This window comes from Nelumbo nucifera, chromosome 1, assembly GCF_055504915.1.
Source record: "Nelumbo nucifera cultivar China Antique chromosome 1, China Antique-T2T, whole genome shotgun sequence".
NCBI lineage: Eukaryota > Viridiplantae > Streptophyta > Magnoliopsida > Proteales > Nelumbonaceae > Nelumbo > Nelumbo nucifera.
Genome location: NC_142649.1, coordinates 85522676 through 85594764, shown reverse-complemented (window position 1 = coordinate 85594764; position 72089 = coordinate 85522676). Strand labels below are relative to the sequence as shown.

General features: G+C 35.5%; 4 protein-coding genes across 8 annotated transcripts in view; 1 reads left to right on the top strand and 3 right to left on the bottom strand.

Annotated features, from left to right (window-relative positions):
- The window catches only part of LOC104599511 (ras-related protein RABA1f), a 4745-nt gene extending 328 nt beyond the window's left edge, over positions 1-4417 (top strand). Inside the window, exons 1-2 of the mRNA XM_010262084.3 lie at positions 1-189; positions 3512-4417. The exon at positions 1-189 is cut by the window's left edge and continues 328 nt beyond it. Coding sequence (XP_010260386.1) covers positions 1-189; positions 3512-3944 — 622 coding nt within the window. The 3' untranslated portion in view covers positions 3945-4417. The remainder of the gene's footprint in view (positions 190-3511) is intronic.
- Positions 4418-13718: 9301 nt separating this feature from the next.
- LOC104599510 (putative E3 ubiquitin-protein ligase ZFP1) lies at positions 13719-20123 on the bottom strand. 4 transcript variants are annotated; one of them, XM_010262079.3, is made up of 7 exons: positions 19744-20123; positions 19249-19421; positions 15527-16442; positions 14915-15348; positions 14467-14556; positions 14163-14330; positions 13719-14059 (listed from the first exon to the last, which is right to left on the bottom strand). In XM_010262079.3, the coding sequence occupies exons 3-7, from the start codon at positions 16407-16409 to the stop codon at positions 13916-13918; spliced, it is 1719 nt and encodes a 572-aa protein (XP_010260381.1). In that variant the 5' UTR covers positions 16410-16442; positions 19249-19421; positions 19744-20123; the 3' UTR covers positions 13719-13915. The 4 variants fall into 4 exon arrangements, with proteins under 4 accessions (XP_010260381.1, XP_010260384.1, XP_010260383.1 ...); XM_010262082.3 differs by having other exon boundaries at positions 19249-19417; positions 19744-19931; XM_010262081.3 differs by lacking the exon at positions 19744-20123 and adding an exon at positions 19571-19695.
- Positions 20124-30247: 10124 nt separating this feature from the next.
- On the bottom strand, positions 30248-33959 carry LOC104599509 (uncharacterized). Of its 2 annotated transcripts, XR_016075982.1 has the most exons (3): positions 33479-33959; positions 31007-33324; positions 30248-30625 (listed from the first exon to the last, which is right to left on the bottom strand). XR_016075982.1 is itself a non-coding variant. In XM_010262076.3 (2 exons), exon 1 carries the CDS (start codon positions 33860-33862, stop codon positions 33491-33493), a length of 372 nt encoding a protein of 123 aa, XP_010260378.1. In that variant the 5' UTR covers positions 33863-33952; the 3' UTR covers positions 30248-30625; positions 33479-33490. The 2 variants fall into 2 exon arrangements, 1 of the variants encoding a protein (XP_010260378.1); XM_010262076.3 differs by lacking the exon at positions 31007-33324 and having other exon boundaries at positions 33479-33952.
- A 7513-nt stretch (positions 33960-41472) lies between these two features.
- On the bottom strand, positions 41473-60222 carry LOC104599508 (uncharacterized). The gene is made up of 8 exons (XM_010262075.3): positions 59987-60222; positions 54706-54743; positions 53069-53128; positions 52855-52938; positions 52728-52762; positions 44460-44545; positions 41820-41885; positions 41473-41730 (listed from the first exon to the last, which is right to left on the bottom strand). The coding sequence occupies exons 1-8, from the start codon at positions 60051-60053 to the stop codon at positions 41696-41698; spliced, it is 471 nt and encodes a 156-aa protein (XP_010260377.1). The 5' UTR covers positions 60054-60222; the 3' UTR covers positions 41473-41695.
- Between the last annotated feature and the right edge of the window lie 11867 nt (positions 60223-72089).

The window sequence follows — 72089 nt, the reverse complement described above, 5'->3', positions numbered from 1 at the left end:
TTACCTGTTCAAGGTCGTTTTGATCGGAGATTCAGGTGTCGGGAAATCCAACCTCCTCTCCAGATTCACCCGCAACGAGTTCAGCCTTGAATCCAAATCCACGATTGGTGTTGAATTTGCTACCCGGAGCATTCACGTTGATGATAAGGTTGTCAAGGCGCAGATTTGGGATACCGCCGGACAAGAAAGGTTTGGTCATTTATCCTTTTCGCATCTCTGTGTTGTCTTCTTGATTTTATTTCTTTTTTATTTAAAATTCTGCTTATGGTTATGTAGATCTTCCGTTGTTTTCGATCTGGACTTCTGTCCTTTTTGTTTAGCCTGTTAAATCCCCAATTTTAGGGTTTCTAGATCACCAGCATTCAGAGATTGTTTTAAGTGTTGTTTTCCAGATCGATGACGGGGAATTCAATTGGCAGTGCAACTACTGGTTTCTTTTATAATGTTTGTGCTGTTTGTTTTTCTCCAAAATTCCATGCATTGGTTACATAAGACAAGTGTCGATTTCGTTGTATATTCTGGAATCATTTCTGAGATCGACGGGAAAATGCTTTGCCAAATTGAATTGGATTTATTTTCGTCATCCGTTGACCTTTCTTTCCTGGTATTCTTGTTAGTACTGTTGAATTTTCCCAAAATTCTCGAATTTTTTTTATAAATGACCTTTTCTTGTCAGATCTAATGAGCTAGATCTTATATTTTTGAGGAATGCAGAACGTAGTGACTACATTGTGTTAGGATCATGGTTTGAAGATGCTACGTTGTAAAATTTGACTTTGCAATTGTTCATTCCGTAATGCGTAAGAAAATGTCTAATCTATTGCTTTCTATAAACGCTAGCATTAGTTTAGAATGTCGTTGACTATCTAACGTTTGTAAATATGGTGAAATTAATTTTTCTTTGTAATACCCAATTAACCTGAACGAAAAAGAAGCAAACTATGCTGTTAAAACTATTCATATTATGGCTTCTTCAAGGTTTAGTGAGGACATTGTCTCTATCATAGGGGATAGGTTGGTGAGGACATTTTGCTTTTGTTTCCAGTACTGATGTCTGATGCTTATATGATGTCCTGATGGATAGTTACACCTTCAAAAGAAATTAAACAATGCAAAGTATTTAGCTATTAATGTCATGAATAGGAAGGTGTTGTTGCATGTCATGGGTTGTAGATATGAGAAATGGAGAATGATGCTGTCTCCCTTGTAAGAGTCTATTCCATTTCCTCACCATTTATCTTGTTTCCTAAAAGCGCTCAAGTAGATCTCTGGAATAGCATTTCTAGGAGACTGTAACCCATAGAATAGCTGTTTTTGGAACATCAACAATTCATAGCTCTTTGGAGAGGATTACTTCGGAAGATCCATTTTATAATTTCACCTATTCTTGGAACATGGTTGGCTTCTAATCATAAGAGCCCTCTATCTGGTGGTGACTACATTATGCTTTCTGGTCTTGCTTCTGGTTGCGGTTCTTGCACTGGGTCAGTCACTTCTAGGTTGCATGATCATCTTTCCTGTTGGTTGGTTCATCAAGAAAGTGGCATAGTATGTTATGTATGTCGCTATCCAACATTTTTGTCATTTGTTCTTTGAGGTTCTAATAAACATCACATTATATGCTGAATATTGATCTTGGAAATTTTTAGCAAAGCATGCATATCAGCTTTAATCATGCTTGATTTAAAATTGAGGTCACCATCAATGCACTGATATGCTATCTGTAGAAATCTCATCTTTCTCTTGGTACTTTTGAGTTTTGGCAATGCAGCATGAACAGGTTTCAATCTGCATTTATCAAATTGCTTCTGCAAGATAATAATCTATTTTAATAATTTTTGCCAGCATGTTTAGATTTAGCTGAAGTGGTTTTTATTTTTTTTACCTTTAACTAGTAGCATACTTAATAATTGATAAGGAAGGATTCTACTAGACTTGAAGATCTACTATGGAAACGAACTTTAGCCATCAAACCTTTCTGTGTCTCTACCTCTAGTTTTTTGTTGATTTTGATCAACCCTGTGCATGATTCTAGAAAATTTTTATATTAAGGTCTATGTAAAATTATAGCTTTTTCCATTTATTTGGCTCCATTTGAATAATCATTTTTGCTGAAGATACTGGCACACAGTACTTGTTCTCAAACAAATTGTTTACCATGCTATGCTTGTAATTATGAGTTCCATTTTCTGCTTGCTTGGATAGGTTGAAGTTCATGGAAACATAATAGGAAAGAAGTTTTACAAGTTGTTTATGTAACTGTTTAAACCCAGTATGTAGATCTATGGCCTACGTTTCTGTTCCTTCTTTCCTGATCAGTAATTTCCATTCCTTGTATCTCACCTGGATATATAAAACATTAAATATGTTTATTCTGATACTGGTGGGATAATTTAATAGTCTTTCATTGTAAATAATAATTGTGACATACTTTATCATGTGAAATTAGAAAAGAAATGGATCTAGCATGCATAAAAATGTTGTTTAAAAGAGACGCTGATTTTATAGCTACATAGGCATATTTATACATGTCTGTTATTTATGCATGGCTGTTTTATTGTATTTGGTACATATTGATTGGTTGTCCAAAGCGAAATGCTATGCACCAACAGATACTTACCTGCAGTTAGCCAAAAAACAGATACTTTATTGCATTTTACATCCGAAAATTTTGAAGTTTATTTGTGGGGACAAGGTTAAGTGGATCTCTTAGTAAAATAGGACAAATAAAATAGGGTGGGGTTGGAACACAATATACAGCACCTTGTACTAATGGGTTAGAAGATAAATTACTTTCTTTCTGCCTTGCTGACAAAGAGGGGAGTTACAGGGTGGGGGTGGAAGATCACAATATACAAAACCTTGTATTGATGGGTTAGAAGATAAACTGCATTCTTTCTGCCTTGCTGGCAAAGAGGGAAGTTATAGGGTGGGGGTGGAAGATCACAGTACACAACACCTTGTATTGATGGGTTAGAAGATAAACTACTGTCTGCCTTGCTGGCACGGGGGGTGGGTGGGTTATAGGGTGGGATTGTATATGGGGCCAACCCTACTGTTGTGCTTTGTTGTAAATTGGATTGGTTAAGCCAGAAATTGCTGAGCCTATTCTCCATGGCATTGTTTCAGAGATACGCATTTGTCTATATCTTTGTGCAGTGTTTTATGCTTTCATTAGATATGATTATAATTTCAAATACTCCTTGCAGGATTTAAGGTGGGTAAGTTTATTTCCCCTGAGTAACCCTTTTTCTTTTATGGTTGATAATTTTTTGCATGACAAGGAGAGAAATGAAGTAGTTCTTGTTGGGTCTAGTGACAATTCAGTTCCCCTCTTTTTGGCATAGCATGCAGTCAAATATTCTTCAGTTCTAGTCATCCTCATGGTTCTTCAAGCTTTTAAGATCCTTTAACAGTCTTTAAAAGTTGTAGTGCTCTGTGAAATGTCTCATGGACTGAGTTGTACAGTGTCCAGAATAATTGACACCTTATTTGAATTTCTTGTCTGAAGATACCGTGCAATCACAAGTGCATACTATCGAGGAGCTGTTGGTGCATTGCTTGTCTATGATGTCACCCGTCATGTTACTTTTGAGAATGTGGAGAGATGGTTGAAAGAGCTGAGGGATCACACAGATTCTAATATTGTGATTATGCTTGTGGGGAACAAGGCTGATCTACGTCACCTGCGAGCTGTTTCAACTGAAGATGCAAAGGCCTTTGCTGAGAGAGAGAACAACTTCTTCATGGAGACATCTGCTTTGGAATCTATGAATGTGGAGAAAGCCTTTACAGAAGTCCTCACTCAGATATACCGTGTTGTTAGCAGGAAGGCTCTTGACATCGGGGATGACCCTGCTGCCTTGCCCAAAGGGCAAACCATCAATGTGGGCTCAAAGGATGATGTCTCCGCTGTGAAGAAAGTAGGATGTTGCTCTGCCTAACCTGAAGAAAAGAGGAGATTTGTGCCAGACTGCCTTTGATCTTATGATATGTTGTCCCTTCTTTTTGTACGGGTGTCCAAATTCTGTGTGGTGTTGTGCCTGCTGGAAATTTGTCAGTAAGTTGGGCTGACACCTCATTGAAAAGCTCTTACAGTACCAACTTAAAACTGTTTTGTATTCATTGATAGGGATATTTAAAAATTGTCTGAGGTTAGCAAAAACGATTAGTCTGAAGAAATGTAGGAGTGGGTGGTTGTCAATTCTGTTTGCATCCAATGTGGACTCCGTGCTATTCACCTAGTCACCAATTTTTCTTTCGTCGTTGTATTACTTTAATTTTTAACTTCCAAAAGGTTCTTTTATATTCGGTTGCTTTGAATTATAGATGTATTCAGATAACTCTTTTTTCTCTTGTATCGGATTAAATTTTTAGTTCTCAACCTAACTATGATGGTTACTTTTCTGTAGTTCCACTTGAAGCTTTTTCCTCTGCAGTCTGCATGCGATGAGTGGGTTTTGATTGTCGAGTTGTTTTTGTTTGATCCGAGCTTACTCCAAAGGTTTGCTTGGGGGTATTGAGCCCTGCCAGAGTGCCAGGAAATTGTATTTAGCTTCTCACATGGTGGGGCGCAACCACTAGGGGAGAAAAAACCATTAGCAAGGCTTGCTTTCGCATCACTGCTAACTAGGGGAGGAGGTTGCCACCTCAAACCTACATTTTTAGAATTTAATTGAGTCTTGGTTGTGTCGATTGGATTTTATTTCAAGCATTTCGTTGTTTTCTGCAGCCCTACCTACAGGATTTGGATTTTATTCGCTTCGTGATATTTTGATGATGACGAATTCACATTTTGATTAAGCTAAAAGAATAAGAAACATTCTGAAGGACTATCGAGTGTGATAACCAAAGGACATATATATATATATATAACAACTTATTCATTTACTAAATGCACATTTCACGTTCTACTAACCATAGATTAGTTAATCATCAACTGTGTGAGTACTTTCTTTTTATATGCATTTAAGAGGAAGAGGCAATGGTGGCTTGTGGAACCTCTAATTCCTCAAACCTTATGCTTCCAACTTCAGGAAACCTGAAGGCACCGGGAAACAATAACATACTCCTCTTTGGAGCTATCAAGTCCATGATTTCTGAGTCCGGCAATCGGCATTCGTCATCCACAGCACGCAAAACCCAGTGTGGTTCATTAAATATATTACATAATTTACTTTTCCCAAGACCCAATCAGTTTTCTTCACCACAGAAAGGTATATCAAGAATTCAAGATCCATCCATGACAAAGACCAACCATCAATCTGAAAGCAAAAATCATGTGAACACGCTGAGAGCACTTTCAGGAAATCCCATCTCCACTTAATTATCCTCCACTTCCTGTTTCTCAAAAGCAGCCCCCTATGGCCCCATGTGATGTATAAATTGCAGTACAGATTTCCAATTACGTTAAAGCTCAAAATGCAATATGGAGGTTGGGGAAAAAAAGTAAGGTTTAAAATTTTGATACAATATGTTCTATATCGTAATGGGTGTATTGTATCATATCCGTGGTTAATTGATACATAAAATAAAGGTCTTTTGGGGTCAAATCCCATTTTAAGGATAGGCACATTTTAAGCAATCCCATTTCAAGTGTAGGGTTCAAAATATCAATACATCTCTTTCGTTGTATCCAAGTGTACCAATACTTTGTAAAACAGTTGTAATAGCTGCTTAGCAAAAAAAAAAGGAAAAAGAAAGAAATAGAACAGTGATTTGGATTCTGTAATATAGTTCTGGTTTGTTAGGATTCTGTAATATACCTTTTTTTGTTACTTTTTTTTTATTTTTTTCAAAACCAGTTCAGGAGAACAGGTTTAGAGCTCCTTCGCCCCCTGAACCGGTCAGACCCCTGATACACCCACTGTAAGAACATATCGGAGAGGTCCCAGAACGATACATATCAGCTAATATTTTGATACGTATCGATACATGTCGATATTTTGAACATTGGCTAGAATTATTTTTGTTATTTAGATATTATTGTCAGGTAAGACACACTACTTCCATCATGAATTTGAACGATTGACTTACCGCCGGAATGGTGTTTGGTATGGCCTGCAGGTTTCAGGCACTCATGCAATGTTTTTGGCAATAACCTGTTTGATAAGGACCTTTGCTATAGAAAAGTTGAATCCGGACGGGGTTTGGTAGTTCAACCAGGCAGCTAGCCGGTTAAACCAATCAATTGAATCAAAAATGTCCGAAGACCCAATTAGCTGTTGGATCATCGGCTCAACAACTAGTGTATATGAGCCGAGCCTATTGAGCTATTTGAATTTGGCTTACCATATATTTGAATTTGACTTGAAGATAATTGAGTTCAAAGCTTCAAGCTAAGCTCGAGTACGTTAGAACAGTTAGTTGAGTCAAGTTCAAGCTTTATAAAATTCAGTTTTGGAGTTTGGCTTTGGTCAGTACAAGCCCATATTTATACTGTTTGGACAGTTTTTTGTAATCTTGCATCGGAAATATCTCTCCATAAAATAAAATACGTAAGTATGGAACTATTCAGACAGACTTTGCATTGACAGAAGCCAATCTCCTCAGCTTGAGTGCCCATTAGCCTAATTGAGTATATAATAAAATATTAATTTTTTGATATATTTTTGTTTATAATATAAATAAATAAGTTTATAATTTAGTTTTTTAATATTTTTAATATTAATTTATTTATAATTTTCAAGCATCTCATAAGCAAGTCAAGTCAAGTCTAGTTGAGTCAGTACTTGAGAGTATGTTGATCAATATTGATTCGAGCTAGTTTCGAGCTCCAAACTTTTGAGTCAAGTTGAGCTCAAACAGCCTAATACTCGACTCGACTCTGCCTAATTACACCCCTAATAGAGCTTACAAGCCACAGTGATCCTTCTAAACCTACACAAATAGCTAGGTCTTATCTTCAAACATTGCCGGCCTCTTTAGAACTATCAGCCATGGCAATTGTGTATAATAGCATTACCAAAATCTTAATTCATAGGCTAGATATATAGTTTTGTTTGGCATCGTCCAACTACTCAAAAGTAAAAAGAACATTTCTGTAATTGGGAAACCAAATTTTTGATAATTTTCCCAAGGTATCTAAATATTAACATTATTAGGTTGTATTTGGTTCATAAAAAGATTCTCATATATGGAAAAAGGATGGAATGAGATGGGATGGGATGAAAAAAAAAAAAAAACTATGCCTAAAGATTTCACATTTCATTGTTTGGTTATGCAAGGAAACTAGTGGCAATCGTAGTTCCAAGTTCCAACAAGAAGGAAAGTGCTTTTCTTTTATAAAAGTACTTTGTATCCAGGGCTGCAACTTGAGAGGGCTCAGGTTGGGGTTTTGCTAAAATTTGAATTTTTTTTATACTAAAATGGTGGAACCCCACCTCCCAAAATTTGAGAGCTATAATCCCAATTACTTTTTATCCTATCTCATGACATTTTACAGATCAAATGTGAAAAGAAAAGAATTGCCTTCCTACAGATTAATCAAACGCAAACTAAGGAGATAAAGATGGAGATGGTTATGGATGAATGTTAAAGTCAACATGAAAATGAAAATGGACTATTGCAGGCCAGTGAGACCATCACCTAGAAGGTGATAAAGAAAAAGGTTTGATAGTGGATTAAAAAAGGTTTGATAGTGGATTAGATGAATAGTGAAATCAATTTCTACATCTTATCATGTCCTTGTTAATGGGTGATCCCCATCCTAAGAATATTGAACGCCTTAAGGTTGTGTTTGGTTTGAAGGAAAAGGTAGTGAAATGAAGAGAAACTCGTACATATACAGGTTTTCCTTCTTTTCCCCACCTTTTCCTTCAAACCGAACACAGCCGTTAGAGCACGAGATAATGGTCTTTCTCCTAACAAATTAGTCAATTCATGTGTTTCTCCAATCTCCACTCATCTCCTCAACTTTGAAGAATTTTGCCCACGCTTTCTTTACACGTACCATCTCTTAGAGTTAGAAGTAAATATAATTTGATAGAGGAAAGGGTAAAAATGGAAAACATCCCCAAATATAGGGAACAATAATACAAGGGTTATGGTTTATTTGGTGGTAGGCCTTCAATTAAATGGATTAATGGAGATCAACTCCAGAAAAAACAAGTTCCAATTTCATGACTTTTTTAATTTATCCTATGCTTCAGCTTTGCACCAGCACATGAAAAACGGAGCATCAAAAGAAGATAAATATATTTACTTTTCACTATTAACTAGTAAATGTGCATACGTTGCACAAGGTAATATGAAATGATAATGATAACAATGATGACAACAACAAGAACAATAATAAATTTCAAGTTTTATCATAACCCATGTAACAAAAATAATCAAAGTATAATGTACTGGTGAGATTTTTTCCTTTCAACCCAAACAACTTTATTTTAAGAAAAAATAAATAAAAAACCTTGACTTGTTCATAGTCAAATGACCTTGCTAGTTGAATCGTTGACCTATTTGATCAAGTTAGGATATATTAAATTTCTTTTTCTTTGTATTTTCATCAATTTCCATTTTTAATAATAATTATCCTCATTGTTAAACATATTTTTGTTTAATATGAAGAATATATTACATCAAAAACCTGTTCAATTTTTTCATAAAATTTATAAGTTATAATTTTATTTTTTTTACTAGCGGAGACCCATGCAATGCATGGGATTTATTAAGAGAAAGCTAAATAATAGAAAGGGTTATATACTAAAATACCCCTTATAGTTTCATGGATTTACTAAAATCTACCATTTAGTTAGCATTTTACTAAAACACTAATTTATAATTTGTAATAGATTTAATCAATCTTCCATTAAATGATAGTGGAAAATGACAATATTGACCCTAATGTTCATTTTAATAAATTTAATCAAAAGAAAATAAAAATATCATTTTCCCTTAATAAGACACGGGCAACCACTCTATTGGCTATATTTGATCAATTTTGTTTTTTATACAAAAAAAAAGTATTAGGGGTATTTTTGGAATAAAAATTCATGGGCCTAATGGCAAAACAAACAATCCTTAATGAAATGTTGGTTAAGTAAATAAGTTGTAAAATATATGGGATGTTTTAGTAAAATGAAAACTATAAGGTAGGTTTAAGTAAATATGTAAACTATAAGGTGTGTAAGGATGACAATAGGGTGGGGATCATATTCCTTGTCCCCGACCCCGATTCTGAAATAACACCCATCCCTTATCCCCGACGGGGATGGGTTCCCCATAGGGACCCAAAACCTCAAAATGTTTTTAAACAACAGTATTTTTTTTAAAATAAATAAAAATTTTAAATTATAAATAATGTTTTGAAATATATATAATATAAATAATATAATAGTATATTTAATATATATATATATATATATATATATATATAATCGGGGTCGAGGTCAAGGTGGGGTGGGGACCTCAATCCCCATCCCCGACCTCAATAGGGGATTCCTATTAATCCCCATCCCTGCCTCCGCCCCGCCAAAACAATCCCCATCGGGTCGGGGAAGTCGACTCCCCGTGAGGGATGGGGAAAATTGCCATCCCTAAAAGTGTGTTCTAATAAATGACCCTAATAAAACACATAAGAGTATACAATTGTTTTATATTTTCAACTTTTTAAATAATTAATAATTACTCATATTTTATATACTACTTTTAATAACATTTTATAACTCAAAAAATAACAATAATTAATTTTAATTAGGTTTATTAATCAAACTGATGAAACTGACCAACCCGATTAACTCGACCCGAGTTGGTCAATTTTCTAGTATTTTAGGTTGGCTTTGGTTCAAAATTTTCCCAATTCAACCAAGTTGGATTAGTTTCACTTTGGCCATTTGTAAACCGACCAAAATCAAATGACCTAACCATGGATATATATTAATATTTTATATTTTAAATCTACTTTTTAATATGAAAAAGTGGAAATTTTCCCATATTTCTTAGTCTAAAATGTTTCATATCATAAATCTAATTTTTAAATTTATTATTTAATAATTGAACTGTAATTTTTAAAATTAAATTAAATTTTTAAGTTTAAATCTTTTGAACAGACTAACCAAATCAAAAAATTGACCCAAACCGGTACAACTTGAGTGGGTTGACAAAAGGTTAATTGGTTTTAGCTAACCAACTCTCTAACCTGACAAAGTTTGGTTGGCCAAACAGCCTATGACCAAACCAAACCAACTCATGAACACTCATAATTTCAAATAAATTAATAGCCTTATCTCTGATAAATAACAATAGTTTAATCTCCAATAATTATTGAAAATTTATAGCAAAAATACACAATTATTGAAAATATATTGATAATGAAATATACAATAATTATAGAAATTACAAAAATACAATAAGTACTAAAAATATATTAACTTAGTCAATAAATGGTATAATCTCAAATAATAGTTTAATCTCTATTTAATATTAATCAATAACTTATAACAAAAATACAATAAATACAATAAGTACAACAAATTAAATTTAAAATTTTAAATAATAGTAATTTAATCTCCAAAATTATTGAAAGTTTTCTATTAAATAACAAAACAAAATAAATTTAAACATAATAATTGAAAATACATTTATCACAATAGACAGTAATAATTAATTTCAGTACATATAATTATATAATAAATACAGAATAAGAGTTTAAAATTATTATTAATAAGTATTAATTTTTTGAAAGTTATTTTCTCGAATTATTACTTGATATAAGTAAAGTTAATTATTTACAATATTATGCAAAAATATTAAATTATTATTAATTTCAATATTATGTTATAATTAGTTTTCTATATTTTAGATTTTTTAAATTTTACATAATTTCTTTATTTTAACTATTTAAAATATATTTATGTTAAATATTTAGTTACTTAAATACTTAAATAGTATGTAAAATATTTAAATTTTAAAATACTAGATATTTATTGAATTTAATTATCCACAAAGTCATAATTTATACTATTATTACATTATTTAATTATTAATTTTGTAATATATTAAATTATTATTAATTTAAATATTGTTTTATAATTATTTGTATACTTTGAAGAATTTTTTTTTAATTTATTACATGATTTCGTTATTTTAACTATTTAAAATATAGTTATGATAAACATTTAGTTATTTAAATATTTAAATAATCTATAAAATATTTAATTTTTTTGGTTATTTGAATTCTATTTATTTAAATCTATTACATATTATTAAATATTTTTAAAAAAATTAAATTGAAAATATGGTCAAACATAATTTAAATTGTTAGTACATAATTTTGTGATATATTTTGTAAAAATATAAAAAATATTTTTTGTGTTTTTAATAAATATTTTAAAGTTATTTTAAAATTTTGTTAGAATATTTAAATAATTTTTAAATTTTTTAATCCAAACTTTCTTTAGATAGATATAGATAAAAAGTAGGGGAGGATAAATAGGAATTATAGATAATTTAGGAGAGAAACTCTCTACTAAATTAGAGATGATTTTGGAGAAAGTGGGGGAGATAGTTTAGGAGTAATTTTAGGAGAATAGATTATTTAGGTTATTGGGAATGTGCATCTTATTGGTTGTTTAAAAAATGACTTGGAATTAAAAAAAATTAAAAATTAAAAAAAAAGAGAAAATTTCTAGACTTCCTTGTTTATATATATATATATTACATAAATTCATTATTAATTTTATAATATATTAAATTATTAATAATTTGAATATTATGTTATAAGCATTTTTCTACTTTGATGAAGTTTTTTAAATTTATTATATAATTTCGTTATTTTAACTATTTAAATCTAGTTATGATAAATATTTAGTTATTTAAATATTTAAATAATCTATACAATATTTACATAATTTTATTTTTATTTATTTAAAGCTATTACATATTATTAAATATTTGAAAAACATTTAAATTGATAATTAGTAAAAAAACATTATTTAAATTGTTAGTACATAATTTCGTGATATATTTTGTAAAAATATATTTTTTTGGTGTTTTTAATAAATATTTTTAAAGTTATTATATAATTTTGTTAGAATATTTAAATAATTCTTAATTTTTTAATCCAAACTTTCTTTAGATAGATATGGATAAAAAGTAGGGGAGATGATAAATAGGAATTAGAGATAATCATTTGACTAGGGGTGTCAATTGGATTGGATTTGGTCCAATCTGATCCAGTCCAATGAGAGTGCATTATAAATATATAATGGACCAGGTCCAATCCAGTCCAATGAATGTTTTGGACCAGTCCAATTCAATGTTTGGACCGTCCAATCTGTTCAAATTTATTTTGATTTAGAATGTTCAACCCAAACCCGATTTATTGACACATATTCTTATCTTATATCAATCGACCAGATAATGACTTAATCCAACCCAATCCAATATAAATTTATTACAGACGGACCAGGTTCAATCCAATCTAATAAATATTTTGGACCGGATTGATCCAATCCAATATGTCTTGTTGGTCCGTCCAATCTGTCCAAAATGATTTTGGACTGGACGGGGCCCAATCCAAAACCAGTCCATTGACACCCTTACATTTGACATCATTAGTTGACCCATTTGACACAAAAAAATTAGACTGTTGTCATGCCACCTAGATATGCAAATAGTCTTGTTTTCCAATTGATTTTAAAATTTGCATTTCATTTTATCATTAATAAAATAATTCTTATTTATCATGCTAAATTTTTTTTTATAATTTTTTGTATTTTTTTCATATATTGGGTTTTTCTATTTTAAAATATTTTATTTTTGACTATAGCATACCCATTTGACCCCAATGGTTGAATTGCTAACCCGCCACCTAGATAGAAAAATGATTCATTTTTGACCGGTTAAAATACTTGTTTATTGTACTCGCTTTTGTTTAATATGACAAATTTTGTTTTGCATACAACACGAAATAGGTCAGTATTTAAATAGATAGTAGCTGGTTCAACCGTTCAAGAGACTAAAAGGTAAAAACAATTGAACTTTCAGAGACCGAACACCTATTGCTCTCTCTCTCTCTCTCTCTCTCTCTCTTCGTTATTCCTCAACCAAACAGTCACCACCGGAAGGCCCCAAACCACTTCAACCATCTGCAGCTGTTTTTCCATATTTTTTATGCTCTCTCTGGACAATCCCTACTATTTCTCTCTCCAGCAGGTTTATTATAATTGGGTTGGACCCGGTGGACCCAAGAATCGATCGGTTCAGTTCAGGGTCTAGAAATAGACCCTGGTTCAATTCCGGGACCTACATATTTTTTATTATCGGTTCAAGACCGATTCTACCTGGAACTGACCCAGACACAACCCGTGACAGCCCTAATTATATGACTCCAATGTTTATTATGGCATGTTCTTTAGTTAATGCAAGCCCCATGAGCATCACCTGAGTGGCAGAATTTTGCACCCAAAAAAAATTTTCAGACCAACACTGTTCTTTATGTTGGAAAAAGTGAATACTTTAGATTAATCTAACGAGAGAGAGAGAGAGAGAGAGAGAGAGCGTGGCTGCCAGCTTCCAAAATTATAAGATAACCATTACATGACCATGTATCCCAAGATTGCATCATCAACCAAAAATCACAATCACAACCCATACGAGAGATGGTCCCTCCCTATAAATTGGCACCGCGTCAAAATAACTACACAAATCCTCTATAGATTTCCTATATTTTGTTAAAGATAAAGAGAGTTTCCACAGTCGTAACAGAAACAAGGAAATATATCCAAGCAAATCCTTCCAATATTATTAGTTCACTGTAGATTCATTCTGCAGTGTATGAATGAATATTGAATGAGTTTTTGTACAGTTCGAGAGAGAGAGTTTCCCCCACATTCTGAGGGCTGATAATGAATGGTCTAACCAGTAACAGTATCAATATGTACAAAACAGAACAAGACTGGGAATTCCCCTCTTATCAATCCTTGCCTTCTACAGCCAAAGCTGTAGTCTTGCAGACGGGACATGCATTCTTCACCAACAGCCATTTCCTTATGCAAACTGCATGGTATTCGTGTCCACAACTGAGCGTGCCAATTTTCTCCTGGTTCTCGTACTCATCCTGCAAACACAAACAATCACTCACACTATTGCTCCTTGATACATAAATACATACATATATTGGAAATAAGCAACTTTACATGAGCAAATGATAATATCACTACCTGGCATATAATACAGGTTGCAGTATCCTGATCCATGTTTGCTGGCTCATCCAAATTGAAACAGACTGTTGAAGAAACGTGAGTTCTTGTTTTCAGTTGCCTTGTGATGGTTTCCTCTGTCAATCCAGTATTAACATCACCAATCCGTTCCTCCAAGGCAAGTAGCTCCTGTAGTTGAGATGTTCAATTAAAATTTGTTACTATGGTGTTGAAGATTTGACAATTCAAAATGATTCAAGTGCTTAAAATGCTCCTGGTTTTTTTTTCTTATTGGGTGATTGTGTTTGTTCATTCTTTAACTTACCTCGTAAGACATATGATCTATATCCAACCGCATATCACTATGATGATCAATAAAATCTCCAAAGCCTTGAAACTCGAGTATAGCAACATCCTGTATGCATTACAAAATAAAAGTCGATTGCCAGTTAATATGAAGGGAAAATCTATGATACGGAAAAGATATGATATGGGAAGAGTTTTGACCAATCAAAGCCCACCCATGAATTTTGATAAATAACACCTAATTAGCTACCACGTTTATGATTCCAGTTGATTGGTCAGAAAATTTTCAGATATCATATCTTTTCCATATCATAGTCACACCCTAATATGAATATATCCTTGAAAAAAGTAGTGGCATATTTCTATTTTACTCTACATAGGATAAAACAGCAGAACTATTTAAAATAGCAAAGATGGTCTAGCCCAAAAAAAAGGCATTCATGTAACAGAAAGGAGAAAAAGATTACATTATCTGAAACAATTCTCACGCGGGGTCTGTTTCCCTCTTCTGTAGCAGCCTGAGGTACTCTTCGGTTAGGCCGATATATCCTAAATCCAGTGGGTAGAAAGGGCCTCTGATACGTAGGCCCTGTCACAATATCATCATGAGAAGGATTCAGACTGCTATGGAGCAAGGTGCTGTTTGATGGATGCACATATGAAGGTGGTGGTAATTGATGGTGGTAACCATAATTATGTCCTCGCAGACCTTGCATAGTTGGAGGCAATTGGTGGTGGTGGTAGTGATGATGCTGATGATTATCATGATACTGCTGGCTGTGGTGAGGGTTCATAGGAGAAGGATAAAAAAGAAGTGCAGAACTTCTATTGCTTAATGCCTCCTGGTATCCCTGTCTAATGGCATTCCCTATCTCCACAGAGCCTCCATTTATATTCCTTCCTGCAAGTAAACCAAGAGAGTTTTTTACTTACACTTAAATTTACAGCTTTAAATATTTAAAAGAGAAAAACATCAAAACATGATTAGGATACCAACAAAACTCATAGGGCTACATGACAATAAATTGTTTGTGATGCAAACTGTCTTTACTGAAGAAATGAAGGGTTGAAGAGTCTACCATGCAAATAAGGAAAAGTAGGTGCACAGTTCCAGGTGGAAACGCCTCTATCTCCAGTATTGCTCCCAAACTGTTCTTCCATCCAAGGATTGTTGGCTGGATGAAATGATCGAGTGATGTGATTCCCCTGAAGAAAATGGCCATGATTATGTGCCAGAGTAGGATCCAGCTGAAGACCAATAGGACCTGATCTGCTCCTCACACTTCTCCTAACTCCTTCCACAATAGGCACAACCTCATTCCCTCTATACTCCGGTACATTGAGAGAGCGAGCATCTAACATGCCAGATACAGGTCTGAACTGTTCTTCCCATTGCTGCAGCCCTGTATTCAAGGTAGCACCCAAAGAAGCAGAACTTGAGCTTGTCGCACCATTAACATGTTGGTAGTTTCCTGGAATCCCTTCTGCAGTCTTTCTCTTGAATGAACCTCTAGCATCATCCATGGAGTTATCAATTCTATCATATTCATCAACACCAATTCCACTTATTCCATGATTGCTGGAAGAAGGCAACTGATCAGTAGAACCATGATTTAGTGAAGTGTGGCAGATTCTACCATCAGATGAAGCGATCATGTATGGATTGTAAAAATTTGATTCAGCAGAGAGACCAAAATCAAGGTTTGCAAGAGGGTGGTGAATAGGATGAATGTTATACTGAGTCCCATAAATTACACTGTTATCGTGATGATCTGGCAGATGATGGAGATTAGGATTAAACATGTTCCAAGAAGCTGACAACAGTGGATTGACATTATGGTGTGTAAAATCAATAGTATTCCCCATAAGAATACAGGGCTCAAGCTGGAGCTGGCCCTGGCCACGTTGATCCATTTCCAAATCAAGAATCTGACTACTACAAATCATATTTCTTTGTCCCATGTTTGTTGGATAAATTATGGTAGCCAACGATGCCTGCATTAAGTCACAGACATATGCAAGAAATGCGCTCAACATATAAGAAACAAGCAAAACATATACACAGATGACATTAAAATTTAACGTTATTAAAATGTAACTCCTTCTCTAGTAGAGGCTTAGTCCCTCGTGGTTTTTTAATATCCAACAAAATCAGAACAAGTAAGTCAAAAGCTACATCGACTCAATCATATGATAAAAACAGATGAAACATGAAAACACAAAATAATCAACTGAATACTATGGGTGACTGCGCAACTTAGAATAAAAAATGAGAGACCATAGAAGTTAATCAAAGCACCACTTCTCTTCCCTCATTTAGATGACGTCCCATATCTTTGGCTTCTGTGTTACATGGAATCAGATGTGGGTATGGGCACATTATATGATCATACATTGGATGATAGATATTAATTTCTAACCATGAAAATAAGATGTCTTCATTCTCGGTATCCAAAAATAGGAAGTATCAACAACAAAAGAAGGAAACAATGGATCAAATTGTAACATGACAATTAAAAATCATAATAGTGCATAAAAAATCCACATTTTGTGAGGTTTAAGGGACATTCTTGGTTTAGCATTACATACATTTAAAGTTTCAAATTCTAATTTTAGTATTTATGTTAAGCATACCAGTTGATAATTTATTCCAAGTGTTTTCCCAATTAAGTTGATATATACCCAATCCATTAAAACTTAATATTAAACATAGACATGGATTTGGCAGATCCAAAGCATGTATCCCACTTTGTCTCATGTCTTGCACAGGTACTTGGTGTAAAATGAAGAGTCCAGGATGGTCCCAATTTTTTTTCTTTTTGATGAAAACCAAAAAAGGAGCTTTATTAAAGTAAAAAGCTCAAGATGCATAGAAGAAACAAGAAGGTGATGAGGCAACACCCTGACTGGTCTGACACATAAAAACAAAACATGGACACAAAAACTCAAAGATACAAATCAAAAGGACTGTCCCGGCATCTCCAAAAGGGGTCCAAAAATCATTTCCAAACAAATCACTTCGCACATTAGAAAAATCTGGTAAGATCAATATGAAATCCAGCACTATGTTTCCTATTTTCAGCAAAAGTCACTCGTTTTTTGTTTGAAATTGAAAATTCTTCTATTTATTTCCTTCCAAATGCTCCAACAACTCCAAAATATCTTTTCCTTCTTGCTGCCATGAAGAACAGGGCACCTTGAAAAGAAAAATCTTCAGGATTTCTTAGATGCCACATGCTCTTCTTGAAAAGGAAGAAGAAATATCCCCACATACTTGGAAAATTTGCATAGAATAAAAGATGCATTGTCTTGAGTCCAATAATCCACTAAATGCACAAGAATAAAATAGACCTCTAATTTATGCTGATTAACTATTGATCTGAACCAAGACAAAAAAAAAAATGCTTGCTAACAGGAGAATACACCCATTGAAACTACAATATACGTAAAGATATATTTGAGAGGTTCAGTATAGAAAAAAGATTAAAGGCAGAGATCAATATGAAATGGGTAACATTGCATTGTTGCCATTGGAAGTGGACTCATAGAAGCAGGAAGCGACCAAATAAATAGCCAAAAGTAAAACAGAGATCCAGGGAAGAGGGGAAAGAGAGAGAGAGAGAGAGAGAGCCCTACTTATTATATCTATGTTGCCTGACATGGTATGGAATCTGCCCAAGTGGAATTTTGCTAATAAAATGAAATGTCAGGTAGAGCCCTAATTTTCCCTACCATAAAAAAGCAGCCACCATCAGAGGTAATAAAAACATGAAGGAAAACATATTGATCTCCTAAAAGGTCTAAAAGAAGGAATCAACCGGAAGAAATATAAATTTTTTGTCTGGCTAAATTTGACAAATTATTATGCAAACCATGCCCAAGGAATGGGCATGATATACACAAGTGTTAGTCTGATACAAACATCCAACTTCTCCATCATAATACTTGGACTTCACAAGTCTCAAATAGAAGGAAGAGTTGCAATGAAGGTTTTGGACTTACGATCTATAGACCATAAAAGTCACAAACCAATTTGAATGCAACAAAGAGGGACTCTAAAGCCCTAACAACACATAAGTTCGACTTCAATGCAATTAAAGTTTTTTTATTGGATTCAGTACAATTAAAGTTCAATAAAAGTACTTGACAAAGAGGGACTCTAGACACACACACACACACGTAAACGGTCCTTTGTATTTCCAACTTCTAATTACTTTTCATATACTGAATATGTAAAAACAATTTCCACGATGACCAGTTTCTAAAACTACAAAGAAATAAGGTGAAATTTACATGCCAGACAAGGCTTCTAAAAGTAGAACATGAATAAGAATTACCAACTATGTTCCTGGGTGATATTTTAGTTCCAGACAAATTGAAGTTCATCCCCAATCAAAAAAAAAAAAAAAAACCAATAAAAATAACCAACTCATACTAGAACGGGAAAAGAAAAACAATAGTCTGCTATAACGCACACATGAAGAGAAATAAATTGGGTCAAATGGCAACCATGCATAAAAAAAAATGGAAGTAAAACGCCAAAATTTCTCAGAAGACTAACGTTGAGCGCACAATTGCAAGAGAAACATACTTCTAGTAAAAAGGGGGCAACGTAGACGGGAAGGTGATATCCTTCTTTTACTTTATTTATTTATTTTTCTTTTCTCTGTTCCCCTGTTCCTTTTTTACGGTAATCATGATGTTGCTAGAGGAATGGTAGTTGATCCGATCCAACCAAAGGAACCCATAATAACAAACTGTAGAAACAGAAGACAAGACCTAAAAGGGAGGAAAAAAATACCTTTTATCATGAATTTGTCCTTGATCAAACCCTTCTCCGTTGTTCCAACAAATGCAACCCAGATCCTCAAAATAACAAGAGATAACAGAATAAAATAGATACCTACGCACTCCTGATCGAGGATTCAGTTCTCCAAATAGATATTATTTAACGAAGAAATTCGACCAGCCTGTCTGCAACAGAAAATAAATGTTGGATTCTTGTTTAAATGATCAGTAACGAACAGAGAGGACATCAACGCAAAACACAACAACAGAAACCGAGGGAAAAGAAAAAAAAAAAACAGAAAATTCAAGAATTTAGCGACGTTACATCTCCCTACCTTGATCAAGAAAACCAAGAAACGGGGAAAATAACGAGCAATTTAGAAGTGAGAAGAAAGAAGAAAAGATGGGGAGAAAGAAAGGGACCTCTAAAATTCAGAAAATTTAAGAAAAACAGGAGTAGATAAAGAAGGAGAAATACAAGTGAAGAAAAAGAAAGGGAAAAACTAACCAAATCGACGGTTGATCATGCATACGTGCGCTTTTTCGTGTTCCGTAAATTTACAGAGAAATCTTCTTGCAATGTCTCTTTTTGCAGGTCCGAATCGAATGCAGAGAGAGAGAAAGAGAGAGAATAATGGACCGTGAAGAAACCTTTTAATAAAGCAACAACGCTCTTAATCTAAACTTTCCATTTCTAATTTCTAAATATCATAATCTCACTGTTAACTGTTGGCCCACTATGCAATTAATCTGCATTTCATATTAATTAATCTCTCCTTAAATCCTAATTAGAAGAAAATTAATTAATTGGAGAGAGAGAGAGAGAAGCAGTTTCCAATATTGAAATGCCAGGGATTCTGGGCCACATGGGGGCCTGACATTGCCAATCCAGAGCAGTTGCTAATGTCATTAGGATTTCCTCCTTCATGTCGGCTAATGCCTACTGTGCAATCTCTTGAAGACACAAGTCCGGTCCGGATGGGCCGGGCCCATGGTTTATAAGCCCAATTTGTCGAAAATAACAGGTTTCCATTCCTATTCCTAACTAATTAGTTGGGGGGGTTTGGACTTTGGATTCATTCCATTCCGGAGATTGGTTAGCAAAGTTTTAGGCTGTCAATTTACTAAACTTACAAGCATGTTAGATTCATTCATTTCAGTGATGGTGGATTAACGATGTCATTTGATTGCAGTTAATCAAGAATCCCTTCAGAGTGAATCAATCCCTAGCTCACAACTCTTTATCAATCCACTCTTCCAAATCCGCTTCTCTAAACGCAGGATCAAGCTGGATGATCTTAATTGAACTGGGTGGTTATGGGTTAGGTTCAAGCATTAAACCAAATTACCCTAAAATTAGGTGGAGTTATTACAACCCTACAGTCAATTTGAAATCGTTTGTTTGCCTCAACTAATGTCAGATTTAGAACAGTTTTTCCCCTTTGATTGTTTTTCCTACATTTTCAGTTAAATTAACAGCTTGATTTGGATTTGGAGGGCCAATTATGAATCAGATTGGACTGAACTTCTCAATTTGCTATGTCAGAACAAATAAGAATTGTTGGAATTTGGGTATACCCTTTTTTTGATAAAAAGGAAGTTTATGAAGATGAAAAGACAAAAAAATAATTTATTGAAAATAATAAAAGTCATTGGATAAAGGTGGAGTGGGTTTGAGCCGAGCTAAGCTGAATATTTGGTTATTCGAGCTTGGCTTAACAGAAAAACATGAGACTCGAGTTCAAGTTCAAATTCAACTCAAGCTAGAGATCATAGCTCAAATTTGGCTCGACTCAGAAAGCAAATATGTTGGCTCGACTTGAGCTCGATAATGGGCCAAGTTTCATATAAAAAATAAAAAATTATATAATTTACATAAAAATTATTTCTTATTATACATATAGAAATTAAAATTATTATATATAATATAAGCTTGATTAGGTTCCAAATGAGACAAGTTACGGCTTGATAATGGGCCAAGTTTCATATAAAAAATAAAAATGTTTACATACAAAAAATTATATACATATATAATTATAAATATGAAATTTGTTTATTATTATACATATAAAAATTAAAAATATTAATATATAATATAAACTCAGTTAGGCTCGCAAACTTTACGAACCAAACTTCATTGGCTTGACTTTAGCTCAATTAGCAAATGTACCTATATATTAGGCTTGAACTCAGCTCGAAACTCAATTTAGATGTAGCCAAATTGTGTTTACCAAGCTCAAATAATTTGTGGAAATATTGGTTTGTATCCACCCCTAGATAAAGGCTACTTTTGTCATTTTAAACCATACGTGTGACTAATTATGTGCGCTCTTTTTGTTAAACAAGGTGGCAACAAAATCACTAGCCTTATTGGACTTTTATTAATTATTTGAAATATAAACTAGTGAAGCCCTTCACTTGCACATGAAGGGCACTATAACTTATTTAATTTATTTCTTTGTTTTCTCATTATTTTTACCCTTTTTTCTAACAAAAAGGGAAATAATTGGGGCAAATCCAATTCTATAAAGGAGGCACACTCATTTTCATTATTTCAAACATGTCTTAAAAGAAAAAATAAACTGTTGTATTAATTTTTTAAGCATTACAACTTTACAAGTAGTAGGTAAGTTTTCTGATTAGGATTTGTTGAATTTATAAAAAAACGAGATATTCCAAAAACAGCTATTTTAAAAATATATATCGTCTAAATTAAAAAAAAAAAAACTAATAAAAGTTGAATTGTAAGAGAGGAGTAAAGAGTACTACGGCAGTACTAGGGAATTGGTCAGGGGTAGACTCAGTCCTAACCCAATCAGAATGAAAAACCCAAAACCCGGTCCTTGATAAATCCAGAACCATACCCATTAATATTATTAATTGGGTTTACAAGGTCTGACCCGATACTCTATTCTGAATCCATGTGTACAGGGTCGGATCGGTTCAGCCTTATCAGGTAGACCCAGATCATTCACAGCAGTAGAGAGTACCAGAGTCTAAAGATGCTATAGATAAAAGAAATTAATGTTTTATTTATTTTGAGGACAAAATTGAAGTACTATATTTGAAAGAGGACTCAAATACTTCCAACTATCAATAGCTATTTAACATTAAGATTTCAACCAATTACATTAACCACATCATATCATTGATTTACTTGTTTTTTCATCGATTTAAGTTTCAGTATACTTACCACCAAAACTTCAATAATATCAAAGATGTCAACTGTGGTGTATTGTTTTCTCACTGGTTCACATTTTTTATTCTTGATGTACTCTTGCACCCTAGTTTTTAAATATATGATCTGGAGTCAGCTAATATATATAAGATCATAATTACAGTAGCAGAACTCATTCAAAATGGGTCAACTTGTGTTCATCTAAGCCCAATTTGGGAGACAAGTGGGTGTTTGGCATTAGAGCATTTCTTAAGTATTTCTGATTTACAAGTGTTTTTTTTCATCTGTTTTTCTTTAAATACATAAAAAGCGATTCAAGAAATGTCAATCTGGCTATTCAAGAAACCCTTCCTGAATCCCGAAACTAATCATTGCAAAAACGCTTTTCTTTGAAAAGCAGGATTGCCGAATGAGATTTTTTGCTGATTCCATTCAATTGCTGATGTAGCATATATAACGCATCAACAAAAATGGAACGCTTGTGAAACGCTCCGATGCCAAAACACCCACTAAGGTTATGTTCGGCACCAATTGCTATTTCTACTGAAATGTTTTGGGTTGGTGAATGCAAATTGGTGAGAAATATTTTGTCACATCGCACGAGTTCCATTTAAGTTAGAAAAAGACGTGTAGAACTGACATTAATGTTTAAACTAAAGACGTTTCAAGTAAAAATAGCAATTTGCATTTATCAATCCCAAACATTTCAAGCAGAAAAAAAAAAAAAAAAATCTCTGTAACTGGTTTGTATTGATTGGTACAATACACAACCTAAAAAGTTTTTCTCTTTCTTTCCATGTGGAACAGCTAATTTGTACTCAGCTTATATATATATTGCCACTTCAGCTTTCACGTTTAAGAAGCCTATAGAAAAGAGAATTACAAGCATAAAAAGGATCCTTAAAAAAAAGATCATGTTTGTTGCTTGATCAAACCAGTTTGGAATCTGTTTCATCTATGTTCTTAACATGTGATAGATGAAATGTTGCTTGACCAAACAACATGGCTTCACATGCTTTTTACATATACATTGTTACATTTGGATCTGTGAACAGAGATAAAGAAATAACTTCTATCTAGTTTTTATTTTTGGTACAGAGATAAAGAAATGTGCTACAGAAGTTCCCCAGTAATGTTCAGAAGTTCTGATGATGGTTTAAGAAGTGTCTGTTTCCTCCTGTTGGGTACTTGAATTTTTCAAATTTCAAATGTTTGATGCTACAAACTCCACAACAAAATAAATAGTGGACCATAGAATTGATGTTAATGGAAGAATTGAACAAGTGGTTAATCCAAAAGGATCTCTATCTTTTGAGGATCCCAGATTGACCCACACGTTCCTCCACATGGCTAAACAACAATATGTCACCCTGCAAAGAGATAGCAGAAGCCCACATAGATGATAGAACAGCTTCTGTTTCCATTGTAAAAAGAGGCAGAAAACACATCTCAGTGTCATAGCTAGGAGCAAAAGGCAGAGTTTTCACCCTTCCAAGAGTAAAGAATAGCTGAGACTTCAGAGTGAAATTCACTCCTGTCCTGTACCATCTGGTTGTGTTTATTTCCCTATAAATTGCAGAAAGAAAATATTTCAGCCAGACAGAAAGTACTTGAAGTTGTACGAAAAGAGACTACCTCATCTCTTTGATTATTTTGAGAAAGGAGAAGCTATCGACTTTTAATCAACCCATCTAGGGTTCTGAATTTTTTTATTACCCCATCCTCTCTCCTGTCCCACCATCATCCCTTGTCTTTCATTCTGGTTGGTTTGGCAGATTCTTAGCATCCCAACAAGTTTCTCTATTTATCTCTTTCTTTTTATCATCTTTACTTAAGAAGCCACAGATATCAAACACTTGTATCTATCTTGAATCAAAGAAAAGACTTTTACGATAACCGAGGGATCATAAAGTAAAAGGCTTGAGAATGGAAAAAAAAAAAAACTCAAAATGAAAAAGAAAAGGAATAAACCAAAAATTGAAGAGAAATAAAACACCAATTGACAATCAAAAACAACTAATCACAAAAACTATTGAGCTTTATAAACCGTGATCGCTCAAGAAAGAAGAAGAAGATAAAGAAAAAAACGAAGGAAATAATTGAGAATTCGCATTTATTAATATTGGCTGAATGTTAAAACCTGATCTTAACCAATGGCGTTAAAATTTGCTTATTTTTAATTTCTAAAAGTAAATTTTGACAATTATACCTCTTACGACGATGCCCAAATAAATGAGATCAAATCAGCCCACAAGATTGCTTCTCACAACGTACCACAACATATCCAGGCAGTGTATTGGAAACATCTCCCAATGATGACATCATCATTTCTGTTATTATCATCGGGGAAATATTCTCAATACATAGCAGGGATGTGCTGTAGGACGTTGTGGGGGACGATCTTGTGAGAGGTTGATTTGAATTCCAAATAAATTTTGGCAGTGCTGTTTCTTTGCATCTGTTTGGCATTGTTGTTGTTGCCCTAGAAAATGGGGATACATCAGTGTCACATCGAAAAAAATGGTGCTCTAAGCCATGTCTTAAAAATCAAAAAGGCATGGTTTAGAGCAATGCCGAGCTGCAGCTCATTGCAACCAATAAGGACATGAGGTGACAATGATGGGGACATGACATGGCATTGGATAATAGGTACTAATATTGAAAACATTTCTTGGAGCATTGGTATTAAACAGAAAACATTATTGTTGCTCCAGAACATATACTTTATTTACCGATGAAGAGTAAAATGACCCTCTAATTATAAACTGCCATGTGGCAGTCAAGAACTGCCTTATGACACCTCAACATCATAAGGACATGGCATTGGATAATAGGTATTAATATTGAAAACATTTATTGGAGCATTGATATCAAACAGAAAACATTATTGTTGCTCCAGAACATACACTTTATTTACTGATGAAGAGTAAAATGACCCTTTAATTATAAACTGCCATGTGGCAGTCAAGAACTGCCTTATGACACCTCAACATCATACCTGGCACGTCGACCCTACTCGAATACTCCTCAACAGATCAGCTCATGAGCGTTGAACTACTCCTTCGATCTGGGCAACCTGCGACCTAGGGGATCACATTGACCTCAGGACCACTCCGGCCTACATGGCGTGGCACGTTCTCTTTTATCCATCTGGCACAGTGGATGGCACCGACGAGCCTAGTTCCCTCCACTTCGCGAGGAACCAGATGAGGGCAACTGCGACGTCATACGAACGTTATACCAAGCCTCGAGATCTATCCATATAAGAATTGACCCTTCACCCTCGAAAAATACGCCCACTTACTGTGCTCTAGTCCTTTGTCTACAAGCGTTCCTTCACTTCGTCAACTCGGTACTAATTTGACCGCCCGAGTCCCCTTGCCCGAATCATCCCTTGGGCTCTTCGATGTATTGATTTCATTCAACTTTGTCCTAAACTCCTAATTGTCACCGCCAACAGGGAACTCAGCGCGGATTCACTTCCATCTTACCATTCCTTAAAATATAATAAGCCCTTGGATAAATAAATGAATTCAATAAATTAATCACCAAATAGTTAAAAAAACATTGCTTAATGTGCAAAAATTCCTGGCACTTCTCTCAATACTATAATCAGAAAAAAGTGTTGCAAGTGGGAACTAATTGGAAAAGGGACACCTTCAGATTTAATCCAGTTCATATTAACAATATACACACTTCTTCATATCCAAAAACCTTTTTTTCTTTTTTTGCTCAACATACCCAAAACTATGAAGAGCTAGTTTCTTTAATTAAAAGAAGTAAGATGCATTGTATTTTGCCCATGATCATATGCATCTGGTACATTGCATCATTTCAATGGATCCCACAAAAATTATAAGAAAAGTTAAAATTAAAATAATAATTACAATGCAACGCATTATACACCTGATAATGCATCCTGAACTATGCATAGATAGTACAAAGCATCAATTCAGATGGGTCCTCCTCCCACCCTGGTTCAAACTATCCAAAAATTATGTATCGCCCGATTTCAAACTTCGGTTTCTCTCTCAAAATGAAAATATTTCAAGGTTTAAGACCTTCATTTCTCCCTCAAAGATCAAGCTTTGAATATCTTCATTCTTCCAAAAATGTTTTACGTATCACCTAAGCTATTAATGGATTCTTAAAGTTCAATACCTGATCTAACATCTGATTTGATTATCTCGGTGTCTGATGATTTATTTATATAATTGAATTAGATTTGGATTTTACAATTTGCATCTAATTAATAATCAGATCCAATCTATGCAATTTGATATTAATCTAATTATTTTATAATATATATTGATTTAATACAATATATATAAATAAATAAGTTAAGAAGTAGTTAATTTTTATTTTAAAATTTTATTCTTGATTTTAAAAATTACAAAGTGGAGTCAAGTTAAATCTGTATCCAATTCGAGATTCCCAAATCCAATCAGATTTTGGATTGGATTTAGATTTAAGATTCAATAGTTAGATCAGATTTAGATGTTGCTAATCCGATGTGAATCCAACCCGATTATAGTTGTAGTATCGCCCACCCTGAAAACCGATAATATTGTACAGTGCATTGCGAAAATTTGAAGTTTTAAATCATTGGTCCTACCATTACTTGGTGTATTGGTAAAATCTCGGGCTCTCAAGCATGGAAACATGGATTCAAATATGCCAAAAAATAAGACCAAATCGAATTCACCTTCCCAAAAGTGTAGGGATGTCAATGGGTCCGGTTCAGTACGGATTTGCACCAATTCTCCAGTGGTGCAACCCAAACCAAATCCAACTTAAAAATGCATAGGGTCTAACCCGATACCTATCCGATCCGACCCATAGTATTTCAACTGTATTTTTTTAACACATTTTGAAGACCTAAAATTCATTAATTTAAGTTAGGAAACTGTTTTATAGATTCTAAGGTGTCATGTAAATAAATCTTGAACTTTAAGATTATAGAATTTAGAAATCAAAAATTAGAAGAATATATATACAAGGTATCATGACCCAGCGGAGCAGATCAGCCAAAACCCGAATCCAATTCGGGTCAAATAATCAAATCCCTAAACCGACCTTATAGGATCGGGTCAAATCAAATTTACCATTTAACCCGGCCCGTTAACATCCCTAACTGAGCGGATTTAATACTTACAAATTTGTGCTTACACTGTTTTACAGCCGTATTCAGTTGTATATTGAAAACATTTCCATACTTGTATGTTTTTATTTATAGGGAGATGTTCTCACTTCTCAACCCAACCCATGGCTGAAAACGGGTATGAGAACGGTATAATCACAAATTTGTAAGCACCAAATCCAATTTCGGGACGAACATTTTGTAATGGCCTTTTAGGGCGGTAGGGCCCCCCAATCCAATATTAATGTCATTGAGAGAGAGAGGAAGTGAGAAATATCAAAAGGACTTCTTCAAAAATCATAAAAATTGGGGAAAACGGGAAAAAAGAATCTCACCGGTTGGTTTGGTTTAATATATAGATAACAGATGTGAATGAAGGTGTAGTGTCATGTATGTAATATATTATTAATGAGAATAGTGGTTGCAGCTAATAAGTCAAGATGAAAGACTTTTCCTCTGCATAAGAAGCTGCAGGCTATAACATGTTTTTCTTTTTATCAATTCATGCCAGTAAATAAAACAGTAAAATATGAGAATGATTTCGGATTATCAGATTTGAAAACACAAAATCGTGCAATAAAATGATTTCAATTTGATTTTCAATGAACATTTGACCCCACACTCTTGTCGTTTCTATACTTAGATATTCTGCCAACCCAAACCGGGTGCTTTCTTGTGGCAAAACCACGACACTTTTGCTATTAAAACTAATAATTTTTGTCCCAATTCCCTCATATTCTTTTTCTTTCTTCTCAATTATGGTGGATTCTCATCTGTTCACCTAAAGACCATACAATGCACATGCTGCCTGCCAGTAAATTCACCAAACAGACCCCCCCTCCTCATATATGAAGCAGATAACTCAACATTCTATGCTCAAATGACAAAAATTCTTATTGGTTACTGGGAGTGGTTCCCTTTTAGGTGGAGATTTTGAGCTAAAACTGCAGACAAAAACCAGCAAAGAGAAAAGAAAAAAAAAAAAAAAGAATAAATTAAGAAAACCATCGCCAATAAAACCGAGGGGTTGACAAACAACTTTATATGCTATCAGCCTACAGAAACAGCTTTTGGAAGGTTTAAAACTACCAGGATAGCACCCAGTTCTAATTCAACTGCGTCATTGGGGATTGGGAGAGGATGAGATCATGGGGGGACAAAATGTGACAAAGTCAAGGATGAAATCATGGGCAGTATTAAGTTGAACCATTCATCACCCATCGAATGAATTATGAATCCAACTGATTCATTATTGTCTGGCTGCTGCCCCATAAATTATCATAATTGTAATGCTTTTAATGTCACTGATGTAAATTGTAATGAATTATTATATTACATAGTTTGCTTTCTGATCAACCAAAAACAAAAGAGGAATACGTAGTTTTGTGGGCCTAGTCAACCAAATTAGATGAAAACCATATAAAACGTTGGTATTAACACAAGTCCGCTTGATTAGCAATTTTTGCACCCAGACCCAGTTGAGCTTTATATACATTTGTTTTGTAATTATGATTTATAATATCATGTGATACAAAATTTGCACTTTTTGTATCATTTACGCCTATTGACAATGCAAATTTTGCATTTGAAAAGCATATGCAGAATTTGCATCATCTTCCTCCAAACTTAAATCCCTCTCCTTCATGTGTGGCTGCAGTGTCCTTTTTATTGAGTGCAGTGCACACAGTATAAGAGTTTCCTAGTTCCCCATTCACTCTTCCCCAACAACTAACCTTCCAACTACCTCCATTTTACTTCGCACAAGCAAACAAGATAGACTGTCCATCTCTGAGATTGAGAGCAGCTAATTTGTGCTAAAAATGTCAAAGGTTAAGATTGCCTCCAGCGCACCCCTCCTACTGGGAGTCTGGCAGTTTGTCACTCCACTCCCGTGTATTTTATACCAGTGTAAGTGAAATTCACACAATTGAGCCTCTTTAGGAACGCATCAAAAGACTCTAAAATGTGATTTGTGATGTGACTACATCTACTGAGATGGCTGAAACTCTGAAGCTCACCTCAAAGGTTTTTAACTCTTTATTAGTGAACTCACCTCAATGTTCAACATCCAAATAATCCCCTCGCTCGCCGACATCTCTCTCTCTCTCTCTCTCGTTGGATAGAAACCTTGAGTCTAACTCTTCTTGTAATAACGTTAAGTTTCCACTATCTGTATTGGCGCAAAGCTCCCAGCCTAATGAAGACTGCTTATATAAAATCTTGCCGTTTCTCAGCTGTACGCATCAAGAAAGAAAAATCAACCACAGGCTGCACTGCACACAAGACAGGAGAAGGCTACACTGTCGGGAACCTGTAAAAGGCAGGAATAGGCAAGTAAGCGCAGGGAACCAGGGGGCCTTTTTGCAACTTTGTTTTACTCTACTCAACAAGGTATCTTTACAAAGAAACCTTGGAAAATATCAATAGGTTTGTAGCCTCACAAATCACAATACAGACACTACCATCTCTCCTTTGTCTTTCCCACCTTCCTTACACGTTACACCCCACCTGTTGGGGTGGATGTGGGGAGAAAGTGTGCAGGAGCGGTCGAACAATAACATCAGATGTTCACAGATCGGTAAATGCATCAACTGATCCATGCTGGCACTCTTCCTTTCAAACCATAGCATCTCGTCTCCAAAACAAGAAACCGAACCTCGTAAATTTAGAATTCTATTTTCTATGCCTCCATGTAAGAAAATTAGATTTCCATTTGCAACTAAAAATGAACACCATTGACTGGTTTAACATGAGGATAAATGCTTGCCAGTTGCCACAATCACACATCTTGGATCATAATTATTGATGAGCAAACTAGTTAACCAGGCATCCATAAAGAGCATATTTTCTGGTGTCGGACAGTAAATATCTTACAGAGCTTTTGCTGGAATTGATGAGATCATACATGATCTTCAACCTTCTGTTTTTTGGCTGTCAATGATGCACCAAATCAGTTTCAAAAATGGGAAACAGAGCAACAATCATTAGGTGCAATAATATGGAGACCCACTAGCCATATCTTCTTGCTTCCTAGCAGCATCCACCTTTCCATCAGTTAAGCAGGAAATCGTTCTGCAAAGACAATATAATATAAGAATGATGTCATATTGAAATAGTAACCAATAGAGAGAAAGTGGGGACAATTAAGAGAATTGACTCAAGAATGAATAGCCAATAGGCAGAAACTAAAAATAGCAAATTCGACTACGATGCCAGAAGACATGATACCAGAAAAACTAATAACTAATCAACCGGCATCATAAAAGAGGTAATCATCAGGTGGTTTTCATCAAATCCACAGGGGGGTTTGATTGGTCAAAGCCTTCCTGGAAAACAACTAAGGCAATGCATGTAAGGGGAAATGGAATCAAGTATTAAGACATTTAATGTTGAAACTGCTGAGGAAGCAGGAAAAAAAAAAAGGAATTGTTATGAAAACAACGAGCAAATCACCTAATCTCAACCTCAATTTTAATCTAGTGAGAACAACTTCAAGCCTCCCAAAACGCAGGCATCTGCATCAAAGAGCACCCATCATGTAAAGCCCAAGTCCTTACTGCTACCTTCTACTCTGCTTAGTCCAGGGTTTTGCCTAAAGCGCATTCTCCAAGCATACATTCAAATCATGGGTGGCCTTTGGTCTCACAAGTAATTGAGATCCTTATTTCATTGTCACCCAATAACGTCTTCAAAGACACTCTGAGTTGATCCTTTCTTTCTTTGAGGGTTTGTATTTCTATTAAACCAACTCTTCTTTTTCTTTCTTTCCGAAATCTCAATGAAAGGAAACATTTCCCAATGTTGGTCCCAGCTATCTGGAGTCTTGGGAGGGATAGACACATTCTCACCCTTTTCATCCTTAGATTCACCATTAAACCAAGCAACGGTGCCTGTAAAAGGGACACATGATTTACTGAAAATAACAAACATCTAAGATTGAGTAATAATCATATAGGTCTTTGTCTTCCTCTATAAAAGAATCATGTGAATTGTCTATTCAAACCACACCGGATTTTTTATCACCCACTGCAAGGACCAGATGGTTTTATTGTTCTGAAACTTCTAAACTAAATCTAGGCATACCCCTCCTGGTGCATTCATATGAAAACGTTCTTGTCATGCCAGCGTATAAGCATAGAGTACATTCATTTAACAAATTTTTACAAGTGAAACAGCATATAGAAAAGATAAATTGAAATTTACAAACCTAAACAAGAACCAGTAAGAAGCTACTTCAATACAGCAGATAATTTCCAGATGTCCTACACTCTGTGCCTTTAGACGCAGAATCAGTTCAATCTCGGTATGTTAAGCATTAGAATGCCCACACTGCAGTGTTGTTAAAATCTTACAATTCATGATTTGAATCATGAATTCCAAGGGTTTCAATTCGAAATCTTATGTCCAAATCCTTTTCTACAAAAATCGTAAAATTTTTGTTTGAATCCTACAATTTGATTCATAAATCTTATGATTTATGCAATCTTGTGATTCAAATCAACTCAATTAAGAATTAGTTCTGTTTTTTATAGCTAATTAAGAATTAGTTCTCTACTTTGTCATTTTGTACCTTACTAGAAATTGATTTATTTATGTTATTTAAGACCCTATATTGAGTTTATTTCCTATCATATGTTGGATAAAGAGCCATTGTATGACTTACTATACAATTCAAAATTCGATTCGATTCAACTTTCTCTATGACTTACAATACGATTACGATTTTTAGAACATTGCTACACTGCCATGTGAATGAGAGAAATCAACAAAGGATTCCCCAACCTGTGAACATACAAAAAATCCACCACCATCTCTTAAATGGTCACTGATGAAAAAATTATCTTATGTAATCCATGACAACAAGAGCTGCCTTAGGCCCAGGACATCAACGGGCAAAAATGTCTTTTCAACCTTCAGAGAAATTAAGATCTAGGAATTATGTTTGGCTATTATAACCAAGGAAATCCCCAACGTGGACAAGGCTTACACTCTATCAAACCAAATGTCTCAAAAGGTACTAGGCCAAAGAATCCTCTATATTGTTTACTACTAGAAATATAGAGAACTCTTTAAAAGTGCTGGAACATGACAATTGACAAGGTACCCTTAACTACAATAACTTAAAGCATGGGAAGAAGATCCCAGAAATCAGCCAACAACAACAGCTAGTACAGAATGATGCAACAATTCCAACTTGAGACCTAACAACAACATCAAAAACAATGATGCAATACATGATGCTCAGCCTAATTTTATGACTTAGAAGTACATTTTTTGGGAGAGGACGAACAACTATAAACAGGAATAAATCTTCATTCGTGTATCTACAAAGTTTGGATTTTCTGAATTAAGAAAAAAAAGGGTGGGGGGATTTAATGCTTACTTTTGCTATTAACAAGAACCTATTTGGCCATGATGTATCAACACAAAAATTAGAAATCCTTTTCCTTGGCCTTTCCTCTTCAGGTGCAATAATTTTGTTTTATCTGATCGATTACAAGGCAAGGTTTCTAGAAAGTAGCTTATATAGTAAATAGTACCAGCACAGATACCCTACATTGCATAGCAAAACCCCCATGGTTTGACGGCCTCTTCAACATACGTAAGAACAGAACAGGTCTGTTAAATTATTTCCGGATTTCCCATTTCAGTGTCACAAGAGTCAAGAGAGAGTATTATCCCCTAATCTCACAGTAGACAGGCTAATGTTTACGAACCCTAACACCGACTTCATCATTGAATCGCCCCATGACCAGAAATGACAGAAAACTCTGCAATCAAGCCTCCAAAAACAAGAACAACAAATCAAAACGCCGAAAGGCTGTTCCTTTTGAAGTCTTAACCGAACAAAAAGAAGACAAAGATAAATCATTTATAAGAAGCAAGAAACAATTGGAACAGAAGGGGGGAAGGGAGAGAGCTCACGATCAAATGGAATCACCGCTCGTCCGAAGTATGATCATGGTGGTCCTGCCTGGAAGGGAGAGGATTAGACCCCTTAATGATCCATCCGAGGGCGAAGAAAGAAATTCCGGCGAGGATAGCGGTGCCCCATGCGTGGGAATACCATCTGCTATACTGTCGGATCGCAAACCTCCATTGCTCTCTCAAAGTCGCAGCGTCCGGGTTCGTTGCGTCCGGTGGGTTCGGATAATGAATCTTTGGCGCCGCACCACCAGCGCCACCGCCACTACTGCTGGCGCTGTTTATGTTGATTTCTCCAGAAACCCTAGAAGCTGTTGACGAAGAAGAAGAAGGAGAAGAAGTGAGATTTTTGGCGGAGTTTGGGTCCTGCTGCTCCTGTGTCATCTTCCCAAGCTCTGCTGTGCTCAGCTCAGCTCAGCTGTGGGTACTACGAACATGGGTTGATTGTTGAGGAGGCATTTCGCCATCTTTGATCTATCTCTCATATTCTCATCCTCATCCCAACCAACCAAACCGGACATCTAACCGGGAAAAAAGCCTGCCAATCGGTTCAATTACTGGGTCAACCGTGTTAAGGTACTGAATAATCCATTGTATTAATGTGAGTTTTTCAATTTTTTTCTTTTTTTTTTTCAGCTTGATTACGTGTCCATGAGCGGAGTGCTGAGAGGATAGTTGTGTCTTTCACGGAGTGATCTAAATTAAACTCGCAACTAGGCTATGTTTGGTTTGATAGAAAAAATAAAAAGTAAAGAGAAGGTTGATGTCTAGGGCATATTCTAGAAGTTTAATTGAAGGATGGAGATTAGGCAAGTAGAACATATCACTCACACATTTGTAGTTTGCGGTTCTCTTTTATGAGAGAGGGGACATGAATTGGACTAGAAATTTGAAACTTACAATACAATTTTTTTAGCGAATGTCGAATTTGAAAGTAAACTTTAATAAAAGTTGTGTTGTAGGTGTGAATATGGGGGAAAGTGAGATCCTTTCATGTGCAAACATTTTAGAATGTGAAGTGTCCAATTGGCCTCTAATTTACCTTAGTCTTCCCCTAGGAGATAATCCCCAAAAAGGAAGTTTTTGGACTCCAATTGTGGAAATGTTTGAAAAAGACTTACATCTTGGAAAAAAAACTATCTATCTCTCGGAGAAAGAAACACCTTAATTAGGTCTACTCTAGTTAATTTGCCCATTTATTATCATTCGGTCTTTAAGGTGCCTATAGGGGTGGCTAGCAAGTTGGAAGAGCTAATGAGAGATTTCCTGTGGGAATCAGGGGAGAAGAAAAAGGAACATAGGGTTAGGTGGGAGATGGTGTGTAGGAGTAAGCAAGATGGAGGTCTAGGCATTGGAAACATAAGGAAGGGGAACTTGGCTTTACTAGGGAAATATGGTTGTGGAAATTTTCATTGGAAAAGGAAAAGCAGTGGGCTAAAATAATTTATAGTATTCACGGGTTTGTAGAGAATGGCTGGGACTTTGGGATTTTGGCTACGACTACAAGAGCATCACCTTGGAAATCAATCCAAGTTATTTTGCCCATATTTTCTCCTTGGATTAGGTATGATTTGTACTCGGGTAACTTTATTAAGTTTTGGGAACATGTTTGGGTTGGAGAATCTCCTTTGAAAGACCAATTTTCAGCCCTTTTTTGTAATCCCCACCTTCAAAAATGAACCAATTGCCACATTCCTTATTCCCTCAAATTCAAATTTTAGGTTTGGTTGGAACTTGGGTTTGAGAAGAGTTCTTAGGGATACAGAATTGGATTCTACCTCAACTCTCTTATCCATTCTTGATGGGATTTTCTTGGAACCTACAAAAACAAATAGTAGGATTTGGACTTTGTCTCCTTCCAAATCCTTTACTTGTGTATCCTTCTTTTAAAGTGCTAATACAACCAAAAATTTCTATTGCTTGTCATTCCCTGTCAAGGAAGTATAGTGTCAACCTATACCTCCGAGGGTTGGGAGTTTCTACTGGGAAGCTTTCCTGGAAAGAGTTAACACAAGTGATTTACTTCAAAGAAAAATACCCAATAGTTGTTTATCTCCACACTGGTGTGTTTTTTGCAAGGTTGCTGGTGAGTCTACTTATCACTTACTAATATCCTGTGCTTTGGCAAAAAAATATTTGGGAATGGTTTGTTTCTCTGTTTGGGTCAGGTGGATGTCCCCAATGAATGTGCAAAGCTTGTTTACCTCTTCTTCTCTTAACTACCCAACAAAAATGTCAAGAATCATGTGGAGATGTGTGAGAGCTATTATTTGTTGGACAATATGGGAAGAAAAAAATTCAAGGATTTTTTTCAAAAAATGAGAGAGGATTGGAAACTATGCTAGAAGTGATTCATATAAGGATAATACACTGGTTGAAAACAATGGATGAGTTCACAAATTTTTCAACAGATGATATGTTAAGAAAATGGAAAGAAATTGCAAGTTTAATCTCAATTAAGAAGACCTCGAATCCCACATGGAACCCTTCACTTTCTAGTTTTATCAAACTAAATTTTGATGGCAGTAGTATGGGGAATCCAAGGCCCTCAGGTATTGGGGGGTGTTAAGAGATGAGAAAAGTAATGTAATAGCTATATTCTCTAACCCAATTGGAGTGGGAGACTCTTTAAGGGCTGAGGTGTTAGCAGCTTTGGAAGAGGTACCAAGGGCTAAAGACCTAAATGTCAAGAAATTAATTATAGAGGGAGATTCCATGGTCATAGTGGACTATCTAAAAGAAGACACTTCTAAGCTTTGGAGCTATAGTAATAAAAAGAGAAAGTTCAAATGGCTGATCAAGAATATGGAAGTTCAGTGTACTTGGGTAAAGAGAAATGCAAACTCCTTTACTGATGGATTAGATAGGAAAGGACTTAAAAGGGATTCTGGGTTCTAGACTTAGTTGTAATTGTTGTTATTATCAGTTTGGGTGCATCCCCAACTTATGGGTAGTTAAGATACCTTAGCTTCTTTGTAAGTTTATTCCTATTTAATGATCAAAAAGAAAGAGAAGGTTGAGATAGGGATGTCAATAGACCGGTTTTGAGTTGGACCGAATCAATTTAGAATGATTGGATGGATACAAATACGTATTGAATGTGGTCTAAAATATTTATTAGATTGGATTGGAGCTAATCCATCTATAATGTATTTATATTCGATTGGGTCCGATTAAATTAAGGGTTTTTTATAAAAACAAAAAACAAAAAAAGTTAATAAAATTGGATGAATTTACAAAACCGTATACGATTTAAAACATATTGTGAAAGCAATGATCCATACATAAAGCAAATTTTTTTTACCAAATTGACCCTTCTTAAAATAAATAATAAGTTACCGTACATCGTCTTCCTCGTGAATTTACAAGTCTTGGTTCACAATTGCAAGCAAGACTTTTGGTATTCCCAACAAAAGCCACTTCTCAATTGTTAAGACTTAGGTTTCAGGGAGATATCGGTGAAGAGGTTTTCTAGAGCACCAAACATGACCTACTCAGCTTCCTCCCTAGCCTTAGCCATCGCCAGCCGTGGAGGAAGATGATTTGATTTGTTGATTTAATACAGGGCAATTTGGTCAAAAAAGAATTATTTTGTCCTCTTCACTATTTATCTGATTTTGTAAATTTATTAAACTTTATTAATTTTTTTGTAAAAAGTCCTTAAATTAATATCAATTCATTGATAAAAGATAAGAATATAGGTGTCAATGGACTAGGTTTGAATTACAATAAATTTAAATTAAAACCAATTTGAACAGATTAGGCAATCTAGACATGGAATTGGCCATTGTAAAATGGTCCAAAGTTCCATCGGGTTGGATTGGACCTGGTCAATAACAAAGACACCCTTGTATAAAATAATAGATATAGAAAAAGATCCCCTTGTACTATGGGGTCGGTGACAAAGACCCCTTGAAATTTTACATTGCCACAAGTACCCCTTAGTCATTAAACTAGATGATGAAAGACATTAAATTACCAAAATAACCCACTCAATTTTCTCTACTTTTTTGGGTCTATTTTCTCTTAAAACCTAATTGACCCAAAAATACCTCCATTGCTTCTCGTCAAGAAATATTTTTGTCATCTCACCATTGATTATTGCTAGAAAAGGATGAAATCTCTAGTAAGTTGTAAGTTAATTAAAAAAAGGGACACTCGCCATTAGAAAGGAAAAAATCTCTTGTGAGTTAATTAAAAAGGGACATTTACTTGTTGGTTATGGATTTTGAAAACTCTTGACAATCACCGCTGTGTTACCTAGCCATTTCAGTTAACATCAATGGAGAAGACAATGAACAATACAAAGTGTAAAAAAATGGTAACCCCTAAGCTATTGGACATGTAACAAAGACCCTTTGCACTTTTTTTGTGACAACAACCACCTTGAACTTTTATGTTATGACAAATACCCCCTCGGTCATTAAGTGATAAAAAGTGTTAAATTATCAAAATACCTTATTAAACTTTTTTTTTACTGCCATTTTTTCTTAAAACCCAAGTAACCCAAAAATACCTCCATTGCTCACTTGCTGTCCCTTTGCTTGCATTGACCCCCCCCCCCCCCCCCCCCCACCTCCGACCCTTCTCTCTCTTTCTCTCCGATCTCTATCTCACTCTTTCTTCCTCACAGATTTTTTTCTCTCTCTTTCTCCATCCCCACCGTTTCCCTCTCTCTTCCTCACCCCATCGAGCCAAAAGGTCAATCTGAAGCATTGTGCATCGTCCTCAACCTGAAATCGAACCAGTTGTAGTGGTGGTAATCCCTCCCTCGTTCTCACCTGACTCCAGCTTAGATCTCTTCGATTCTCTCTCACACTCCCTCTCTTTTCTTCATCCTCACCATCCCCCTCTCTTTTCTTCATCCTCACCATCCCCCTCTCTCTTCCACCGAACCGGAGCTGAATGACCAACTGGTCTTGCTAGTCGTCTCCTTCCTTAATGCAACGGCAGAGGGCGTGACACTGATTAAGTTGGAACCAAAATCCAACCAGAACCAATCATGATAGCGATCTTTGGAAGTGTTGTTCCACTAGTTCTCAGACAAACTTCTTAGCGGGAAATCCCCTTCCTCATCAATGTCTTGAGTTCAGCTCTTGTCACGGTCTCTGTCCCAATACGAGCTGTCTGAAACAGCGAAATCTCCCCTATTGCAACACCTACTTCAGATCAGAATCGTTTGAAGCTTTCCCTTGTTCATCTATCGTCCTCAAGCCGACACACCATCAGGTAAGTCCGGTTATCTTCCCTCTACATTCAGTCTTCATTTTTCATTTTTTTTAGTTCATTTCTCCTATATCACGCTACTATGGGGATTTGAGGTTGGTTATTGGGGTTAGTAATGAGGATGTTGTTGAGTCGGCTCCTAAGAAATCTTCGACACCAGTTCAATCCCTCAGTGCTTTAGTTTCATACCAAGCCTTCATAGGCCAACATCCTATGAAGCCATCTTCATAAGATCAGATCTGCATCTCATCAACAACAGAGCATTTTTGGGTGGAATGCAAATGCCTGTCGTTTGGTGATTTCAATGGAGAAGACAATAAACAGTACAAAGTGTGAAGAAAAGAGTAGATTGGACATTTATAATAAAACTTTAAACAATCAAATAGAACCTTTTTTGAAGTTAATTGATGAAACACGAAGGGGAGTCTATGTCTAACCGTCAAAATACAAGGGTATTTGTTGCAAAAAGAAAGTGCAAGGGGTCTTTGTCACAGGCCCCATAATACAGGGGGTCTATGTAATTTATCCAAAAAAAAAGTAATACGATTTCATAAATTAAAGAAAAAGGGTAAAATAAATTAGAAAAGGATAGTTTAGGCATTTAGAAAACTTCAAAACAATCAGATAAGAATCTTTTTTCGAAGATAACTAACAAAACGCTAGGGGACGAGGTCTTTGCCTAAAGACTAAAGTTCATGGAGTCTATGTCACAAATTAAAGTATAGGGGTATTTGTCATTAACCCTTATATAAGGGGGGACTTTGTAATTTATGGTATTTACTCACAAAATAATTAGAAATTGGTGCAGGAGAAAAACCAAGAGTTCTTGTTAGTTTCTTTGTTATCATAAAACTCACATAGGACAGCCTAGAGCTAAACAACTAAATAAATAAAAGGAAAAATTCCTTAACAGTACCCTGAACTTTGGAGATTGTGTCAAGTTAGTCCCCAAACTTTAAAACGTGTCTTTATAGTACCCTCAATTTTCAAATTGTGTCTAATAGGTCTCTACCATTAGTTGACCATTAGTCAACACTGTCATGTGGCATTAGGTACACACTAAATAATTTTAAAATGGCAAAATTACTCTTTATGATATTTTTTTGACCATTTTATCAATTTCGCCTATGTTAAAAGAAGAATGGTTATGAAACCAAATAGGTGATCATCCAATTACAATTGATCGTTGAATGGGGAAGGTTGAACAGGGGAGTGGGAACTTCAACAGTTGATCGGTGTCTAGTTTCATAATCCTTCTTCCCCTTTCCTTCTTCTAACACTCAAATGAAATGGGTAAAATGGTTACAAAAAAATATCATAAAAGGTTTTTCCATTTTGAAATTATTTAATGCGCACATGATGTCACGTGATAGTTTTGACTAGCGATCAACTAATGGTAGGCAAGGTTCAAAATATCGATATGCCCGATACGGCAATAGGGCATATCGGGCAAATCGATACTATTTTTCGTTGCTTTTTTTTATTTTTTCACAACCGGTTAAGGGGGGGGCAATTTAGGGCTCCTCCACGACCTAAACTGGTCAAACCCCTGATACACCCACTGTAGGGGCATATCGGAGAGGTTTCAGAATGATATGTATTGGTTGATACAGGCCAATACATGTCAATACTTTGAACCTTGACGGTAGGGACCTATTAGACAATTTAAAAATTTAAGTATTACAGAGACACATTTTGAAATTTGGGACTGACTTGACACAACCCCCAAAGTTCAAGTTATTATTCAAGAATCTTCCCTAAATATAAGGGCTGATCAAGGCACATTCCATTTCTGATATCTATGGGAGTTTAATACAAAAAATCTCTTGTTTTGGGCCTTTTGGCTCTTGCTTGAGTGAAGATCATTGTCAGACAAGGCCACTAAACTCTAGTTTAGCAAAAGAAGAAGAGATGTGCTCCACTGGGATAAATAGAAGAAGATATAGGCTTTTGCCCTAACGTCTTTGTTTAGTTGCAATGTTTTTTGTTTTTTTTTTTTGTCAAAATGACCAATATACTCCATTTCACTCATAGATTACGATATGAAATGCTCATGTTCCCAAATTCAGATTTATAAAGAATGAGATTTTTGTTTCTTAATAACACGTTCTAGGAGGCCTATTTCTTTCCAAGAACATAAATATTCACAACTTGAACCATTCAAATGTGTTTCTGTTCTAAAAAAACACGAAAAACAAGAAACACATTCTCTAGAAGGATACCAAACAGGGCCTAAGTTGTCCACCATTTCCCAACTGACGGTTTTTCAAGTCTTTCAGAGTTTCACGTTCCAACTCCCAACTAAACACCTCCCAGTGAGTATAGTCCAGGCCCCAGTCCCCAGCTTCCTTTATATTTTTCTCATTGCCAACAAACACCTTGAATATGCCTTGATTGCAAACCCACAAAGAACTTGGTTCTGGTCGTGGAAGCGGAAGTGAACAAATGGGCAAAAGACTCTCTCTCTCTCTCTCTCTCTCTCTCTCTCTCTCGTTTCACTTTCCATTGGCAGTGTGTTCATCATGGAGGTTTCGATGCTATGGAATCGTTTTCAAAAACCATGTCAAGATTCCACAAATCACCGATAATGCATTGAGTCCCCTATGGGGCTCTTCATTCAATCAGGATCGTCATCGTACCAAATGCCTGGTTTACGTAATTCCAGTTTCCAGCCGATCCATATTGGCATGCTAAGCTAGATATTTCTTTTCTATACACACACAGCACTCTAAGCATCTCATTTTAAGATAGGAAAGAAGCCCACAACATCATAAAATTGGAATTCTATCTGTGCTTAAGATAACAACACAGTAACAAGGTCAAGCATTTTTTATGGGCTATAACAAGGTTAAATATCAAGTTATCACAAATGCTGACACGGTAATTACTTCAATAAGAAGTTAACAACTAGTTAATTTGACAACCATAAAGAGAATGCATTTTTGTAGCAGGTGAACTTATTCCACTGAACTTTTACTGGCATGAAATGGGTCACTTGCGAGCTTCAGCCTTCTTTTGTTCTTTGGCTGTGAATCAAGGAATCATGTTAGCTCGAATGCATCATATAGGATCTTTCAAGTTTAAAAATAGTTGGTGCAATGAAATGGGGCCATACCAGCCTTCTCTTCTTCCCTCTTCTTAGCTGCATCTGCTCGCTGTTGGCGTATCAGGGCTAAACGCTCTGCAAGGTCAACACAAAATCAAAATGATGAGATGTGTAAAATAAACAAACTGCTAAAGAGACGAGATACTAATCAGTCTTGCATAGATATAAACCTTCAGACCACCTGTAGACCAGAAATTTTGTTGGTCAATAAAGATATGCGACAACAATGCAGGAAAGCAAAAAAGATAAATTGCACCACAAACGCACAATAATAACACATTTTATGTTAAAATCAGTTTTGTAAGCTTAAAACATGGGTACTTTGTGTGGAAAAGGATCAAGGCTAATTTTCAGGACTTGAATGAATCACGTGAAAATAATGCTGGCATGCATAAAATATGGGAATTTGGATGGAAAAGGATCACTTTAACATCCTTGATGTTTACAATTGACAAATTACCATTTTCAGGACTTGATGACCAAGTGAAACGACCATTGGCTTTCCTTGACCTTTAGCTTTAGGTTTTATAATACAGCAAAGACCCTCTTCATTGAGATTTTCAAGTTCAACTGCATCCATCCTGGAAAACTTCTTCCATTTCTACCTATACCTTCTATTCCAGTCAGTCCAAGGTTGCCTAACAAACATTTATCACAATACACAGATTTCCTCAATTCCACTTTCTTAATCTATGCTTGCTTAACCAATTGACCTGTCACCTGGCCAGCTTTTCTGGTCCACTTAGCCCCCAAACTGTCTACATGCAAAAAATGTAGACTCGTTCAACAACCCAATGACCTGGCCTGTTGAAGAACCATTGTACCGCTTTACCTGATCAGCAACTCAGTGGGTCACAAGCGAGACATTAGTTCTCCTTTTCCATTGTTTCCTTTGGGGGGAAGTATATTTATCATTTCCTTTTTTTTCTCTTTTTTTTTTTGTATTTTTAGCCACTTCATTAATAACAATATTTCTTATTTATCACATTTTTTGTTTAAATGATGAATATATAATATAAGAGACATGCCTATGGGTGAGCATTATTCAGTTAAAAACGAAAAATCGAACCAAAATTTTCAGTTTTGTTTTTTTATTCGGTTATTTTGGTTTTAGGGAATTTCGGGTTAATTCAGTTTCACGGTATTTCAGTTTTTTGTTTCAGTTTTCAGATTTGAAAATTCAGTTAACCGGAAATCTGAATTAATACATGTTATATATAATATTATGGGTCTGACTATAATATGGAAAAGATACGATATCTGAAAAACTTCTGACCATCCAACTGGAATCATAAACGTGGTAGCCAATCAAGTGTTATTTATCAAAATTCATGGGTGGATTTTGATTGGTCAAAACTCTTCCCATACCATGTCTTTCCCGCATCATAGATTTTCCCATAATATTATGCATATAATATATTAATACATTCAATATATTGAAATCCTGTTTTAACCAAAATAAATAAATAAGAAATTTAGTTTGGTTATTCCAGTCTTGCCTTAATTCGGTTTTCGGTCTTCCTATATTTTTGTTATTGATTTTTTACAAGTAATACCAATTTTATTAATTAAAATCAAAGGATACATAGAATAAATTCCCCACAATGAGGCATGAAGTGCAGCCTCTAAACTATACCACAAAGCTTACAATTGAGCCCAAAAATGCTTATTCCTATGGACCCCTTGTTTGGCTAAAAAATCTGCCAACCCATTTGCCGATCTCCTTTCCCATTGAACTCTAACTGTTATATTTGTAGTTAACCATTTGAATCTTCTCAAAGCCCCCCTATAGGACCAGGCTACAGTCTCCAGCTCATTCAACCACACAATAACCAGTTTAGAGTCGCCTTCAACTATCAAATGTTCCACAGCCAATTCCTTCACAATCTCTTCTCCTCGTAGCACAGCTTGGACTTCTGCACTAACTGAGTCTCCCATGCCAATAAGACCAGAAAATAAAGCTACAAGGACCAGGCTACAGTCTCCAGCAGCCACTCAATAATTCAATTATCAAATGTTCCATAGCCAATTCCTTCACACTCTCTGCTCCTTGTAGCACAGCTTGGACTTCTGCATTAACTGAGTCTCCCACGCCAATAGGACCAGAAAATAAAGCTACAATCTGGTCCTTGGCATTTCTGAAAACTCGCCCAATTCCGGACGGCCCTGGGTTACCTAGACTACTACCAATTTTTGTTTCTATTATTTGATTTATGACATCACAGGTTGACTCATTTGACCCAGAGGGTTGAACCGCTGACCCACCACCCAAAGGGAAAAGCAGTTTTGTGGTCATTTTTTAAAACATTGCTTTGCTCTGCTTTGATAACACCATAAGCATACCAACCCTATGCATATATGTCTGGGAGGGTAATTCCCATACTACTTTAAGAACATTAAGAACCAGATGGGCTCTATACTACAGGACGTCCAGGTATGCCATCCTAGAAAATATTAACTAAGTTACCTGCATCATTAGGCAAGGCAACTTCCAGAATTACCTACTATGCACTTTCATGTAGCAAAATAAGTTCATGAGGAGTTTTCAAAACAAAAAAGGTTCATGAGTCGGTATTAACCATTTAGCAATTAGATATATGGAACTAAAACAAAGAAGAGAAAAAATAACCATTACTTTTCAGAGTTTACCTAAATCTTTTCTTGCTTGTTCTGTTTTCCCTTGCTCCTGCAGCCTCATGTATCGCTCATGAGCTTTTTGTTTCTCTATCTCCTCCCTGCAAATGACATGAGAAAAAACATGAAGATAGGACAAAAATACAGCATTGAAATTCTTACTCTAAACAACTGCAGTACAACCAATGTAACAAATTAGGCTATCAACATGAAAAGCTCTGCCAGTTAATCTCAAAGTACTAGTGTCTAGTGATACCCTGGGTTAAACATTTTGCCTTATTAGTGCTACCTTGGTTTTTAGAAGATTTTAAAATCTCAATAGTAAAATCTAAGGGCCATTACCCAATGTTGGTCCAGGATATATAGGTCTTGGGAGGGATGAACTGGATACAGACCTAACATTTGGCATTTAATTGGAAAAAAAATGAACTGGATACAGACCAAACATTTGGTATTTGTTTGAACAAAGTGAACACTCTTTGACTCAAACCCATGCTGTCATGCTTGTCAATATGAAATTCAGGTTACCTTACCTTTCCCCCTATTTGCTAATGTTGTTTATTCATTCATCTCAATAAAATATCTTCTTAATAGGCAATTAAAATTATAAAATCATTATTTTTTGTGTGAGAATTAAGAATTTAAGACCCTAACATGGACTTGTTCGGGATTGTCTCAAGGGGCATGATACAAAGGCAACTCATAAATCAAGAATGTAATATGTTTTACATCACATTAGCTACTTGAAGTAATGCAATTGAGGAAAAAAAGAGATTATGGGCTTTACATACTTGAAAATGTTTTATATGTTTGATTTTATTTTTAAATTTTCATTTGAATATGCTTTACATGTTATGTTCATGTATTTTAATTTTAGATAATAGGTTTTTTAAAACATTAATTTTATGAGCCAATGAGCTTAGTATCCATTAATGTATTTCTAGTAATTCAACCCCTTCACAAAGAACCAAACAACTAAGCTAATAGGGTTTCATTCTCCATCTCCAAAGAATCAGGAAGTGATTCTTTCACTATGTCTACTTCACAACCTTGTCCAAAAAGGGGAAAGGCCTTAAAACCATTTGTCACCTGTCAGCAATTCAATTCCAGTGATTCTAGTCCTACCCCGTCCTACCAGGTATGGGTGTCAATTCTTTTTTAGGTACTGACTTGTCTGCTATGCCTGTAACAGATATTCCAGCTTCCCATCGAGGAGGTTCTGATGCAAGAGAGAGGATGATAGTGGAAGGAAGTAGTAAGGGGGAGGCGGACAGAATTTGGGAGTTGATCTGTACAATGATGGAGGAACTAAAAAAAAAAAGGAAGGATTCTTAGAAAGATGTTGTAGCCAAAATAAGTGTGAGTAGGGTAAAATTCTTCCTCAAACATTGGCTAAAAAGGATGGAGAAAAGAAAAAGGGTGATTATTGTATTAGGAAGGGGGGGGGAAGGAACAAAGAAGAAAAAAAGATCTGAAGTGGAAAGGCTAATTTCAGACATTGAGGGGGATTTAGAATTCAGTGGTAGAGGGGATAGGAGGAAGGGCCTAAAATGAGGAGGTTATGGCCTTTTCTTGGGTTTTTTTGCTATTTTGTCTCGATGAAAATTATTAGCTGGAATGTAAGAGGGTTAGGGAGTGCAAGAAAGAGAAGGGTGATCAAAGACCTACTCCGAAGGGAAAAACCCGATATTGTGTTGTTACAAGAATCCAAAATGATGGAATTAGATGGGAGATGGGTGAGGAGTTTTTGGAGGTCTAGAGGTTTAGGTTGGAGCTCGTCTCCTTCTTGGGGAGCCTTGGGGGGGATCGTAACACTGTGGAGGGAGGATATGGTGGAAGTAGTAGAAGAATTGATAGGCAAATTCTCAGTTTCCATTAAGTGTAAGAATGTAGAGAATGGGTGTGTATGGGTCTTACCAATGTTTATGGCCCTAATTCCTATAGAAAGAGGAATAAGATGTGGGAGGAACTATATGCAATCAAGGGGCTATGGGATGGCCCTTGGTGCCTGGGCAGGGATTTTAATGTCATTAGATTCTCTGATGAAACCAGTAATCCCCAACAGGTAATTACAAGAAGCATGAGGAAATTTAATGGTTTTATTGAAGAATGTGAACTGAAAGAAATACCTCTGCTGCAAGCCAGTTACACTTGGTCCAACCTTCAGGAAACCCCTTTGTGTTCGAAGTTGGACAGGTTCTTATTTAACCTTGCCTGGGAGAATAGTTTGGAAAACATGGTTGCTAGAGCATTACCCAAGGTCACCTCCGATCACTGTCCTATCCAAATAGGTACTGAGTTTTTTCCTATAGGACCCAAACCTTTTAGATTCGAAAATATGTGGCTTACCCATCCAGATTTTGTGAAAAAAGTAAGGAATGGTGGGGTGAGGAGGAGAGGGGGGTAAGATGGAAGGGGATCAAGTTTCATAAGAAATTAAAAAGGTTGAGAGCCAAAATAAAAGAGTGGAATAGAGATCATTTTGGTAGAATTGAGGAGCAACAATTGTGCTTAATCTCTCGAATAGAGAACTTGGATGTAAAGGAATCTCAAAATGGGCTGACCGAGGCGGACAGAGTGTTAAGGAGACAATTGAAAAAGGATTTGGAAGAGGTGTTACTGAGGGAAGAAATCAGTTGGAGACAAAAATCTAGACACAAGTGGATTAAGGAAGGCAATGGGAATACTAGATTCTTCCATGATTTGGAAAATGGGAGACGAAGAAAGAATCTTGTGACCAAGCTAGAGATAGGAGAGGAGGTGATTACCAACCAGGATGACATAGCCAGAAAATTTGTGGACCATTTCAAATCGATTTATAGAAGACCTTTGAGTGAGAGAGCAGTCGTGGAAGGGGTGGATTGGCCAAGAGTTGATGACGAAGTGGCAAGGTGGCTGGAAAGGGATTTCGAGGAAGAAGAGATTAAGAAAGTTGTCTTTCTAATGGATAGATCCAAGGCTCCAGGTCTAGATGGCTTTACAATGGGTTTTTATCAAGTCTGTTGGGAGGTGTTGAAAGAGGATTTAGTTGAAGTCTTTAAGGAATTTGCAGACAATCACACTATAAGCCCTGGAATTAATGCCACCTTTTTGGCCTTGATACCTAAGAAGAACGATGCCAACCACCGAAAAGATTTTAGGCCTATTAGTCTGGTGACAAGCATCTATAAAATTCTAGCTAAAGTGCTCTCATTGAGGATCAAAATAGTCCTCCCTTCTATCATTAGTGAAACCCAGGGGGCTTTCATTCAAGGGCGACAAATAACAAATCAGATCTTAATTGCGAATGAGTGTGTGGAGGAAATGAAAAGGTCTAGTAAGAGAGGTTTCATTTGTAAATTGGGTCTTGAAAAGGCCTATGATTTGGTGGACTGGAAGTTTCTATTAGAGGTTATGCAAAACTGTGGATTTGGGGACAAGTGGTGTAGTTAGATTTTTTGGTGTATCAGTACTTGTCACTACTCTATTCTAGTAAATGGTATGGTGAGGGACTTTTTTCTAGCTTGCAGGGGTGTCAGGCAAGGGGATCCACTCTCACCCTTCCTTTTTACCTTAGTAGCTGATGTGATTAGTAGGATCATTACTAAGGCTGACAGTGAAGATGCCATTAGGGGTTGGAGAATAGGGAGACACCAAGTCCCCGTCACCCACCTTCAGTTTGCAGATGACCTAATGATCTTTTGTGAAGGAGGTTTTAGCGAAAAGGTAACAAACCTAAAGGAGATAATCAAAGGATTTGAAAGTAATTCTAATTTGAGAATAAATTTGGAAAAAAGCTGCATAGCGGGTATAAATTTGAAGGTAGGGGAGGTCGAGGCTATTGCGGAGTGTCTTGAGTGTTCCACCTCTACTTGGCCTATGTCATATTTAGGGCTTCCTTTAGGGGAAAATCCTAGGGAGAGTAGATTTTGGACCCCAGTAATAGAAAAGTTTGAGAAGAGATTAGCCTCATGGAAGAGGAATTATATCTCTTTAGGAGGGAGAATTACCCTAATAAGAGCTACCTTGGCTAACTTACCTACCTATTTTTTGTCTGTTTTTAGAATACCAGTTAGGGAAGCTAGGAAACTGGAGAAGTTGATGAGAGATTTCTTATGGGAGCCGGGACAAGAAAAAAAGGATCACTTGGTTAATTGGGCAATTGTGTGCAGAAGTAAAGAGGAGGGTTTGGGACTTGGGAGGGTAACTAGAAAAAATCAAGCTCTATTAGGAAAATGGTTGTGGCGATGGCCATTGGAAAGAGAGAGATTGTGGCATGAGGTGGTGGGAAGCATTCATGGGAGGTCAGAGAATGGATGGGATGCTGGTGTATCAAGGCAAGCTAACCTAGCAACACCTTGGAAGGCTATTCACAACACCCTTCCTCAATTTCTCAATTTTATCAGGTATGAAGTTTGTTTTGGCAACTCTGTTCATTCTTGGGAGGATATTTAGGTAGGAGACACACCTTTAAAGGATTTGTTCCCTTCGCTATTTTCTGTTTCTTTGTACAAAAAAGAGGTGGTCTCAAAATTTGTCTCACCTTTGGGAACACCCTTAGATCCTACTTGGGATTTTGGGTTCCGTAGAGGACTTAGGGATGATGAAATTGATTCTCTTTCTATTTTGCTTGGTTGTCTTAATCAAGTTTGTTTGGATCCCTCCAAGCCAAATAAGAGGGTTTGGACTCCTATACCCAATGGAACCTTCACTTGTGCTTCTTTCTTCAAGTCCATCTCTCAACTTTCTACTCACCAACCCTTTCCGTCAAAAGAAGTTTGGTGCAGGCCAGTTCCCCCAAAAATTATGGTGTTTTGTTGGGAAGTATTCCATGTGAAAGTAAACACTCTAGATAACCTACAAAAGAGAAGACCTTTCCTCTGTATTACCTTTCCTCTACATTTCCCCTAATTGGTGTATCCTCTGTAGAACTCATGGTGAGGATTGTTACCACCTATTAATATCTTGTCCATTTTCTACAGACCTTTGGGCTTGGCTACTTTCGTTGTTTGGAGGTAGTTGGAGTCTACCAGCAGAAGTTCACATGCTCTTCAACCATTCTACCTTTTATTGGCCTACAACAATAGGGAGAATTATGTGGAGATGTGCTCGTGCTGCCTTGATTTGGACTCTTTGGGAAGAAAGGAATACTAGAATTTTTCAAGAAAAGGAAAGGAGCAGTCAAGATTTGAAAGACTGTGTGTTAAATAGGGCAATACCTTGGCTAAAGACCTTGGAAATCTTTCATCAATTCTCCTTTAATGACCTTTGGAGAAATTGGTCAGCAGTAGCAAGGTGTTCATCTTTAAAGGACAAATCAATTACAAGTCGGTCTCCTCCATCCGAAGGCTCACTAAAGTTGAACTTTGATGGAAGTAGCATGGGTAATCCAGGATTATCCGGAATGGGGGGTGCTTTGAGAAATGAGAAGGGAGAGATTTTGTTGCTCTACTCAGGTCCCTTGGGAATTGGGGACTCCATCAAGGCAGAACTTTTATCTGCTGTACAAGGGGTGCAATTTGCAAACCAGCTGGGGGTACAACACCTAATAATCGAGGGGGATTCCAAAGTGGTGGTGGATTGGTTGAAAAATCCTAAAGAGACTATGTGGCGTTACAAGAATGAAATGAAGAAATTTAGTTGGTTGACAAGGAATATGTTGGTCACTGCACAGTGGGTGGGGAGATCAGCAAATAATTTGTCAGATGTGTTAGCTAAGCAAGGGGTAAATAGGGAAGAATTATTTTGGGCTCAGTTGTGATTCTTGCTTTTCTTTCCTAATTTACTTGTAAGATTCAAGGAGGGGCTGCAGCTCGCACCTCTTGCTAGGATGTTGTATGAACTCACTCTAAATTTGCTTCTGAATTAATAAATTTATTATCATTCATCAAAAAAACAACTCTTGGCCTATGGTGAATGTAAACAACAGATCACATGTGTTGATGCATTTGTGATCAACTTCCCAACGGATAATTAGCAAAATGATTAGTCACGCCAGACACCCATTCGTAATATGTTCATCCTAGCTGATCTGACCTCTGACCTCTCTAATAGTCTATATAAAAACCAAAGACCACTACAAATACCAAATATCCACCGGTCCACCCAAAACCTTGGAATCTCCTTTGGTCCTTCAACAAAAATTTCTCAAAATTCGAAATAGAAGATTACAAGTCCTTGAAGAAGGAAAGTTGTTCAATAGGAAAGCATGTACGTTCAATGTTTCCACTCTTCTCTTTCCTTTTCTTCCCATTTTTGTTCTTTTACTTTTCGCAAAAGTGAAGGGTAGATGTTGCTTCCAAGGATCAAAGTATTGGTATCGGGTATCGACGTATCGTATTGGACTATTTGGATATGAATACGGATACAGATATGCTTTGGAAACGCATGGATACAGACTAAAGATATGAAAACACATGGACACGCTAAGAAAATAATACAAATTTCATAAACACATCAATTACACTAAGTTTAAAAGTCAAAATTGCCACAAATAAAGTACAAATACATAAAAATGTATATTTTAATGATAAAGAAATATATTATTAATATAAAAAGAGACATAAGTATCATACAATTTTGTTGATAATCTATCAATCAAGAGTCCAAGACTCATATCACATAGTTTTTACAAAATAAAACATGCACAAAACCATTATTATGTTAAATTTTGTAAGTCCAAGACACAAAACATATGTAATTATTATATTTTAAATACTATAGCAATTATTTTCTATTTTTACTTTTCAACATTAACAAAAAAAGTCAATTAAATATTAAATTTTGAAATGTTTGATAATATCAAAATTATTACCATATGAAATTCATAGTTTTTCTAAGATACATATATTATTATCATATTTTTACTTTTAATCTTAACTGAAAATATATCAAAATTATTAAAACTTCTAAAATACATATCAGATGAAATTCATAATTTTTAATTACTAAAGTAATGCTTCCATTATTAACATTTTTATTTCTATAAATTTTCTGAAATAACACATCATTTTTTATATAAATTTAAATTAGTGGATTTAATAAATTCAATTTAATATTATATTCTTGAATATTTTGTAAACAATTTTTTTTTATTTTTGTAAATAATAAATATGTTATTTTTATTCTAAACTAAAATATCAATGAATAATTTATAAAAATATATTAAAATTTGAAGATATATGTACAAATCTATGAATTTTACGTACTAAAATAATTATTCTATTATTAATATTTTATTTGTATAAATTTATTGAAAGTAAAAAACAATTTTTGATATAAATGTAAATTTGATAGATTGTTTACTTATTAATGTTTATAAAATACTAATTTTTAATATTTTTTTTTATTTTTTTTAACATAAACATATATTATTTGTTTAGGTTGCATGTTAACAATGAAGTTAATAAATTTTACTTTATTTTTCTTGATATTGCAAGTTGCATGATGGCATAGTGGCTCAAGACGCTAGGCGCACAGTGGTGTAGGCATGACGACTTGAGTTCAAATCTTTGCAAAAGCGTTTTTAAATAAGAGATGCGCACATATCAATGTGTATCGGCATGTACCGGTCGATACAGTGCAATACGCACCGATATTGACCTGTATCTTGTCAATATGCATGACTAGACGTGTATCATACCAGTCGTAGTGTATCTTGTATCGGTTCTTACCGATTTTAATCCTTGGTTACTTCTTTTCTTTTCTTCCTCCTTTAGAGCAAAATGACTCAATAACCCAACAAAGAATTGAAAATCCAAAACAAGGGCCTGGGTTATATTGTGTTGCAGACCAACAAAATCCAACAGCTCTGCAAATTAAATTCATTTTTATAAATTCAAACAATCATGAATTCTCACCCTCCTTTGATGTATGCATACATATGATTTGCACATCAGTATATGCACTTGAAGAATTGCAAATTATGTGGAATTAAAAACAACTTGTCATAATGCAACAGCTATAAGGCTGCATGCCTTTTCATGAAATAGACTATGTTAAGATAAAGAGGTGCCATGAAACTCCTCCCAATACATTAGTAGATTTGGTCGAATTTTCTGAATCTATAAAGGTTAAAGCTCTTTGTACAAACTTCAAAGTTATTAACAAATTGAAGACTAGAAGGATATCAAAATTTGAATATGAAAAGATTTTTTTTTTTTTTGAAAAAGGCAATATACTCCACATCTCCTAACTCCTAAGATGCAAGGAACAAGAATAATCAGGAATCGCATTTCACAAATAACCAAAGGCAGAAAGAGGTTCATGAATTAAATCCATAAGAGCATATGAGCTTAAACAAACCTTTCACGCCTTGAGAGCTCAGTTGTTTTCTCAATCTGCAAAATTAGAATACCATATTTAGCACAATTAAATCTTCCACTAAGGTAGGTTACAGAAAAAATATGAAAGGAAATTTTGCCAAACTTACATCAACATCCCTAGCTTTTAAAGTCTTTGGTTTTGCCAAATTAGGGTTCTCGATCTGAATAAGACCCTGGGTACCTTTCCGCTTCTGCCAATATTGAGTACCAAAATGAGAAACGATTTAAATACAAGCAGGTAATGCATGCCAATAAAAGAAGATAATCATGAGGAAAGCATCTCCTAGAACTGGAAGGTACGATGAGCAATATTGTACTGACCTCAGATTCTTCTTCAGATTCCTCTTCAGATTCTTCTTCCTCCTCTTCAACAGCTTCTTCCTGAGCATGTCAAAAGGGATTATCTCTTTATACACAAGCAGAGAGAAGAAAACCAAGAAAAAGACGGAAATTAACAAGAAAAACAAAGACTAGAAATATGGGACAATTTTTTTCCATTAGAATGACTCCTGGGACTACCTTTTGAACAGTTAACATCAAACAGAGGCATCAACACTACCAGTACACCAATGAATACAAAGTTATCATAACAATATTAGCCAGAAATGAAAATAGCCTTTCAAGCATGCTAAGGAAGTAGCTCTGCAATTTTCTAAATCATATCAAGCCTTAGATCATTTACTAATATAGATGCATCATGCAGGGGAATTGAGTGCATTTTTTCTGTTTTTGGATAAATGGGGAATTGAGTGCATTTCATTCCAAGATCCCATGGACCAAAGCAGACTCAATTTAAAATTTCCCATACAGTTTTTCTTTTCTGCTAATGATTGGTATTATAGGGCTAGCCGTACCATGTTATGTGGAGCTCACTCGGAAATAATATTATCTTTTTTGTTGTTAGATGGTAGTCTTATCAGCAATTTGACAACTGCTGAATCAACTAAAATGAATTGCTCATCAGTCTATCCTTTGTTGGAAAAAATGGTCATATAATGAAATACATCAGGGTAAAGAAGTAACTGAACATGCTGTTCAGAAATAAAGAAGCCCATCCCATTATTAATTCCTTATTCACTTAAAGACAAAATGATAGGCAATTCAATTCAACCACTTGTGTTGTTTACAAATAACTTCTTACTCTTTTTTTTTTAAACTGTAAGCTAATTAGGTAAATTATTTCATTAAAATCCGAACAAGATAAGAATAACCCCTTACTCATCAGAGTTCATTCTCACTTGGTTCAAGAGTGTTGCTGGAGATTTGCTAAATTTTAGGAGGTTGAAGGGGTATTTTTTATCAGTAGGGAAGTTGAAGTTGTAGGTCTATCTCTTTCCTTGCAGAAAAAGATTCAAGTGTCAGAATTTGCTAATTTAGCTTAATTTTGGGTTTATTAGATATGTTTTTAATTACCTCTCCAACAAGACTAAAATCTTGCAAATCTGGTTTGATTTGAGAAAGTAAGGACCATTTTTACTGATAATTTAGCAGTTGTTGACAGGTTGACTCTTAAGGAGTTTTTTTTTTAATTAGGATTTCCCTTCATGGTTAAGAGTTATTCTAAAGGTAAGAAAGCCAGGTCTTAGTGTCCATAAATATATGACAGATCAATGAAAATATTTGTATTCGGACAATTTATTTGAATAAAATTGAAAATATTACCCTGGGAAAAAATGTTGCTATCAAGTGAGAAAACAAAAGTGACACTACAGCTTCATGAACACAGACATAGTTGCAATATAACCTAAAAAGGCATCATCTAGTAGTTGAGACCAGAAGCAAGAAGCTTGTAATATGCTATTAGAATTGAATTATACATAATATGTGTATACTTAATCAAAGAGAAAATTCTCAAAAAGATAATAGTCCAAAGAATTTTAGACATTACTCATTAAAATAAAAAAAATAAAAAAACAGAATTTTAGACATTACTTGTTCAGATAAACATAAAGAAGTACCTGTTTAAAAGTCCGAGGGCGAGCTGATGTACCTGCCACTGCAACATTTTAAATCATGGAAAAAAAGAGTCACAAGTTAGCAGATACCTTATAACAGCTGTTACAGAAAGAAACCAAAATTTTCACTTAAATAATGGGACTTTAACTCCAAATTGATCTACAGAGTACAGACATGTAGTCTTAAGAAGTGCCTGAAACAGCCCTTGGGCATATGATACCTAGGCTCTTTATTTACCCCATGTACATGAGTTGAACACAGCATCATATGTGTGTAAGTATGGGATATGTGCCAGATTCACCAAATCCATGTCTAATTATCCACTTAACTAGGCATACAACCAAAATAAATGTTAAAATCGCCATCATCATATACAACTATCAACCCCTGAAGTAAGGTGTTGAGCCCAAGCAAACAGAACTACAAAACTGCCATTAATAAACCTTCCCTCACAGTCCCCTGTTTGGCTAAGGTATCAGCTAGACCATTAGCTGAATTACAAAATAGCCATCATCACCATCTAAGCCTTGTCCCAACTATAGGTAGGCTACCTAAATCCTGTTTCACACTTTCACCATTCCATTCTGTTCAATACCAAAGACAAAACAAGATCCATGATCATGAGAACTTGGCAAAAGTTTAGTGCCAGCTGCCAACCTGTGCATCCTTCCTCCTTTATCTGGGCTTGGGTGGTGTAACTGTGTAAGGCAAGCTCATATTGGTGGTCATTGCAAATTAAAAGTTGAAACTTTTAATTGTCCTTTTGCAATTAAAGGTTGAAGCTTCAACATATGTACTGTCCAAAAAAATAAGAATGCCCCCTTAAACATTTAAATCCCATTGTTAGAGTCAACTATGAACTAAGTAGGATTATTTCAGTCTTTTTCCTCTTATTTATTGAATTATGTTTTGCCCATTTTGTTTTATTTTAAGTTACATGTCCCATACTTAAGTAGGGGCATAATAGTCTTTGTAATCTAGGCTAATCTATATATAGTTGAGGTCAGCTGGAGTAAGAGGCTGTAGAAGGCTGAGATCATTCCTCTTGCTTTCTTTTTCTTTTTTCTGGGTTACGATCTGAGATAAGAGGCTGTAGAAGGCGTGGCAGCACCACTCTGGTATTCTGTGGATTGCTTTCACTATGTGTGACAGCCTTAGTGGTTGTATGGTGGTTTGGTGATGTGGTTTGAACCCTCTACCGAGCAGTTTCAAGAGGGTTTTCTCTGATTGGTTGACAATATTGATGTTGGTAGAGGCTGCTACTGAATTTCTATGATGAAGAATGTTGCTGAATGTACCTAGGGTGTTGTCTCATATGTTTTCCCTTGCTATTTGGATGAGAAAGGGCTGCTAAGTGGTGAGTGGACTGCTGTAGGTAACAGCAGTATTTTTTGCTACAGTAGTGTTTTTTTTTTTTGTGTGTGTGTGTGTGTTGATTATTGCATATTTGCAGTGGTGTTAATAGTTTCTTGAGTAGATAACACGATGGCAGCAACTGGAGAAACTAGTGGTGATCAGGAATCTAGTGTGATTTTGAGGCCTGATCTCCTCCATGTGTTGGGTGGAAGAAATTAAACTTTGATGGTAGTTGTATGGACAATCCTAGACCATCGGGTATTGATGGGGTAATTAGGGAAGAAAATGGAAACATTCTAGCTTTGTACTCAGGTCCTATTCAGCATGGAGATGTCGTGAGATCAGAATTATTGGCAGCAGTCTATGGAGTAGAGAAAGCTAAAGAAATGGGGATTACTAAGCTGATTATTAAAGGTGACTCAAAAGTAGTTGTGGGCTGGTTGAAAAAAGGGGAAGGAATCATATGGAAGTTAAAGAAAGAATTCAGGAGATTCAAGCAGATTTCTAAAGATATGATGATCCAAATAAGATGGATTAGGAGGCCTGCAAACAATTTGACTGACGGTCTGGCAAAGCAAGGAACTCAAAGACACTCTATGTTCTGGGCAATCTGTAAATAGTGAATAGTTTCTGGGTGGGCTTTGTTTTTGTGCCCACAAATCTTTGTTGTACCTCTTTTTTTAATCTAATGAATCAATTTTGTGTTGCTGATAAGAAGAAATTGATTTTATTAAAAAGACAGATTAAGGTACATTATAGAGGATGACCTTTCACCCAAGAAAAAGAGAATTGATAAGCTTATCCCAAAAGATTACAATATAGCCTAAAACAACTGCTGCCTATAGAGCCCCTATTTAACTAATGTGTTGGCCATCCCATTTGCAATCCTTCTTGTCCAAGTGATATGCAGATGATATCAATTAAACTCAACAGGAGAAAACTCAATGGTGAGAATTTTGTGCCATGGACCAAATCAATGGAGGTTTTCCTTAGAGCCAAGAAGGTGAAACATGTGAAGGATGAAAAACCATCGGCTGAATCTCTAGTGATTAGTGATTGGGAGCAAGAAGATGCTCAAATTATGGCATGGTTATAGAATAGTGTGGAACCCAAAATAAGTGTAAACTTTATGTTCTTAGACACAACCAAGGAAATATGGCGTCATGCTAAGAAACTTTACTCTGGCTAAGACAACACCACAAGGATATACCAACTCTAACAAGAGTATTTCAATTTGCAGCAAGGAAATTAGAGTCTTGAAGAGTACTATGCTAGTAAAAGAAATCTCACGAGTGAACTCAATGTCTATCATCCATTAACCTCATATTTCAAAATTCAACAACAACAGAGGGAACAACTTGATGTGACCAGGTTCTTGGTGGGGTTAAAGTCAGAGTATGAACCAATTAGAGCACAAATATTGGGTGGCTCTGCTCTTCCCACTCTTGAGGAGGTCTTTGCTCGACTCCATACCAACTGAGAGCACCAATACTTCTAATAGATCAACATTTGTTATAGCAGGAGAGGGAGGGTGTGCCATGTGGGAACAAAGGTGGAGGTCGTGGAGTTCGAGGAAGTTGTGGTGGCCCTATGTTTAGTTGTGATAGTGAGTTAGTGGAGGTCGGGATCAGTGTTTTAAAAGCGCAAGGCGCAAAATGAGTGCAAGGGGCAATTCGCACTTGAGGCACAAGGCGCAAAGCGAGGCACACGTCTTTTTTAAGCAAGGCGGAAAAATACAAAAAAAAAATGCCAACTTCCGAAAAAAAATAAAAATATTAAACATAATATTAATAAAAAAAATGTAAACTTAAATTTTAAAATAAATGTTTTAAAAAACCTATTATCTAAAATTAAAATACATAAACATAACATGTAAAGTGTATTCAAACTAAAATTTAAAAATAAAATAAAATATATAAAACATTTTCAAGCATGTAAAACCCACAATCTCTTTTTTTTCTTCAATTGCATTACTTCAAATGGCTAATGTGATGTAAAACATTTTGCATTCCTGATTCTATAAGCCACCTTTGTACCAAGCCCCTCAAGGCAACCCAGTTTTTCATGAGAGGACAAAGCACACATTGATCAAAAAAAAAAAGAGAGGACAAAGCACAGAGAGGTTGACTGCCATTTTTGTAAGAGAGAAAGTTCTTGTTGGAGTGATAAGCACAAAGCTTGTGAGCTTAAGAAATCAGTGAGCAATCTTGTTTACGAAAGGTTTGGGAAGAGTGGATAATGTATGTAACAAGTTGGGACTATAAAGTCTATAATGGCATATACTCTCCGGCTTAAGGGAGAGTGTTAGAGTCTTTTTCCTCTTATTTATTGAATTGTGTTTTGCCCATTTTGTTTTATTTTAAGTTACATCTCCCATACTTAAGTAGGGGCATAATAGCCTTTGTAATCTTGGCTAATCTATATATAGTTGAGGTCAGATAGAGTAAGAGATCATTTTCTCCAGTTTATACAATTGTTTCTCTTCTCCTCTTTCTTTTCTTTCTAACACAAGTTTTCAATCAGACGAACCATTAAAACACCCATAAAAGTGTATTTTCTATATACAAATACAATATGCTTTGGGCCTTCAGTTATCATATTTTTGTTTTTTGAGCAAACCTTTAATTGTTATGTTACAAGATGATTTATTTGCTTTTTCAGTTGTTGCTACTTCCCTTTGGATATTAACAATAGATTGACTCCAACAAAAACATTCCTTACTTGCATGACTGGAAAATAAAAGATTATAATCAAGTAATGATGCATCCATATATTATTATTGATTGATGGACTAATTTTAGACAACGACCTGTATCCCAAGATTTTGAGGTCAAATGGATACAACTCCTAGACACATACCAGCACTCAAACCCATGTAATATAGCCTTAGGGTATAACCTTCCTAATGGAGCCTCTAATCCCTTATTAAGTATTGTTTTAATAGTAGAAACTGAAAATTCCAGAAAGGGCAAACCATAATTACTCAGTTTATCTCTCTCAGTCTGGACATCATAAAGAGTGTTCTGGAAGATAAGTTATGAAAAGTTTTTTCACTCTGCTATTTGGTGTGTAATAATAGATCCAAAAACAAAAACAAAAAAAAGAAATTTTTTGAGGATTGTAGGCGAATTGACATTGCTCGATTAGGGAAGCAGCTTCTCCATAGAAACTTTTAAAGTAATCTTTATTCTTTAGGTTTGGTATCCTTTTTTTATGAATTCTAGTTTTGGTTTTGGTATCCATAGCATCTGGTTTCTTCTAGTTTACAGCTTTTCTATTGTTAAATTCTTTCACAGCCTAGAGCCTACACTAGTTCCTATTTCCTAATGGTTTTAGATCTTTAAAAGTCAAATTTCCTACAACAGAACTTACAAAGTAGTCATTGATCAACCAAATCAGAAGAATTTATGACAAAGTCATAACATGTTTTTTTTTACAATTTTTATGACCAATAATTTGTTTTTATAAACTAAATATCAAATCCAATCATCATACATAATGAGAAAGTTCAACTTTTAGGGCAAGTTCTACGTAAGAAAGTACAGTAAAATTCACTTAGTACACCCAACCATCTTTCTAAAATAAAATAAAATAATCGCGACAACCACAGTAAGTAGTCCAATGACTTCATAACTTAGTCAGCCAATCTTGTCTCTTCCTTCAACCGTTCAAAAAGCAGTCCAATTCACTTCTCAGAAAGTTCATAGGCACATGCTTCGGGTGACTAATTATCAATAAATTTGAATAAAAGCAAATTTCTGTAGAGGCGTCATATTTGTTCTAAGGTTTCCATAACACGGCGAAGAATTCACTCTCGATCTGACAGTGAATCAAATACAAGAACCCTAATTCCTTCACCGAATGAAGAAGTTAAACAAACAGAAGAGATAGAATAAACGCTACAGAGATGGAAAGATAGCTTCTTACGCATCTCTTCAGGAGTTGAGAAGTGCCTTCGACCCGTAGGCTTGCCCTTGAATTTTCCCCTTCCCATCGTCGAGTTCCGGCTTGAAGCTGATCGAGAAGAAGAAGAAGACGAGGAATAAGCTATCTTTTCTCCTGAGCTCTTTTTCTAATTCCCCCTCGGCCTTGCCACTCTCTTCTTTTTTTTTTTTGTATCTATCACTGCTTTCGCTTTCCCTCTCTGGCTCTCCCTCTGATTCGGAAACCCTACTAGGGGGCGAGTGGGTCTCTGGCAAAGCAAGGCTACAACGGGAATGTTAACGTACATAAGTGACACGGTGTTTCTTATTCTTTGTCTTCGTTCATGATGTGATCCTCGCTTAAAAGTGTAAAATAATCGTCTGATTGGAATAAGTAGTGGAGCCCACAAGTTCACATCCTTACCAAATCTCTAACAAAGGCAGCTGCGATGCTCAGTGCGCACCCTTTGCAGCGAATCTGATCAAGTTGATACTCATTCAACAACTTTACAATTTGAGAATCTTTGACCGCACATCTAGATTAGCGGCTGTGAATTATACGGTTGTTGCTTCGGGTTTGGATCTTACAAAATATCAATAAATACTTGCGAGAGTGACTCAAGAGGTTTGGAGTAATACATTCAAAATATCAATAAATACTTGCGAGAGAAATCAAACTATATATTTCCCTTAATTTTGTATTACATTTAATAATATAATATTTTATATGATATAAATATAGGCATAAAATATATAAAATAATTTATACGGTTGTTGCTTCGGGTTTGGATCTTACAAAATATCAATAAATACTTGCGAGAGTGACTCAAGAGGTTTGGAATAATACATTCAAAATATCAATAAATACTTGCGAGAGAAATCAAACTATATATTTCCCTTAATTTTGTATTACATTTAATAATATAATATTTTATATGATATAAATATAGGCATAAAATATATAAAATAATTTATATAAGTTTAAAATATTATACATAATATATGTGTGTTTATGTAATATTTATATGTATAATATAAAATTAAACACACACATATATATACACTAGTCGGGCCATGTGCGATGCATGGGAAAATCAGATAATTTGAAAGATATCAAGGATTTATCTATTTTGGTAGAGGTTATAATATAGGGAAGGCTTAAAAGTTGTTTCTCCATGGGGATACACAATCGGGGGGATGATCCCCAAACCCCTACTGCCTTCCAACCCTAATGCAAGCTAGACTTGATCCTAAGTCTCTGCTACAACCTACAAGAGACCTTATCAACCAAACAATTAACACATTGGCATTGGATGTTAAAACTAAATTAATAAAAATATCTATTTATAATTTATTGTTGTTTGCACAATAGGAAATAAAAAATAGAAAGAAAATTTTGAATATCTTAAAAATCCTTAGTACAAATATTGATATAAATAAACTACTTTTCAAAAATTTCTGAATTGATATGAATAAAATTTTCAAAATTTATTGATATGAATAAGTTAATTTAAAAAATGAATTTATGAATGATTAACTACTAAAAAATATAAAAAATCAGTTATTTTGATTTTTAAATTAACTTTCAATAAATTAAATTACCAAAACCATGATAATTAGTTTATGGAAATCACTAAATTAAAAATTCCCAATAAATACCAAAAACCAATGTAGAATACAATAATTATATAAATTATTACTAATTACCAAATATAAATTTTCAATATTAAAATTCCCAACTATTTTTTCAATTTAACAATTACTAATGTAACCAATGTAAATTACTAATAATTAATTATTTACATTATTAAAAGTTTCCAATTTAATAATTATCAAAAAATATTAAATTTTCTAACTAGTTATGGAAATAATAAATATAGTTAAAAATTCCCAATAAATTTCCAATTTAATATTTAACAATTGTCAAAAAAAAACCAATGTATCTGAAAGTATCAATAAATAATTTTTATTACCAAAATTTTATTTCAAAATCAATAATTTTCTGAAATTACCTGAAAACTGCTAAAATTTAATTTTTTGAAATTTTAAAAATAAATACTAATATATAATTAATTCCTGAATTTATAATAATTATCAATTTCAGATAATACTAATATATAATTAATTTCAAATAATAATAAATCAATATCTAAATATTAAAATTTGATTGTTCAATAATTATTTACGTGAATAAATTAATTTTCAAACATTTTATGTATTTTGTCAATAATTAATAGACTCTTTAAAAGTTAGATTCATTCTTAGGCTTTTTTTTTGTACTAGCCCATGCATGGTGTATTACAGGTCTCTTCTAATTCATCTTATTGACAAATTTTCCCACACATTAGAAGGGGATTAAAGGGTAGGGATAGAGTAGGGTGCGTGCAAGGTTGATTGGGGTGAAAGTTAGACTAGATTAGGTCAAGTAGAAGTCAATCCTAGTCCAATATGAGCTACTGAACCCCCAATCCTAACTCTAACCCAACTCAAAGTTTTTTGGGTTGGCTTCAGGTTGGTCTAATTTCTCTATTTTTTAAACCAAATGTTTCTATTTTTTGGATTTAAAGATTAAAGATTTGACGTTGGAGACTAATTCAGTTTTAGCATTATTATGGACAAAACGACATAGTTGCAGCCCCAACAGGTTGGGTTCAAGCTAACATGGCCCAAGTTGCAGCGGCTTCCGGCTTTTCAAGGTGGGCTTCACATGAACAGCCTTAGCCATGTTTGATGAAAGGGAAATTGTCTAAAACTCACCATGAGTTTTCGACATTTCTCTTAAACTCACCATAACTTTTCAAAACATCCTGGGAACCCCATGTCAATGAGTTTTTGTTTTCCAAAACTCACCTTCCATTAGAGCACCATTAATGTTTATTAACAAAAGTTGTCCACATTAGCATAAATACAATTTTCATGACCAAATTACCCTTGAATAGCAAGTTAGGGCAAAAGGGTCATTTAGGGTTAGATTTATTCTCCTAAAACTCTTTCTCTCTATCTCACTCAATCATTCTCATTTTGCCAATCACCCCTCTCTACCTATCTCGTCAAATCTTCCGGCCATAGCACTGCCACTGCACCACCCTCTCACTCGCTCAAATATTGCCGATAGTCATTGCACCGCCCTCTCTCTCTCTCACTCTTTGATCTTGCCGTCGTACAACCATCTCTCTCACTCATATCTTGTCGTCACACCACCCCTCTCTAGCTTAGATCTTGTCACCACACCACCACCACCCTCCCTCTCCCCCATCTCTCTCTCTCTCTCTCTCTCTCTCTCTAACTTTGCCGCTTAGATCTCCCGTTTGAAGGTTGCCACCGCATAAATATACCGTTTGAAGATCTATTGGTTTGAAGATTTGAAAGAACAAAGATGATCAAATATTTTGGAGATTTTCGATATTTTGAAACATTTGCAATGTATTCTTTTGAATTTGAAATGTAAATCCCCATCGAGGGCTCTACAAATTTATGGAACAAATGCTTTTGTAAAATATTATCTGATTGAATATTTTTTTTAAAACTTTGTTGCAATATTAGTTGGATGCAATGTCTATTTTTTTTTGTAAAATTTTATCATTTTATTAGTTTGTCTCAATTTTTGATTTTTTATAAAATATACAATTTTAAATATATATATTTAAAATTTTATCATTTTATGTATTTTTGTGTAGGTTTAATTATTCTATTTTTTGAAAATTTTATCACTTTCTTGTGTTTCTACAATTTTTTACTTTTTTCTATAATATGTAATTTTTGAAATTTTATCATTTTATGTATTTTTGCAATTTCTGTCTTTATCCAATCTTTTATTTTTCAAGTTTTTTTTCTTTTTCAATGTTCTTTGGTTTTTGCATTTTAGTGTTTTGCTATAATTTCCTATGTTTTTTTATAATTTCTATTTTTTTTTTGCATTTTTTCTATTTTCTACAATCTATACATTTTCCTATACTAGTAATTAAGCATGTGCATTGCATGTATGGAAATTGTATTCTTCATATTAACTAGCAGAGGGGGACTCTGTGTTGTAAGGGCTTGCTCATAATCCATCAGGCTCGAGCTTGATTCGAATTAGAGACTTGAGCTCGAGCTCGAGCTTGGCTCGAGTCAAAAGCTCGGAAGTTTGAGCTCGACTACCATTGATTGCAGGTCTCTCAAGTAGTCGAGGTTCCGAGCCGAGGTCTCCCTCAATTGCCGAGGTGCCAAATCGAGGTCTCTCTCAGCTACTAAAGTATCGAGATGAGGTTTCCCTAGCAGATGAGGTGTCGAGCTAAGGTCTCCCTTAATTGACAAGGTGCCTAGCTAAGGTCTCCCCCAGCTGTTGAGGTGCTAAACCGAGATCTCCTTCAGTGACCGATGTGCCAAGCTAAGGTCTCCCTCAATGGTCGAAGTGCCGTCTAGTTTGAACTCGATTCGAATTAGAGACTTGAGCTTGAGTTTAGAAGTTCAAGCTCGACTCAACTCAAACTTGACTACCTTTGATTGCAAGTCCCCTAACAGCCAAGATGTCGAGCTGAGGTCTCCCTCAGTTGGAGAGAGAGTGGCATTCTTATAATTTATAAGAAGAGAGAGAGAGTGGCATTCTTGTAATTTGTAAGAAAAAGAGAAAACTTTGAGTTGGTAGGAGAGAGATTGGTATTCTTATAATTTGAAAGAAAAAAAAAGCAAGAGAGAGAGAGAGTTGGTAGGAGAGAGTGGCATTCTTGTAATTTGAAAGAAAAAAAGCAAAATATATAGAGTTGGTAGAGAGTGGCATTCTTGTAATTTATATGAAAAAAAGGCAAAAAAAATACAGTTAGATTCCATTTCCCTCATCCTCACGCTTTCTTACGTACACATTTCAGCTTAATATATTTACTAGCAGAAAAGCCCATGTTAAGCACGAGCAAAGAAGATAAAGAGAAAACTAAATAAGAATCATGGGCAGTACCTTCTTCATATAGGTGAAAGTTCGGTGCTCAGCACAAGACAACAAAGAGTATTGAAATAAGCTAACAAAACAAATTTATAAGAGTATTCCGCCTCAACCACATAGAAAAAACATAATAAAAATGATTGTTATGTCTTTGTCATAAATAGTATAGAAAGTTAAAGAGAGTATCATTGTTCCTGAAAAAAAAAAGAGTATCATTGGAATTGAAAGAAATAGAGGTCATTGTAGTGGAAATCATCATTAATTCCGCTTTTGAGAGCAACTACACTCTCCAATAATTGCTTTTCTTTTTCCACATGAAATATGAGAAATTGCATTTATGTTGCAATGATAATGTTTTCTGAAAGGGTGATTGAATGTTGAATGACTACCTTGTGATTTTTGTGTGTGTTTCAATTGTAGGAATTGGCTCCCTAATGGTAAGTGCACTTAAAACTGATAGATAATAAAAAATATTAATAAATATTTGATTTGTAAAAAAAGCAAGAAGCAAATTAAAATGAGGAGAGAATAGGAAGAAAGAAAGGATACTTGGCTCTCTAATAGATTAGGGGTGGGTTCGAGCCGAGCCGAGCCGAATAGTATTAGGCTCGAGCTCGACTCGGTTCGGCTCACTTTATATTTTATAAATATTTTATTATAAAAATATTTTAGAAAAATAAAAATTATATATATATATATATTTTTATTTATATTTAAATAATTAAAAATTATAATAATTAATAGTTATAATATTTTTGTTATATATATTATTTTCTATAATTTTATTATATATATTATTATATATATCATATATATTAAATATCAAATATTATATATATATATATATTCGAGCCAGCTCGTGAGCCTCACGAGCCGAGCTCTAGTAGGCTCGAGCTCGGCTCGTTTAATAATCGAGCCACTGAATTGGGCTCGAGTTCGGCTAAAATCGAGCCAAGCCGAGCTTTTCATAAACCAGGCTCGAGCAACTCATGAAAAACTCGGCTCATTGCCACCCCTAATGTAGATAGACACTTGAAGTGTAGAACTTGATGAAGCAATAAGACCTTTAAGCATAATGAATAGGAAATAAGTATAATCATGCACTTAAAAATATTTAAATGTCCTACCTTGTTATGTATGCTTACTTGGAGGAGTTTGCATCTTGTTAATTTCTTGCAAAAGTTGTAAACTTTCTTCAGCCCAATCAACATCAGTTATAAAACTAATCATAGAAGAGCTTTGCTTTGGTGGTTCAACAATGAAAGTGTAGGGTTTCCATAGGCATTCGTGTGTTAATTGATTTAAGGCTTGAACTAGGTTTTCTTATGAAAAAATTATATTAATAGAATAAATTATTTATCATAAGGAATTACCTTCAAGAAAAAATAATAATAATAATAATAATTTCCTTAATTTGAGAAAGCAATTCTTTAACATGTGAAATGGGTTTCCCAAATATAAACTCAGCTTGCTTGTCAAAGACAATAAATGGCCTCTTGCTACTATAGTCTTGTAGATAAATGCATACCTTGTACTTGCAAATTGCTTGTACTTTTACATGACATTATATCAAAAAATTGAGTAGGTTAATGTGATTGCAATTACCTTGGGATAACTTTTCACTTGCAAGTAATGCATGATTCATACCAGAAGCCTTGTTCTATGTCAATGTAGGCAATATATGTGGGTATCCGATATCTAATGCCATGATTCTAAATAATAAAGTGTTAGTTATAAATATAATCATGTATAAAATTGTAATGTGCACAAATATGTTATTAGTGTTTTTATGGTACTTCAAGAGGATTGGTACCTGTCACTTGATTGTGAGAGATCTGGGCATTATCATCATCTATAATAAAGTGTTAGTTATAAATATAATCATGTATAAAATTGTAATGTGCACAAATATGTTATTAGTGTTTTTATGGTACTTCAAGAGGATTGGTACCTATCACTTGATTGTGAGAGATCTGGGCATTATCATCATCTATAACCCTATAAAAGAAATAGTCACAGTTTTTATTGGAGAATCACTAACAAAAGATAAAAACTAACAATAAGTGGAATTCTTGTATGGTCATTGTGTGTCTTACCATTTTAAAAGATCCTTAGCCTTAATTATTTCTGGTCCAAATATAAACTTGGTATATTTCATTGTTGACATTGATAGACCTTGTATTATAGATATTATAGATGCATCGCAGTTGTCTTATTTACCATGGAATGATGTTACTTTTATAGATGATGCAACAGGTACAACCAAACCCTTGTCAATTTGTTGTAGTTGATTTTCTTCAATTTGTGCATAAGAGTTGCAATGTGTGATTGTAATTGGCAACATACTATATTGTATATTAAAAAACAATTAGCACATTAGTGTTTAGAATTATATATTAATAATTTTAGAGAGACGGAGACGTACAACTTGTCGAATAGAAGAATGTCTTTCTTTACCAAATTTGGGGAAATGGTTGCTAATGTGCTTGCATGAATGACTAATCTAATGACATCTTGTAATAAAAAATGAAAAAACAAATTAATGTATCATATGTGCCTTTGAATACACTTGTAAATAAAACCTAAAGAGAGGGAACTTTAGAATCATACTCATGAAAATTTTCTTACACTCATAGCTATGCATATTTTAAAAAGGAATGAAATTGTACTTGTAAAGAGATATCTCAGGTGCAGATTTTGATACTTCCACTATAAATGATTTGCTAATAAATTACATATAGAAGTCACCCATAATTATTGTATATTCGGAATTTGATGGCTTCGCACGCAAATTAGTGTTCGAATAAACATTGCCTTCAATAATTTTCTCTGAAAATTTTCTCTAATTCTTTGGCATACATTTTGATCTCTATATTATCACCCTACAAAAATGTTCATATGAACACGAAAATTAGAATAAAATTCAAAGGTGTAATTAATATAAAAAATAATGCAATGTTCAAAAAGCAAATCCTAGGACATTATAAGACATACATTGCAATCAACAAAAATCATCCTACAATTTTTGTTTTGTTTTGTTTGGTCTTTAGAATGTATGTATCCCAAGATTTTTGATAAACTTGCCTCTAAAGTCCCAGTAAGGCCTGAGTGTAAAGGTATCGCACTGGAGTTGGCTTGAATGACATCCTATTACACAAAAAATAAACAAGATTAGTATGTTGTTACATAAGAAAAAACAAAATAAGAACAATAGTTAAAGGGAAAAGCAATGAATCAACTTTTATGTTATTATGATTGCCATGGAAATAGTTTATTTAAAACCACTTTGTAAACAACATTCTTGGTATAACCTTGCAACTGTGGATCTTTGTTAATTGCTAAAATTTTGAGCCCTAACTGAAAGGATGAGATATTCATCGTATGGACGCCCGAATCTTGCGGAATAGATTGAGCGAATTTCAAAAAATTTCTCTCCATCTTATTGGGAATCGTATTCCCTATTTTAGAAAAATCATATTTTTCAATGATCAATCTTGAACCAAGAACCGAACCAGATCTGAACAAAAGCAGTAGGAGAGGAATATACCTGATACAGAGAAATAGCATTTCCCAATTGAGGTGTTCACGCCCAAGGAAGGAACCAAACACTGCTCCCACTGAAAATGGCACAGTGCAGGATGGAGCAGAATCAACAACGTTCTTCAAAAGAAGCAGACCCTTCACAAGAATCAGCTGGATGGAACGTGAGCACTACTTCCAATCAGCCCTTTCACAAAGGACTGATATCAATATTCGATCTTGATCACTCCCACTGAGAATATGAGATCGAACAGGCAGATATGGCGACGGAGGAAGGAGGCGGCAAAAAAGAATTTAGCGCAGTGATGCTGAATTCTCTCTTCTGTGATTTCAGCTCTAAAAAGGATGTGAATATGAATGTCATCTAAAGGCTGTCGCCCCCTCCTTTATAAACTTAAAGGGATCAGCTCCTAATCCCATTAGGAGTTCTTGATCCAAATCATATTTGGATCAAAATTCCCCTTAATTGATAAGGGTAAACCCTTATCTTATCTGCAGATTAGATCAACCCCTTCCTAATCCTATCAGGAGGTTTCCAGATCTGAATCACATTCAGATCTAGACTCTCTTAGTGGATAGGGTTAAGACCCAATCCTATCTGCTAATCTAATCTCAGAATTCGCCCCTTATTTAACTGATCAAATCAGCCTAGTTCGAAATGGGCTTTAGGCCCAATAAGGTCATGTGCTCACTTAACCTTCCAAACTGCTGCCCAGTTGGGCTTTCTTGTATGGCGTGGGACCCAAACATTGATTTACACATCAGCCACATGGGTTCAGCCCAGCATTTGTTACAAAGCCTAGCCGAATACAATGTTATTGATAGTTTACCCCCTGAAACCCATCACATGGGCTCTATGGGCCCAACACTTACCCTAAGTGGTCCCTGGGCCAAACCACCTTGTAACACCCAGGGACTGTTGGCAGATGCAAGATTAGCCCATCAGGTATTACCCTCAATGGCCTTATACTTAACCTCTCAGCCCATAATGATCAAACACTACCCGACAAGAGAGGACATCTTCCTCGGCTGCAAAGAACAGGGTTGCACTCTCTACTCACATGGATCCCGAGAATTAAAACCTTTTGCAAACGTTTAGAAATCGTAATATATATACTTTTATATCTCATATAAAATATATTTTGCAAAACAAATCTCAACGATTGAAATTGGCTGCCGGCAGTCTTGGTTTCCATTAGAGAGAGTGCATCCCCGATCATTACCTTTGTCTGACAAAGGGGTTGATCCTGTCACTATGATCACCCACTCAGATGAGCCCTTTGTTTACAGTCTTAAAACTTGGCAATAAAACCATAGTACTGATCTTTGTTTTGTTGTAGAAATAATGACTCGATGGCGCCCTTTTGGAATAATTGGTAAAATTTAACAGAAATCCCCTCCAGGAAATACCGTTTTAGTTCCTCAGCTCGTTGCAACATATTGTTGAGCTCTTGTAACATGGCAACGGGCTCATCCTTACGAATCAGTTCCTCAGCTCGTTGCAACATATTGTTGAGCTCTTGTAAGCTAACATTCAGCTTATTCATGTTATAATTCATGACAAACTAGTTGTAGGATGGAGGTAAAGAATTCAGAATGGCGTCTACCTTGGTGACGTGGTCTAGCCCGGACCCTAGGGATTCCAGCTCGTTTATGCATCCCATCATCCGAAGACAATGGTCATGCACTTGTTGTCCCATGGTCATTTGAGCGGTCATGAACTGCTTCAAGACCTTCTGCCGGGTAGAACGATTCTGCTCTTCATACATAGTTTTCAGACTGTCCAATATTTCCTTGGCCAGTTCGATCTGATCGAACTGCCTCTGTATTGGATTGTCCAGAGAAGCTATGATATAGCAGCGGGCCAGGGAGTTCTTTTCCTCCCACTCTAGGTAGTCCCTTCTACGGGCCTTAGAAGGTCGATCACCTGGACACTCCGATGTTACGGTTCAGCACAGGCTTAGCCTTGCCTACGCTTGGCAGGCTTACGTTAGGGACATGCCCGTCATTTTCGCCTGTAAGATTTTTGGGAGAACTGATGTCATCTTCAGGCAGACCACCAGAAGCTTAACGTACTCTTTGAGGAGGGGTGGTCGACCTCCTTGGGTGCCTAACCTTGGCACTCCTAGACCTTCATCCCCTTGCGGGGCGGCCCTGGTTAACGGCTAGCATGGCTACCAGGGTTCCTCATGGGCGCACACTTGCTCATGGGGACAGTGTTGGACCGGCACTGCGCTACCGATACTCAAGGGAGGCTTGGCATGCGGGCCTGGCTCAAGCATGTCCCTTAAGCTCGCCAGCCCCTTGCCCAAGCTGATTGAGCTATCCCGTTGCCCCTAGCGCACGGGTGTGCTCCGGCCCAAGCGGTTGCCTATCATCATGCACACAGGTGCCTGTCATCATCGGCATACAGGAGACCCTTCACAACGGTGCCAAGTCACCTCATCGGCGCATGGTCGCCTTCCATGATGGTTGTCCCCCTTTAGCACGTAAGCGGCGCCTCCCATGGACCGGTCTGAGCCAGGAGAGTGCCTCGGCCATTGGACTTGAGGTCATGATCCAGTGCTACTGACGTTGGTGGAGCCATCCCATCGGGCAACTCCTAGCCTCTAAGCACAGAAAGGCTTGTCCTGGCCGGCCTTGGCCAGAACGCCGCATGGGTTTCTTCCGCTGTAGAACTACCCCCGTGACACCGAGGCGGAGTTTTTGGCAACTTTATCCAATTTTTCAGAAATCAGTACCAGCATGAGGTTATAGTACCAGTCAGCGTAATTAGGGCCCTTAAGCTTGTTGTCGTCAAGAAGCTTTGCAAATTGTTCATTTTACCATTTTCTGGTAAAACAACAAACATTAGTCCACAACCTAATTTGATTCATGTTGATTACATAGATATGGCTTTTAATCTATGTTCCATTTTCATTTGTTCATCTTTGAGATTTCCCTCCCATCTCAGTGACGGAGACAATGACTTGTCTCTGGAAATGTGGGAAACCACATAGGGTGCATGGAGCCAACTGTTTCAGCTGCAAAACCCCACCACCTTTCTATGAAAGATCATATCCACTCAGCATATGAGTTTTCCCTTTGGCCTCTGTCAGACACGGTTCAAAGCCATTTTTAGAAAACCTTTCTGTCCAGTGAGTGCTCACCCATCATATTCGTGAACGCCAATGTATCGTGAGAGAGTTCCCATTTTCTGGTGAAGCCCCTCCCACATCGGTCTATAACGCCCCTATCATCTTAAGAAACACTCGGACAAGCCCAACAGCAAATGGAAAGCCCATTTTCTGGTGCATTTCCTCATTACTGAAGGACCCATCCTCATGCTAATGATGGAAGGCCTTTAGAGAGTTCATCATATGAATCTCCCTATCACATGCACTCGTATTTGCTGGAGGGAACGAAAAAATTACGCCTTAGCTTGATTTAGGTCAAACCAAAGTGGCTCCCACTGGCTTTCATAAAGCCAGATTTCGGTGGGCCAAAATCGGCTAGGGTTCCGCACGTATCCTCTTCAGGAGGTGTGGGGCCCACCACTTAGGGAGGTCATCTAATGACCAGTAAGGACACCATGACAATGATCGGCTAGGGTTCCGCACGTATCCTCTTCAGGAGGTGTGGGGCCCACCACTTAGAGAGGTCATCTAAT

Bases quoted from the DNA above. Each gene is read 5' to 3' on its own strand.
- LOC104599510 (XM_010262079.3), bottom strand. From the start codon at position 16,409: ATGGGACAAAGAAATATGATTTGTAGTAGTCAGATTCTTGATTTGGAA. The intron at 15,349-15,526 runs GTAGACTCTTCA...GTTTACTTGCAG, and splicing joins TACTTTTCCTTATTTGCATG to GAAGGAATATAAATGGAGGC. The intron at 14,331-14,466 runs GTAAGTTAAAGA...TCTCAACTACAG, and splicing joins TAGATCATATGTCTTACGAG to GAGCTACTTGCCTTGGAGGA.
- LOC104599508 (XM_010262075.3), bottom strand. From the start codon at position 60,053: ATGGGAAGGGGAAAATTCAAGGGCAAGCCTACGGGTCGAAGGCACTTC. The intron at 54,744-59,986 runs GTAAGAAGCTAT...AAAATGTTGCAG, and splicing joins CTCAACTCCTGAAGAGATGC to TGGCAGGTACATCAGCTCGC. The intron at 41,886-44,459 runs GTAAACTCTGAA...TTGACCTTGCAG, and splicing joins ACAAGCAAGAAAAGATTTAG to AGCGTTTAGCCCTGATACGC.
- LOC104599509 (XM_010262076.3), bottom strand. From the start codon at position 33,862: ATGACACAGGAGCAGCAGGACCCAAACTCCGCCAAAAATCTCACTTCT.